Raw genomic sequence first — 72,089 nt, 5'->3', positions numbered from 1 at the left:
AGAGGTGGAAGGAAATTAGAGACTGAGGTTCATAAATGAAAAACAGACCAAAGAGGGAGGTGAATTGTACAAGGCAGTATATGGTGGGAGTAGAGCCACGGGGATGCCCTCATTTTTCCTTTTGGTTATTTCTGAGTAAGAACCGAAGATCGAGGGGTAGCTGGGACAGACCTCATCAATAATCTGGGGATATTTTGGCTGTAAAAGACTGATTGTTCGGTATTTTGTTGAAGCAAGGATACCATACTGATTGATTTCAATGAGATGTGATGATACTAATTTGCACCTCCTGAAAAGATGCCACTGTTGCTTGGAACACTCTGGAGGTCGGGATGGTGGGGATGCAGGGAAGGGTTCCATATCTAACCTGCCTTCAGAGGCTTTTTTCGCTACATATACTTCAACCTTCTATACTCCAACCTTCTTCAATACTTCTAAGGTATTAAAAAAAACTTTTTTTGACAGTGGAACTGATTATGGAAACAATGTCATTTATGGTGATGTTTCTTTGTTTAAAAAAAGACTTAATATCCTAAAATCAAATCTGTCATACCCACTTCTCAAGACTTCTTTGTGAAAAAGACTGATAGCCCTTTATAAGCACTTATTGTATATAAACATCAGTTGTCATTACTCTCTAAAGGTCATGACTTCATAGTCATAATATTTAGCAACCAGGAAAATATAATAATCACAAAGGAATTTGGTTTTTTCATTATTTCTCCTGGTAGATTTCAAGAGACTCCGCTAACAAGATGGCTTTCTTTGAAAGAATGTAGTTAAAGAGATTTACATTGTGTTCTGTCCACATTATTTCAGACACATTCTGACTAACTACTTGATGCTTTGGGACTACTCCAGGCCTTCAATAGAAAGATGTCAAAAGAGCAAATCCAGCTGGGATCATCTTTCCAAGGTCTCCACTCATGCAAGTCCCACAGCAGGGGGTGACCTGGAAAGTGCACAACGTGGAAGTTACCATTCTGGGAACATCTGGAGGAATGAGGATGCTTCTGGGGCCACCTTCAAGATTGGTCCTGGGATTCTTAGTTTGCCTAGAATTCACAAAATCTAGAACTGTAGTTGTCACCTTCAAGAACAAGCAGTTACTTTTCATCATCTGCATCTTTCATCCAGGGCAGTCAGAGTTTCGAACAAGCAGTTACTTTTCATCATCTGCATCTTTCATCCAGGGCAGTCAGTTTCTCAAATTGTGGGCTGTGAACCATTTGTCTAAGAACTCCTAGTCCCTGCCTTAGACCTCCTGAATCAGAACATCTAGAGTACAACCTGAGAATCTATGTTTTTTTTTACAGTTTCCTGGAGTTATTCTTATGTATCACTGAGAACCATGATTCTTAGGCATCTTTGAGAACCATGGTTTTACAGGTTCTTAAGGCCAACATCTAGGTGTGTATAAACTATACCAGACAATATATCAGAGTAAGACTTCATTAAGCTGGAAGATTCATTAGTATTACATATTTCATTCCTCTTCAGGACCAAATAGCAAGAGGTACCTGTGCAAGTAGGCAATTATGAGAACCTCAAGTCACATAAGGCCCACATCCATTCTCTTTAATATAGTTATTTTCCTGTGCTCCCTTAGTTTTAGGTATTTTGTCACTCAAATGAAGATTTTTTAAAATACAGTAATTTTTTACCAAATTGCTAAATTAATTAGCAACTGCCATGAGCCAGATCTTGTGCCTATGACCAATAATACAGAAATGGATCCTTCTCATCAAAGAGTTCACAGTCCAATCCTTTCTTCCTGGCCTTCTCTAGCAATTGCTAAAGAGCAACTCATTCCCCATAAAGAAATTTTAGAAATTCCCTAACCCACAGGTTTTTCACTGTGTTTCTTTGGAGTTCTGAAGTGTCCCAGAGGATGTGTGGGTGAAAGTTTAAGTAGACTCCATACAACTACCTCCTATTTAACCATAACAGCTCCAGTTTTCTTTACTTCTTTTTTACTTATGTGTCCACATGAAATTTCAGCTAAGATAAGAAAGTTTGTATAACACCACCCTATAATTGATACATTTTCAAGTATTTATTTGCAGCAAAGAATTGCCAACACGATATTTCTTTCTCCCCTTCTTGTCCTTTTTGATGTTTCTGGCTAATCAGGGAAAGCATGGCAAATTGCTATTTATGTGTCATAAAATATTTTCCCACCAGCTATGATTCAATAAAGGTGTTTCCTCTCAAGGAAGCTTGAGGCAGTTAGAAACGCTAACTTTCAGTGGAACTACTGTCTTTGTATTTTACTTGTAAGAAGACATTTTTGGAACCATGTCAAGCCACACAAGGAAATTTTAAACCACAAATGTAATCTCACATTTCCTGAATCCTTTCTCTCATTCCAAGCTGTTCCAATCTTGGTCTAGGCTGATCTCTTTGCTAAAGTACCCATTGAACTATAGATCTGCACCAGCTACATCATATTAAAAAACATTTCTATTTTCTAAAATGTTTGCCTTTTATGTCAACAGCCCACCTTCACATTTGTTCAGTTGTTCACAAGAACCTAGATGTTGAAAGAGAACAAGAGTGGCCTCTTTATTTCTCATCAGTTAATGAGGTACATTAATGCATACATTTCTATCAACATACACATTTAGATACAAAAGATTCATGCCCTTCCTGAGCCCACATTTTAAGACAGAAGTTTTATCTCAATTTTTTAAAAGTACAAAGTATATTCTCTAACAAAAATGGAATTTAATCAGAAATCAATAACAAAGATACCAGAGAAACTGTCAAACAGTAGATCCTACAACATAACTTGATATAACCATGTGTATAAATCAAAAGTGAAATTAGAAATTAATTCTATTAAAATTAATTTCTGGGATATAGCCAAAGCAATGCTTATGGGAAATTTTATATTACTAAACTATCAATTTTAGAAAAGAAGATATAAAATCAACGGCATCAGTGTCCTCCTAAAGAAATCAGAAAGAGCAAATTCAACCCAATGTAGCAGGATAAAGTAAATAATAAAGGTAAGAAGAGAAATAAATGACACAGAAACCAGAAAAATAACACAAACAATAAATAAAAGCAAAAGCAGGTTCTTTGGTACCAAAACCAGGCAAAGACACCACAAAAAAAGAAAATTAAGACCAATATTTTGGTTGAACATAGAAGCACAAATACTCAACAAAATATTAGCAAACAGAATTCAAAAATACATCAAAAAGATCATCCATCATGATCAAGTAGGATTTATTCCAGGGATGCAAGGATGGTACAGTATTAGAAAATCCATCAACATCATCCACCACATCAACAAAAAGGACAAAAACCAAGTGATCATCTCCATAGATGCCAAAAAAGCATTTGACAAAATTCGACATCCATTCATGATAAAAACTCTCAACAAAATGGGTATAGAGGGCATGTACCGCAACATAATAAAGGCCATATATGACAAACCCACAGCCAAAATCATACTTAACAGCAAGAAACTGAAAGCTTTTCCTGTAAGATTGGGAACAAGACAAGGATGCCCACTCTCTCCACTTCTATTCAACATAGTTCTGGAGGTCCTAGCCACAGCAATCAGACAACACAAATAAATAAAAGGCATCCAGATTAGTAAAGAAGAAGTCAAACTGCCACTGTTTGCAGATGACATGATATTGTACATAAAAAACCCTAAAGAATCCACTTGAAACTACTAGATCTAATATCTGAATTCAGCAAAGCTGCAGGAATCAAAATTGATACATAGAAATCTGGTGAACTCCAAAACACGAATGATGAACTAACAGAAAGAGAAATCAGGAAAACAATTCCATACACAATTGCATCAAAAAGAATCAAATACCTAGGAATAAACCAAACCAAAGAAGTGAAAGACCTATACCCTGAAAACTACAAGGCACTCATGAAAGAAATTAAAGAAGATACCAATAAATGGAATACATCCCATGTTCCTGGATAGGAAGAATTAATATTGTCAAAATGGCCATCTTACCTAAAGCAATCTACAGATTCAATGCAATCCCTACCAAAATACCAACAGCATTCTTCAATGAACTAGAGAAAATTATTCTAAAATTCATATGGAACCACAAAAGACCACAAATAGCCAAAGCAATCCAGAGAAGGAAGAACAAAGCTGGGGGGATTATGCTCCCTGACTTCAACTGCTACTACAAAGCCACAGTAATCAGGACAATTTGGTACTGGCACAAGAACAGACCCATAGACCAATGGAACAGACTAGAGAGCCCAGATATAAACCCAACCACATATGGTCAATTAATATATGATAAAGGAGCCATGAACATACAATGGGGAAATGACAGCCTCTTCAACAACTGGTGTTGTCAAAACTGGACAGCTACGTGCAAGAGAATGAAACTGGATTATTGTCTATCCCCATACACAAAAGGAAACTTGAAATGGATCAAGACCTGAATGTAAATCATGAAATCATAAAACTCTTAGAAGATAACATAGGCAAAAGTTTCCTGAATATAAACATGAGCAACTTTTTTCTGAATACATCTCCTTGAGCAAGAGAAACAAAAGCAAAAATGAACGCATGGGACTGCATCAAACTTAAAAGCTTCTGTACAGCAAAGGACACCATCAACAGAACAAAAAGGCATCCTACAGTATGGGAAAATATATTTGTAAATGACATATCCGACAAGGGGTTAATATCCAAAATATATAAAAAACTCACATGCCTCAACACCCAAAAAGCAGATAACCTGATAAAAAATGGGCAGAGGATATGAGCAGACAATTCTCCAAAGAAGAAATTCAGATGGCCAATAGGCACATGAAAAGATGCTCCACGTCACTAATTATCAGGGAAATGCAAAATAAAACCACACTGAGATATCACCTCACACCAGTAAGGATGTCCAGTATAAAAAAGACTAAGAACAACAAATGCTGGGGAGGATGTGGAGAAAGGGGAACCCTCCTACACTGCTAGTGGGAATGTAAGCTAATTCAGCCATTGTGGAAAGCAATATGGAGGTTCCTCAAAAAACTAAAAATAAAAATACCATTTGACCTGGGAATTCCACTCCTTGGAATTTACCCAAAGAATGTAATTTCTCAGGTTCAAAAAGACATATGCACCCCTATGTTTATTGCAGCATTATTTACAATAGCCAAGATATGGAAGCAACCTAAGTGTCCATCAGTAGATGAATGGATAAAGAAGAAGTGGTACATATACACAATGGAATACTATTCAGCCATAAGAAAGAAACAAATTCTATAATTTGCAACAACATGGATGGAGCTGGAGGATATTTTGCTCCGTGAAATAAGCCAGGTGGAGAAAGACAAGTGCCAAATGATTTCCCTCACTTGTGGAGTATAACAATGAAGCAGAACTGAAGGAACAAAACAGCAACAGACTCACAGACTCCAAGAAGGGACAAGCAGTTACCAAAGGGGCGGGGGTGGGGGAGCAGGTGGGGAGGGAGGGAAAAGGGGATTGAGGGGTATTATAATTGGCACACATGGTGTGGTGGGGGTCAGGGGTAAGACAGTGTAGCACAGAGAAGGCAAATAGTGACTTTGTGGCATCTCACTACACTGATGGACAGTGACTGCAATGGGGTATGGGTGGGACATGATAACAGGGGTGAATGTAGTAACCACATTGTTTTATCATGTGAAATCTTTGTAAGAATGTATATCAATAATACCTTAATTTTAAAAAGTAATTAATTTTTTAAAAAAAGGAATATGGATTGCAGCGATTTTCAAGCAGTGCCCCATAACCACTTTTCCTGCTACTCAGCAAGAGACAGCCTGCGATGGCTCTGAGGACCCAGAAGGTGGGAAGGAATTAGCAGTGAGAAGCAGGAAAAGGACAGATCTTTGAGTTTCAGCCCAGCTGTGTGACCCAATAAAAGTCATTTCCCATTTCTGAGCCTCAGTTTCCTTGTTCATAAAAGAGGGAAACTGGACAATGGTCTCAAGCCTTAACATTTGAAGAATCTCCTAGCTTCACAGTGTCAGCACATGAGTGTTCTCCCCTCAGCAAATGCTGGATCTCAGGCAGATGAGCCATTCTTCTTCCTCCGCCTGAGAGCTCAAAGTGCCTAGTAGGGGGTGACTTTTGTCATTAGTGTCTAACTCCAAGAGGTTGCTTCTTCTTTCAAAAGCCCTTCGTTGCCAGTCTGTCTAATCTAGGTGGCTGTGGCTCCTAGCTTGGAGTCCGTCCTTGGCACCGAATGGAGGAAGAGCCCTCTGCTGGCTGGTCCCAGGTTGACAGCACTTCTGATGCCGGCTACCTCTGCAAACTGCGCAGCTCTGGAGCCAGCTTCCTCTAACTCTGGTCCCACTGAGGGACCCTCTCTTTTATATTCTCCTGCGATTCAGCAGGGAAACAGGATCCGGGGCTTGCAGAGGAGAGGAATACAAGGAAAGGAGGCTGGCATGCAGCCCAAGAGGCAGGGGCTGGATAGAGGAAGTGGAGAGGCCGTATAGCCATGGCAGACACAGAGGGATATGGGAGCTGAAGCATCCCCTGGCTCCCTACGTGCCCACGGTCCGCATTGCCACTCCGCATAGAGCATTGACTCAGCCACTCAGCACCCTACTGCTCTACAACATTTGATTATCACAGCAGCTTGAGAACACAGGCAAGTTTGGTTATTACTCCGACCTTCACCCATTTCACGGAGAGGGAAACTGATGTTCCATGTGATTCAATGATTTCCCCCAAAAATAGAAAATCAGGCAGCTCAACTCCAACCTCTTCTGGTTCCAAACCCTAGAGCCTATACCCCAGAGACATTGATCAAGCACTTTCCAGGTGTTAGATCCTTGAAGTAACCAAAGATCAATAAGCCAAGGTCTTCATTCAGAGACTGTAAGTCTGGGGAAAGGAAATCCTGGGGCAAAATACTTCTAAAAACCGAAATCAGTCAAAGGGAGAAATAGTTTAAAACCCATTTATTGCTTACAAAACTGCAGTCCGGCCTCTATCTCTCCTGCTCCAGCAGCAGCAAAACCGGCCTCCCCATCACCTCTCAGGTACAGGTAAGCCCTCCTTCCCCAGGTAATCACCCATTGATATGGAGATGAACTTCTCTCTACCCCTGAGGAATGATGCAAATACACTAAAGCCATACTTCTTTCCACCTCTGAATGCCTATTGATATGCAGATGTACTAAAGCCAAGGGAGATATTCTGGAAATGTTACAATTTTACCCACAAGAGACCTTCCTCTCCAGCTGAGAAGGCAATGGCTTTCCTAGAAGGCAGAGAGTGAAGTTACTGTAAGAGGTGCCAGAGGAGGGGAGCAAGGAGAGCTCCAGGCTGCAGGGAGCAAAGAAACCTTGGCTTTGGTTTCAGATAGAGAAGTCACACCACCAAGCAAGTCTTCCACGGAAGCTGTGGAAGACAAACAACTGAAGTTCCTCTTCTTGTTGCTAGCAGTTATCAAAAGGTATAGAAAAAGGAAATAAGCAAAAGATATTTACAGGGAGGAAATGCCATGGGCCTTTGCCTAAAAAGATTCAGTTCACACTAACTTGTTTTCCTTTTCTTTTTAACTTTTTAAAAACCATTTAATGTATCCCAGCTGAAATGGAGAACGAGAAAGATGAATAACTGATTTTCTGGTTTGGGACCCAAAAAAGGATTAGCTTTGTTTATACCTGCAATGGGAATAGGTTCTTTGAATGGGGATGGAAGTTACTTTTTCCTTTACACTGTTCTCTAAGGTTTGAAATTTTTCCATTAGTATGTGTTACTCTTATGATAAAAGAGAAACCATTTCTTCCTCTCCACCTTATCTCTGCTTATTTTGGAACAGATTTATTATCACTCACCTTTAACCATATCCCTTTTAAACAATTTGTAACAAAATAACTATTTACAGAGTGTTTGCCACATGTGAGGTAGAGTGCTTAATTCTCTAATTATCTTCCTTATTCCTCACCACAATTCTAAAGGTAGGTACTATCACCCTCTTCACAGAAAGCAGGAAATTGAGCATTAGAGCAACTTGCTCAAGCTTACAGTATTCACAAGCCGTGAAGCCAGGATTGGAAGCCCGGCAGAATTTACAATGGTCTCTGAACTGGAATCCCTATTACTATTCTCTGCAGCCAGTTATCTTCTTACACCAGATCTAGTCACATCAGTCTTTTGCTTAGAATCTGTGGAACTCTCACCCATCCCCTCCATTACCTACAGAATACAACCTGAACTTCTTAGCATGTCGTTGGCAGAGCAGTTTTCAGTGTGTTCATCCATGTATTTATTATAAATCAACAAATAATAGCAAGTCCTCACATTTGCTTCAGAACAATTTTACATACAATCTTCCCAAAACCCTGTGACACAGGCAGGTGAGAAAACAGTTCTGAGCAGCTTCAATGGCTTGTCAAGCGGCAAGACAATATGCCTTGACATTCCTTCCTCGTCTGCACAGCTCTCTAAGCTTCCTACCATGTCTCAGGCATGCCAAGTTCTCTCTCCCTCTCTGGTTTACAGGGTTGTTTCTTCTGCAGGTGTGCCCTTCATCCTGCCTGGTGAGTGCACACAAATCCTTCATGATTTCTATTGCTCAAATGGCCCATCTTTGATTCCCTTAACAAGCTATTAATACCCCTCGTTACAGAACTGAGTACATTAGATTAGATGTGTTTGCCTGATTTCCTTTCCCAGTAGACTGTGACCTTCTCTAGAACAGAGATTATGGGTTGCAAGTATAGCCTTAGTTAAGAAGCTGGGATGGACTAGTGATAGAAGATGGAATGATGAATAAGGACATGATTAATGGCAAAGCTGTTCTACTGCTTCCAGTATTCATGAAACACTGAACCTATATTCATCAAGATGAGGCATGGTACTAGGGACAGATAATGGCAAACAGGACAGAAACAGTAGTGTGTGTGTATATGTGCGTGTGTACGTGTATGTGTGTACAGAGAGAGGAGGAGGTATGTGTATGTATAATGTATGTAGTTAAGTGAGTGTGCATAGTACAGTATGTGTGTGTGTATATATATATATGTATAGTGTGTGGAGGTCTCTATTATATATAAAGAATATGTTCTATATATAATGTGTATATATATAGTATATGTGCATATATAGTGTGCAAATGCATGCCTGTTTACATATAATGTGTGTGCCTATAGTTTACGTATGGTATGTACATAAATACAGTACACATTGTGGGTATACATGTATAGTGTATATTATGCACATATACATAGAATGTGTACATATACATTGTGTGTGTGTGTGTATGTACTAGAACACAATGCAAGCAGAGATTTGGAGGATACACTTAGAAGGTGTTAGGAAATACATTCATTATACACAATGAACATAGTTTTTACTACAAATAGAAGCACCTTGAGGCTTGACGCCCTGTGGAGGAGTAAGCAGAACCATGTAGGAAGAAGTGACAGCTGGAAAGTTAGGAAGGAAAATAGTTCAGAGAAACCTCACTAAGACCAAGCAAGAACCATATCCTTAGAAGCGCTGGTTAGCAAAAAAAAAAGCCAAGGAGATGGACAAGCAAGGGGAAGAAATCCTTGGATTTGACAATTAGGAAGGTAGCAGTGATTAGGGAGTGGGTGTTTCAGGAAGGTGGGTGTGGGATGACTCAGTGGTGAGGAAGTAGCAGATTGCCATCTCTTTCCAACACAATGTCTTTGAAAAGATTAGGAAAGAAGCAGCTCTGATGAAAGCAGAGTCAAAAACATGGCTCTACTGGGTTTCTATAAGACAGGAGAGCTCAAACACGTTTTTGGTCAGAAGGTTACGGTCCTTAACTGAAGTCCTGGTGCCCCAGGCATGAGGCATTGACCAGAGCAAACCCACGTAATGGCCAGGACCCCCAACACATCTAGGTCTTCACATAAGGTAACTCTACATCTCTCACGATAACCTGCGCTGCAAGATCTACAATCATCTACGTTGCACAGATGAGAAAGCCAAGGCAAAGCTAGATTGAGTGACTTATCCAGAGTCACCAGCCAGTAAGTACCAGAGTCAAAGCCCCCACAGGCAATCTGACTTCAGCCTGTGTGCTCTTAGCTGATGTGAAGTGAGGGATATAGAAGACCGAACCCTTAACCTGTCTCATGCTTTCCCAAGTCCTGCTTAGACTGGCCTAGGCCTACCTCCCTGACTTTCTCCCCTGCCAAGAAGAGGCCTTGAGTCCAGGGACATCCACATCTAAGTGGACAGAGGGACACTATATTTGAGGAGCAGTGGCTGAAAAAGCTCTGGCAGCTGTGGAGACTATAATTAGCGTTTGCTACAAGACCTAAATTTGAGAATTGGCTCCAACTTCTAGTGTTTCATTACCTGGAGCAAGTCATGTAACCTATGCAGGTACAAATTCTTCATCCATGGGATGATAATAATAATGCAATAACATGGGATGAATATGATAATACAAATAAAATAATAATAATAGTAACTATCCTACATCCCTTAGATTGTTGCCATAAGTGAAAGGGTATCTTGCCACGACCCTCCTTACCCCAGAACGACTCGGAGACACGGGCCCACGCAAGAGATTTTATTATCTGAAAGAGAAAATGGCTGCCCCCAGAGAGAGGGAGCAGCAGCTTGTGGGTGAGGAAGCCCGTTTTTAAGGAGTGGCTGTAGGGTGTGTTCTGCGTTGGTGATTGGATCTTAAGGGGTGGGGGTCTTAGCATGCCAGAATTTGCCTTCAATAAGGTGCAAGTGAAACAGTGTGTGAATGTGTGTGCTAGTGTGAATAATTTCATTATTATTAGGCTCTCAAACTATCTGGAAAATGGCTCATCTTCCCCATTCACCTGCTTCTATCTCCCAAGGTATTAAAGACTGATAAGTCATCTGATTTTGAAAAAGTGTTTCTATACCCAAATAATTTCCATGTGTACAACTTGCCCCAAATGCAAAATTCCTTTATACAGTGACACAACATAACACATTTTAAAAATTCTCTGAGAGTGAGCTGCATAAATTGTCATTATCCAGATTTGCAGGCACCTTTTGAGTGCCCAGATATGCTCAATACTTGTACCATACATTCCACACCTGCTCTTCACCCTTCTCATCCTCCTGTACTCAGCAGGTTGTTCATGGTATTCATACACTGCCTCCAACACAGCATTTCCCCTTACATCTCACTACCTGTTTTCATGGATTTCACTTTTGTACATTAACATAACCTCTAAGTCCCAGGATCGTCCTGCTGAGGACAGAGGAGGAGGTGACTTTGGCAAGAAGCCAAGAGACCACGCACATTGGGGGGGATCTTGAGAAAATCAGCCTGGTGGCCAGGCCTTCCCACTGCATTTGCCAAATATTAGAAGGGCCTGAATATATTTCTCAGGAGTGTCATTTGGCAGACATAAAAAGCCCAGTCTTTAGATGGGTTTTTCACCTTTAAACAAGATAGTTTGCTTCATATGTAAAGAGCCTAGAATTACATACAAAGCTGCTGTTCATTATACAGTTCTGTCTACATGTCTTGATTTTCTTTTAACTTTACCCTAACTACATGCCAAAGATAAAGTTAAAAGAGGTAGGCAGCAGCCAGAGGAGGCACATGATGGGTGACAGGTGTGTGGTCAGTAATAGAGACATTTATTGTCCCCAGTGATCTGTAGAACATCTGGACACAATTTCCTTTTACAAACGAGGAACCAGGGACCTAAGGCCACATTTCATTTTTTCTTTCTTTGAGGAAGGTGTATAGAGTTTGCATGTACGTCTTACTTAAGAAATGTGAATATACAAAAATCCCAGATTGCAGAGGCAGTATGTGTACGATAGGCTTTTGCACTAGATGGCTTCATGGAAAGGTGGGGGGGGAGGGTGTCTCAGAATCCCTTTCTGTATCAGCCCCTCTAGTGTTAACACTCAACTCACCAGTTTTGCAAAGCAAGATACACCACTAATTCTACTCACCTCCCAACACCTTCCTCCCACCAAATAATCAAATGGTTGCCCAGTGGAAATCTGTCTAAATCTTTACAGGGTAATTCTTTCATTTGCTTGTTATGCAGAAATCAGCTGAAAAGCATTCAGAATAATAGTATTTCACCCTCTGCAAGATCTCTAGACCAAAACAAACAGGTCCCTTCTCCTGTTTCCTCCTCTCCTACAACTCCCCTGTCCCCTAAGACTCCACTACCACACTGCTCTTTGTGTGGTAGGGCTCATGGATGCTCTGGATACCTACCATCCCCGTTCCCTCTTCCCACATTTGTTTTTATCAGTCAAAATATCATTGAAACAGGAGCCAGTACTTGTTTGGTTTATGGTTTATGGCCTGTTTTTTTTTTTAAGCACAAATAACATTCCTTTCAATATAAATATACAGTGTTATAAAAAAAAACAGAAAAAAGTACAGTAATCTTGGTCACTGTCCAGCAGGAACATGTCTCCTTGTTTAATAGAGCCAGAGTTCAGATTCTCCATAAAAATATGCTCTTTTAGCTTGGTTCTAGGATACTTTCGAACATAGGAAATTCTTTGTCCTACAAACAAATCTTTTTAGAGATTATTTCAATATGCCAGTGATGTGTGTCTAATTTATATCCAGGAATCAAGGCTATTGAAGTGGGCTAGAATTCAACACCAAGAGTATAATCGTTGATATACACAAATGATATAAATTACTTTATCAGATTACAAAAATAATCAGATTTTATCTACAAAGTCCCACCAGGTAATAAATTACCTACAAAAAAATAAAAAGCTCAGGTGTGTTTCTCCTGATTCAAGTGTGAATGCGCAGCGGTCTTGGGTCAGAGGGGCACTCGCTGCCCACCGCAACCACACCCCCGGCGGGCAGACGGTGCATGGTTACTTGCCTTGAGCAGACCGCAGAGTTCCCAGTATTTTGTCCCAGTGTGTGAAGTAAGGGGCAAAGTTGCAGTTAAAATGGGAGTGATGCAGGTCGTGGTGTGCCACGCCCCCAAACCACCCAAATGGTACCAGCCTGTGGGTGGACCAGGGGAAGTCGTAGCCCGAATGGTCCTCCACCGACAGCCAGATGTTGATCACGTGGAAGATCATGACGGTGAGTGGGTGGCACCCGAGCAGCGTGACGTTCACCAGGTCAAAGAAGCCCAAGGAGAACAGCTCCCAGGCGCTCATGTACTGCGTGGCCAGCGCGAACGAGGACGAGTTCTGGTGGTGCATCTTGTGGAAAGTCCGGTACAGCCAGGGCACCTTGTGGTGCAGGACGTGCCATGCGAAGAACTCAGCGTCAAAGAGCAGCAGGCAGAACACGACGTGGCGCACCAGCTGGAGGAACTCGGGGGCTTCAGGGGGCAGGAGGGCGGGGCTGCTGGCCCAATGCAGCAGAGTCGTGGGGAGCACGAGCACCACGTACTGGTAGAACGTCTGCCCCAGGCAGGGCAGCAGCTGCTGAGCAGAGGGCGAGAAGTCGGGGTGGATCTTGAAGCGACGCAGCGCGGGCACCCAGGGGCGCAGGATATCCAGCGCCACGAAGGGCAAGCAGAAGCCCATGTAGGTGGTGATGGAGAAGATGACCGGGAAGAAGGGCGACTGGATGAGAGTCTCCCGCGTCCTCAAGCAGTCCCAGAGGGGCTGCAGGAAGAGCTGACCGGAGCCACAGAGGACATGGAGCTCCGAGGTGTTGTAACAGCTCATGGTGAGGCTGTGCCTTACAGCTGCGCTGCTTGCCTCCCGCCGACTTTTCTTAGGACTTTCGGCCCCGCCCCGAGTGATGACATCAGGCTTTTAGTCCCTTTCCTGGCTGCGCGGAGCTTGCGTAAATAAGTAACCCCACGGAGTTGCGCTTAGTGGCTAAAATACACATTTAGAGCTGCATTCAATCAGCTTTCATGTGTGCGATTTGCAGTGGCTCTTAGTAACTTCTCTTATACGTGCAGAATTATGTTCCTGGTTTTTGGCGTAAAATTCACACGATACAAAAGATCTTCAGTATAAAGTCTCTACGAGTTTTGAAAACTCAATTCATCTATATCATCACTATCTCCAAACAAGATAGAAAATAGTTCCATCACCGCCAGAAAGAGCTCTTTTGCAATCAATGCAGAATTAGGTTTTTTTAGTGCATATACATAATTGCGTCCATATAAAGACGTAACTGCATTTTAAGAAACTTTTTAAAGCGATCTACCTCCTGTATTTGGGATCTTTCTGTCTGCACGCCCTGTATCCACTTAAGCAGCAGCAAGCTGCAAACTATCTCTAGCAGAGGGAACCACGGGTCCCCAGCAGTGCGCGGCGGCGATCAGCGCAGGAAATCTGATCTGATCGGTGGTGGGACGGTAACTCCCAGTTCCAGTGACTCCGGAGAGGACCTATCGCTGCTGGCTCTTGACAAACTCCGTGTCCCACTGCACGCAGACTCCCCCGGGGGAGCCCGCAAGCCCCGGCGCGCTGGTGGACCCTCGGGGCGCACAGCGGGTGCGCAGACCAGCGCCGGGAACCGGGAAGGGCTGGTGCACAAGAAGGAACCGCCCTTAGGCTTCGTTTAACACACACAAAAAGGGAGGGGGGAATAAAGTAACTGTTGGGTTTAACATGCAGAGCCTGCCGAGATCTGGCTTGAAAGCCGCTGGATCTCAATTTGGGTTGAAAGCCGTGAAACCAATAAACCACTTCACTTTGCTCTTCAAGGGTATGTGTGTGCGTTGCGGAAGCCTCCGGGGAGGCTGTGACTGAGCCTGCCCTGCGCGTCCTTGGGCCGGCTTCGCGGTGCTGACTTGCCTCTGGCCCTCGATCCCTCTAGGACCCCTCTACCCGCTAACCAACCCTGGTGCGCGGAGCCAGACTGCGAGGCCGGCCCCACGTCTGCCTTCTCCGCGGTCTGACTGACCCGGGACCAAGTCAGGCAGGTCGGTACTGGGAGAGCTCTGGGGAGACCGGAGACCAGCATTAAAACACCCTCCACGTTTGACCTGGGTTGCTGACGCGCGACACAAGAGGCGCCTAGAGGATTAAAGTTTTGGAAGAAAACCTCCTAATCCTGGCCCGGACTCTTCTTGCGTCTATGAGGTAGGGGCCAGCGCTTCACTCTTGGAAACTTTGCATTTTTTATTCTGCCATCCCAAAGGGAAGTAATACTAGCATTATTGCAAGAGGCTACTTCAAGCATTAACGGAAAATAATAATATTAATGTAATGTCTGCCAGGCATTAGTCAAGTGTGTTACTTGAAGTGTTTTCATCCAGTCCTTAGAAGAGCTGGGTTCCCCACACTGCCGAGAAGCAGGCATTATTTTTATTGCTGTGGTCTTACAGAACTAAAAGCATAGTGCCTGGTCCACAGTAAACATACCAAATAAGACACAAATAATTTTAAATTTGTACTCCACGTTTTACCCAAAGTTGGAAATTAAAAATCAAAATTTTGTAAAGAGAAATAAAAGATGTAAATCCATATTATTAGGAAAGAATAAGTACAAAATATAAGCCAATATATGAACCTAGAATTATAATAATATAGAGGATATGTACATATGTCATAAATAGGCTAATTCATAATAAATAACTACATATTAATATAACATATAGGATATATATGGGATGCACACACACCCCTATAATAGTCCAATGCAGAATTTGGAACCTCCTAACTGGTGTGTGTCCCTGAACCACCACCAGCGGAATACCAGTATTCCTCTGAAGCCCATCCTCTGGAGCCTCCAGCCTCTGGCCCATTTGAAACTTTTTTTTTAAACCTCAGTGTGCCCTAAGAATATTATGATATTCTGCCTGTGTACTGATGAGATAAGCATTCAGAAGCAGCTTTGAGCTTCTTGACAGCCAATTCAAAATACAAAAGAGGATGCATTTTCTACTGCTGTGTGGATATCCAGATGGCAGCAGATTTCCTCGGCCTCCCAGCTGGCACTTTTCTTCCAGTTTGACAACCTGTGCTTTCTAGTTTCCTCTTCAATCTTTCCCTCCTCCACCACTCTTTCCAATTCATTTTTATGTGAGCTTTTTTTCTTTCTCCTTTGTGGTAGACCTGGCTGTGCCCTTGAACTTGCATGGCACAGTCAGCATCCCAGAGAGAAGGGCAGGGGCTTTTTCTCCTAAACGCTTGGGTCCCTCAGTGCTCCAAAGGGACCACCAAACTCACTTTCTCAGACAAATGAATTCTGCTCAGAAGTAAAATAGCACTCAGATCTGCCCTCCACAGAAAGGAAGTCAACCTTCAAATTTCCATTAGGCGCATGCTGTCCTTTCCTTGTGGCTCCAGCTAGCATGCTTGGGTGCTTTGGATGTGCTCGCAGATTTTTTTAAGTGGGTGGCCTTGACAGGTTTGCTTAGTTTAGATTTAGCTATTAGATCACTGTCATGATTGCCTCCTTTGAGTCCCTAAACCCACCAACCCACTCTTTTCCCTCTTTGACTCCTCCATCCTCTACTGCTAAGCCTGTTAGGATATTCTCCATGGGCTGGTTACATAAAGTGCTGTGCGGCAGGACCTGCAAGCCACAGCTCCAGCCTGCTTGGCCCAGGCTTCCCCCATTTACTCCAGCACTTTCAAGAACAGCCTCCAGCTTCGTCTTTCAGGCTCACGCAGCCAGCAGGACAGAAGTTTGTGTCCAATATACAAATGCAAGCATCCCTGGGAAAGTGGTCAGTTAAAATCTCATCAGCTGTCCACTGGACGTCATGGAGATTGCTGAAAAAGTAGGTACATGTCGGGCAACCAAACACAGCATCATTAATGGACCCAAATAAAACTGAACCCTATTTAGTCTTGACTAACGTGGTGTCATTTCTTGAACTGGCAAACGTGCACCTTTAAACACGTTTTATTTACACAAAGTATATTTAACTGCTTGAGTCTATCTTCTAGGTTTCTCCCCAACACCCCTGCAGTGCTAAGCACTATGCCTTGCACATAATGAGTATTCAAAAGATATTTGTGGATTCAATGCTTATTTAAAAAGATATGGGCTCTAAATCAAAGGTAAAAAATATCTTTGTTCCCCCTGAAGCACTGTTTGATGTAGTTTAGGTCTACTTATCTACTGGGATGGTTTTCCACAGAAGGTGGAGTTGACTGGTTTTTGATGGTATTAGGACTTTGGCCACACTATTTTTTGTGCTGCTGCAGCTGCTTATGACTTCCTATGTGTCATTTTTATGTTGGCATGGCCTTTCTGACGAGGTTGGAAGACAGGAATCCTTTCCTCTCTAGCTATCCCAACAAGCAAATCACTTTTTCAGAAGTACAGCAATCAAGTCTGTGCATATTTAATACAATCTTGAAGTTATTTAATATCAACTCACAAAAAATGTTGGGTACTGTCCCCCTTTAAAAACTAGAACATGTAGTTGGCAAAGCCCATTAGCAATGACACAATCTCTTTTTCTATGTATGTTATGATGTTTTTCTTTTCAAAATTATGTGAGCCTGTCTTGGAATGTATCTAACCGAAGCATGTTATCTAACTAAAAAGTATATCTCTTCCTGGATACAGAAATGAGAAGTGTTGTAACATTATACAGCTGTAATGTATAATACTCACAGAGAGTGAAGTAATCTTCAAAAATTCAAAATCTAATCCTTCACCGTACAGATGAAGATTTGGTCTTAGAAAAATTAAAACTAGCTCAAGTTACATAAAAAGTTACAGCCAAATAAGAGCAGAACCTGGTCAGTGTCAGTTTCAAGGTAGGTACCTTTATAGGACTTTGATGTTAGAATGGGGCATTGAAGTTGCATTTATATAGCAGCTTACAAAAGACTCAGAAAACATTTGTTATCCACACCAAAACAGTAGGGGATGCTGAAGAATACAGGGGATATTAGCTCCCCCAGGAGATTTCTTGATGACACAAATGCTGACCCATATTTGGTTTTAAACACTTTATATTTTTGATCCTTCTGAGTCACAGGTAAATAGGTGCTTCTAGGGATACTGTTGGAACTCTCACCAGCCTCTTTAAAATATTTAAGGCATATAAAATGATTGCCATAAAAGGCAGACCCCTGTCTGTAAGGCAGAGAAAATACTCACCTTATCTGTCAAAGGGGAGGCTACAAAGATCAAAGCCTTATGACAAGATTTTTAAAACCCAGAAGGCTCAATGTACAATTTTTTTAGTAGTACTAAAACAGTTGACAGAGAAAGTTTTACTTGCTTAGTTTGGAACTGAACTTGAAATCTGCACTTAGCACAATACTCAATAAATACTCCTGAATTAATAACTAACATACTTTTTAAAACCCAGGATAATTATTGCAACCTAATGTTGCCTTTCACATTTTGAAACTCTCTCCACATATTAAAGTGACAAGTCTTAAAAATACAGTCTAATTTTAAATTTTACATGTAATGAATACCATAATACTCCCAAACACAAAATAATTTTATTTGGAGCTAACATCAATAGTCTACATCTTGGTCCTTAATAAATGTGAGGCTTAGGTTAAAGCCTTCGCCACGTCCTCCCCATGCCTGAGGTTCTGACCACTCATTTACTTATTAAGCACATTTTTACTTAAAGGTCACATTGAGGCACAGCTATTCTTTGAGATTATTATTAATTAGGCAAGAATTAGTCATGATCCTGGATAGAAATATCACAGACATGGTTGGTCTTACCCATCCTCAAATTATCACTAGCTCACACATCAACAAGGCTCTCTGCCTTTCTCAGAGGAAGGGACTAGAGGAAGTCTCCTTATGAAAAAGCTGGAAGCAGAGCCAAGACTGCCCTCTCATGGCAAATGAGAAGAATGACTTCATTCTCAATTGGGACTTCATTGGTGGCTTTGCCCATGTAAACACAGTATTTTAAGAATTCCAAGTTGGCAAAATATTAACTAGTCTTCTTGTCCCAGAGGCCTGCAGAGATTTTTGTGCCCTGCTCCAAAGAACATATATCAAATCCAGTTGAAGAGAATAGAGTCAGTTTCCCCAGTTAGTTGAAAAACAACTAACCTGTCACAGATTCCTTGAGAGACACAAGCTCCAATTGTGTTTTGCACCCTTAGTCCACGCTGAAGCAAAGCCAGTTAATGCAGCCAGGGTTTTAAAGATAGAAAGGACTTGTGTGACCATGTCAGGACCAAGAGGCCACCACCAAAGGTAAATGTGCAATGTAACCCAATGTCACAAGAACAGCTTTGCAACATCTCCACCTCTAGACTGGCCCACACTCTGAAGAAAACTCCCCAGAGTAAAGTTTGGAAAGGAGGGGAAGAGAAAAACATGCTAATAAAATGTGAACTCTACAGAATGCAGCCCTTGCTCATGTTTATCATCTGTTGTGTGGGAGCTTCACTGAGCACAAGCCCTCAAGGGCATCTCTGGGCACTACCAGGGCAGCAACAATCCAGGGAAACCAGGTCACTTATGGCACTGAGGCCATCCGTTCTGTTAAGCTCTCTCCCACCACCAGGAGTAAGGAGGAGGGAGAGGAGAGGAGAAAGGACAGTGTTAAGTCCTGCCAAAGGAGAAGGGGAAGTACAGACTGGCTATTAAACAAAAGAAGGCACACACTACACACACACATCATGAGGCTCACTGAGATGTACTGAAAAGTTTAAAATGCCACAAAGTAGTACACTGTCTGCACATGTTAGACAAAGCCAAGTGTATATTACTGCAGCTAAAGTAATTATATCAGAAAAAAACATTAGTCATTATTCTGTCCAGCTGTCCAGCTGTCAGTATTGTAAGGAAACAATGCTGCAAGAAAAACAGGTTCAATAAGGGCTTCCTGACATAGGGATGCAAATCATGAGTATTGAAATTATGGACACATACAAATGAAAAAAAAAAAAAAGCCACCACCGAAAACAATCCCTGAGCTCTAGTATTAAAACATTCACATTTGTTTTGTATGAAACTGAGTTAGGACCCTCCTGATGTGCACCCTCGGAGCCACTGCTTCACTCATCACCGGGCTACAGCAGCTGGTTAAGAGTGTATTCATTTCAGGAAAAATACTGGAATACTCTTTCCACAGGACTTTTCTTCCCCAAAAAGTGGATTTACAGCTTGCCACACAATTTAGAGTTCATGAATACAGATAGTTCAATGTATCACTCTTTAAGCTACTTAAAATAACTGTGCTTAATCAATGCCATGTATTTTTGAAGACTCCCACAAATTATTTTGCTTGGTTTGAGCAATGTAATCCTTTGCTAAAGAAATGCTATCACAGTTAGGTTTGATAAAATTCATTATAGAATCTTTACCACTAGGCACAGCTGGGGTGTCACTGGACTTGACTCTGCACCTTACTGCATGAGAACATGATCAAGTGTCATTTAGGTTCCAGATACAAGGCCACTCAAGTGGAGAGCCCTTTAAGGCAGAGATGAGAACTGGGCACTTACACACCAAGCTTTTTTCAAGTCAGTGTCAGATTATTTACCAAGAAACAACACAGCTTAAAAATTCCACACTTATGTCAATATGCGTCCTGTACATGGGGAAAAAGGCAATATAGTATATTTTTAAGTTATAAGATGAACAGAATGGTTACAGCCTTTTGCAAATCAGTGGTATTATTAAAAGACTCTCTAAGCCTATGATTGAGATGCTAGCTTCATATTCAACCATGATTTTTTTAAAAAGTGAATACATTCCCTAATCCTAAACAGAACCGGGCATCTTCAGTATCATAATTTTCTTGGCTATACAAATAGCAAAGACCTGGGCAAGAAAAACAAGTATTTTAGAGAAATTTAGCAAACAAATATTAACATGACTTGATCATTGACTTGATGGTAAATTTCTCCAGTCTGGCTTTCACTGGTATTTCCTCATTAGATACACTATTTCATTATAGAGCCGCTGAGGGGCATCCAAGCCCCAGATAAAGTCGAGATGTTCCCACTCAGGAATTCGCTTGTTGTACACCAAGTTGGTAATCTGGGGCAGTAAGAGGCTCATGTCCTTGATGTCCGCTAGCCAGTCCTGACCCCCACTCCAGACAGCAGTCGGCACGAGCATGTCTCTCACCTTGTAAGTGGGAGGGTAACTCTGTAATAAAAAGCCCACAGAAAGCTTTGTTGCTGTCATTTTAATTTACAAAAACACAACAATCTCCATTAAACATTGGTTAGTAAATTTGACCTGAGAATAAAAGACTAAATTTTGAAAATCACTCTCACTTCACTTTTCAAATTACTATTACCAGAACAGAACCAAGCCCATGAGCAAAAATAACAATAGCAATTAACTATTAGCTAACAGCTTGTCACCCAGAGCTCAGCATCATTTTGTCCTCTGGGAGGAAGGCTCTGTTATCCCCGGTAGTAGATGTGAAGCCATAGAACGAAGAGTTTGGGAAAGGGCTTTGGAATCATACCTTCCTACTCTCCTTCCCTCTGGGGTATAACACATGTCATAGATGTTCTCCAAGGCTCAGTTGCCTCACCTTTAGTAATAATAATTATAATAATCACATCTCTGTCACAGAGATATTGTGAGAACTAAGTAAGAAAAACATGGGCAAAGTGCCTCACATTTTAGAGCACTTAGCATGCCAAAAACGGTCAACTTATTCGCATCTAGAAGAAAAGGCTCAGGCAATGTAATTTGGTCAAGGTGTCCCAGCCACCAGGGAACAGACCTAGGCTTGTCTGACTCTGAGGTCTGTGTTCTGGATCACTATGAATAACATATGACAGTGACAGCTGTTGGCTAGGGCCAGGGAAAGGACAGAGAGGAGGCCAGTCCACAGCTGCAGCTGCAAAGCCTGAGTTGTTCTGGAACAGACTGAGAAAACAAATGCTGTCTAGTTGACTCTTGCAAATACTTCTCACAGCACCAGAGCCCAGCCAGATTCCTCACAGCTCAGGCTTCCTTGAGGGGTGGTCCATGCCGATTTTAATTCTAATGACTTCAAACACTTTACCTGGTTGTAATGAAAATAATTCTTGGCACTGCTTCCCCAATCAAAGGCTTGAAACTTTTGGAATTTAACAGCCTATAAAGAAGATAATTTGGAAAAGTTATCTGACACAGAAGTCTAAGATAACATAACAGGTTGCTAGCACTAGCCATGTCCTCAGAAATCGGTGTTACACTGATACCCAGATTTACTCTTCATTTCCAAAATATAATTTATAATAAACTGCTATTATTTTGCTCTCCTTACTGACTCCATTTCTCACTGTATGATTGGAAAGTAGCTATTACATGACACAGTAAAACAGCTACACATACATGCTACGAATGAGACTGGATTGAAGGATGGACCTGTTGTATAAACTTTAGGCTTACATTTTTTACTGAAATTTGAATCTCAAACTTTTTCAAAAAGTTAACTATCTTACTTGGGAAAGAGATCCATATTACATATAGTATATGGATTAATATGTATTTATATATGATTATATACTAATGTATGGACTGATTTAAATATATTGGTTATGTAAACATTAATGGTATATTAACATACTAATGTGGATTAATATAAACACTATATTATAGTTTTATTCATATATGAACATATTTGTATATAATTATAAATAATCTCCATGTTTTCTATATATCCACTCTACTTAGTTATTTAGTATTTTAATAATTTTATTTAACACTTTTCCTTGAGTCCCAGGACCAGTATAACCATCAAATTGTACTATACATAAGCACAGTTCTAACTAGTCACGAAATGATATTATTGTGTATGGAATTTAAATGTGTGCATATTTAGAATAGTATGATATAAAGTTATTCAGAGTCATTTATTTGTACATTTTGAAATAATGCAAATCTATACTTGCTCTATATCCCCAAATTAAAAATATGTCAAGAGCTAAATCCAAAGCTGGCAAAAGCCAAATGACCTAGAAACTGCTGCAGCTTTGGCCAAATGGTGGTACCTGGTAAAAAGGAAAAAATCTAAACATTCTTTGTCAGATCTGCCTTTGACTTATGTGAAATTTCAGATTTTCTTGCATAAAATTCTACTGTTTGATGTAAAAAAGTCAGGTGACTTCTGCAGGAGACATGTTTAGCATCTGCTTTTGCCATTGCAAATGATAGATATTAATAACTGTGGACTGCTTAACAAGCTGGATAAAATATGGGTTTCTGGCACCTGCTAGTCACTAATTGTCAGTGAAAATACACCAATGCATGCTCTTCAGCAGCAGTGGACAGACATCCACTTATCACTTTCTCACATGTCTTTCAGCATTTATGCAAAGCACCCAGAGTGTGTAGAAGATGAAGAAAAAAACTTGCCTAGGGCTCAGACTAAACCTCAAACCTGACTTTTGTGCTCAGACTCATAAGGCTTCAACGCTCCACTTGAAAGAGTATCTTGGGAGGAGGTAAATGAGAAGACTATTTATAGTAACAAAATCATGGAAATGAAAGTCCAATACTAGATATTTGGTTAAACACATTATGTTACATTTAATATACACAATAGCATGCCACTTTTTGTAAATATAAATACAATAAAACAGAAAGAGAAAACAATAATATGCAGACAGAAAAAGTCAGCCAACAAAATAAAACATGCTAACTATGGTTATACTTCTGTGACAATCATGTGTGGATAAAGATCAGGAAGAAATGCTTATGTTAGGATTGATGGTTTTTAAGTGACAGCTAACAAGCTATTGTTAGGTCTTGAATAGTAATGAAAATGTAAATAGTTACAGCTTTTCTAAAGTTCAACACATATCGGATACGCCTACCATCTGACCACCAAGTCTACTTTATGACTATAGTTTCTGCTACCTAAGAAAGTAATTTGCTTAATGTAAAAGACAGATCTCTAATTCAAGAATATTTGTCCCAGGATGTTTTACTATTGCAAAAAAAAAAAAAAAAAAAAAAAGAGAGAACGACAAAAAAACCTATCATAAATAATAATAATAAACTCAAAGCACCAGAAAACTGTCCTCAGTAACAAATATTTTAAAATTTAGTTATTGCCTTTGAAACGTATTTCTGATGATGGCAGAGACTGCTAATTGCCCCCCAAAGCTTTTGCCAGGCACACCAAGGTAGGAACCACATCCCTCACACGCTTCCTTCCTGTGGGCTGGAGAAGACATGGGGGTGACCCAGCTTCAACCAGACACCAGAGAACACCCCAGAGATGGCAGAGCTACAGTGAAGAGGGGAACTGGGTCCCTGCATGACTTCTGGGAGCAATCACACTCCCTCCACCACATGCCTGTGCCACTGATGTACAGACTGTATTATCAGAAAGCCAAACTGCTTACATAGAGGCTGTATTTGGGGGTCTCCAATACAGAAATTTATCCTGTATCTGATAAATATAATGCTCTTTAATTAAATACATAATAAAGTTACCAAAATATGCATGTACCATGTTCCTGCCTTTGTAATGGAAACAATTATGCCAAAAAATTATCAGATTATACTGAAAGAGTTCAGGATATGCCACCCCAAAATATGCCACTTTGACATATTATTTTGAGTTTGAGACACTTGAAAAATAGCAGATGCATAAAAGGTACTCAGACTTTCCTTCTTCTTTCTAAAAGCGAGAGATAAAATTCCCATGTAAAAGAAGCCCTCACTATACCTGGAGGAAGAAACATTCTTATCATTAGAGAGTAAACGGAGGCTGAGAGAAATCTACAGAAAGACCTTATTAAAAGAACTCTTACTTCCGGTGAGTCTCCCTGTACATTTCAATTACCCTCTGCCAATGGCTATGCTTTGTTTCACCTAGTACACAAGCACTTGGCCTAGTTAGTTCTCTGGCTCATTTTTCTTGGGACAGCTCCCACGTACATGTCAATAGTCTGTATGGTTTTCTCCTGTTTGTATGGTAATCTCCTGTTAATGTCAGTCCCAGCCAGAAACCCTAACAGGGTAAAGGAAACATTTTACATCACCTACAAGGCCAAAATACTAATAGTCATTTTCCCCAGTGGTAAACATATGGGTGACGGACTTTCTTCTTTGTACTCAGGTATTTTTAAATAATTGTATAATGAATGTATATTATATGTATAATAAAAATTACTCTGAATGTCTTTTTACAATACTTTAAATAACCTACCTAATGTATATTTTTGATTTGGTTTTGTTTTGTTTTGTTTTAAGCAGTAGGTTACAAACAACAGAGGACAACAGATCCTATGAAGTACTTACTCAAATGTAGATCCCAGAGAATACCCGAGGAATTTCGAGTCTCAACAAGTGCTGGGTAGGTCCGAGAATCTATCTTTTATAGCACCTTAAATAATTCTGAACAACACTATAAAGACATGTTTGGATCAGCCTTCTTCCAATAGGAGCATGTACCTGGCCTCAGGGACCTGCTTGCAAAGGGGGCTAGAGATACTAACAAGAGTCCCAGCTCCAGAAACTTGTGAGTTTTGTAAAAAAGAGTAAGATTTGTAAACTAAATTTTAAAACACAGTGAAGAACTAGGTTTTAGGACTATTAAAAACTGTATACTACAAAGAAGATATAAAACCCATTCTCCTTAAAGTTTTCCAAAAAATAGAAGAGAAGGGAATACTCCAAAACTCATTCTATGAAGCCAACATCACCCTAATACCAAAACCAGGCAAAGAACCCATCAAAAAAGAAAACAGACCAATATCCCTGATGAACATAGATGCAAAAATACTCAACAAAATATTAGCAAACCGAATTCAAAAATACATCAAAAGGATCATACACCATGACCAAGTGGGATTCATCCAGGGATGCAAGGATGTACAACATTCGAAAATCCATCAACATCATCCACCACATAAATAAAAAGAAGGACAAAAACTACATGATCATCTCCATAGATGCTGAAAAAGCATTCGACAAAATTCAACATCCATTCATGATAAAAACTCTCAACAAAATGGGCATAGAGGGCAAGTACCTCAACATAATAAAGGCCATATATGATAAACCCACAACTAACATCATACTGAACAGAGAGGCTGAAAGCTTTTCCTCTGAGATCGGGAACAAGACAGGGATGCCCACTCTCCCCACTGCTTTTCAACATAGTACTGGAGGTCCTAGCCACAGCAATTAGACAAAACAAAGAAATACAAGGAATCCAGATTGGTAAAGAAGAAGTAAAACTGTCACTATTTGCAGATGACATAATATTGTACATAAAAAACCCTGAAGACTCTATTCCAAAACTACTAGAACTAATATCGGAATTCAGCAAAGTTGCAGGATACAAAATTAACACACAGAAATCTATGGCTTTTCTATACACTAACAATGAACTAATAGAAAGAGAAATCAAGAAAACAATTCCATTCACAATTGCATCAAAAAGAATAAAATACCTAGGAATAAAACTAACCAAGGAAGTGAAAGACCTATAGCCTGAACACTACAAGACACTCTTAAGAGAAATTAAAGAGGACACTAACAAATGGAAACTCAGCCCATGTTTTTGCCTAGGAAGACAGCCAAAGCAATCCTGAGAAGGAAGAATAAAGTGGGGGGGATCTCGCTCCCCAACTTCAAGCTCTACTACAAAGCCACAGTAATCAAGACAATTTGGTACTGGCACAAGAACAGAGCCACAGACCAGTAGAACAGAATAGAGACTCCAGATATTAAAACAAACATATATGGTCAATTAATATACAATGAAGGAGCCATGGACATACAATGGGGAAATGACAGTCTCTTCAGCAGATGGTGCTGGCAAAACTGGACAGCTACATGAAAGAGAATGAAACTGGATCACTGTTTAACCCCATACACAAAAGTAAATTCGAAATGGATCAAAGACCTGAATGTAAGTCATGAAACCATAAAACTCTTAGAAAAAAACATAGGTAAAAATCTCTTGGACATAAACATGAGTGACTTCTTCATGAACATATCTCCCTGGGCAAGGGAAACAAAAGTAAAAATGAACAAGTGGGACTATATCAAACTGAAAAGCTTCTGTACAGCAAAGGACACCATCAATAGAACAAAAGATACCCTACAGTATGGGAGAATATACTCACAAATGACAGGTCCAATAAAGGGTTGATATCCAAAATATATAAAGAACTCATGCACCTCCACAAACAAAAAGCAAATAATCCAATTAAAAAATGGACAGAGGAGCTGAACAGACAGTTTTCCAAAGAAAAAATTCAGATGGCCAACAGACACATGAAAAGATGCTCCACATCACTAGTCATCAGAGAAATGCAAATTAAAACCACAATGAGATATCACCTCACACCAGTAAGGATAGCCACCATCCAAAAAACAAACAACAACAAATGTTGGCGAGGTTGTGAAGAAAGGGGAACCCTCCTACACTGCTGGTGGGAATGTAAATTAGTTCAACCATTGTGGAAAGCAGTATGGAGGTTCCTCAAAAAGCTCAAAATAGACATACCATTTGACCCAGAAATTCCACTTCTAGGAATTTACCCTAAGAATGCAGCACCCCAGTTTGAAAAAGACAGATGCACCCCTATGTTTATCGCAGCACTATTTACAATAGCCAAGAAATGGAAGCAACTTAAGTGTCCATCAGTAGATGAATGGATAAAGAAGATGTGGTACATATACACAATGGAATATTATTCAGCCATAAGAAGAAAACAAATCCTATCATTTGCAACAACATGGATGGAGCTAGAAGGTATTATGCTCAGTGAAATAAGCCAGGCAGAGAAAGACAAGTACCAAGTGATTTCACTCATCTGTGGAGTATAAGAACAAAGGAAAACTGAAGGAACAAAACAGCAGCAGAATCACAGAACCCAAGAATGGACTAACAATTACCAAAGGGAAAGGGACTAGGAAGGATGGGTGGGAAGGGAAGGATAAGGGCAGGGAAAAAGAAAGGGGGCATTATGATTAGCATGTATAATGTGGGGAGGGGGCATGGGGAGGGCTGTGCAACACAGAGAAGACAAGTCGTGATTCTACAGCATCTTACTACTCTGATGGACAGTGACTGTAATGGAGATTGTGAGGGGACTTGGTGAAGGGGGGAGCCTAGTAAACATAATGTTCTGCATGTAATTGTAGATTAATGATAACAAAATTTTAAAAATTTAAAAAAAGACTGAATACTAATTATTCAAACAAAAAGTAAACTTCCGAATGTTCTATGAAGAGAAAGGCCTTTTAGGCCACCCTAAACTCCTGGGAAGGAACCTCCAAACTTCATAGCTGAATTGTGGGCCTCAGCCTTCCAGCATCCAGGCCCCGCACACCGTGAGCAGACACCTCTCCCATCAGGTACCAGGGCTGTCTGATAGGCAGAGACCGGGAGCCCCTGGCCAACAGCCCAGAGGAAGGAGAACTGGAGAGAAGATTCTATGCAACAGCGGTACAAAGCAACTCTTTTCTTGACAAAGGGATGGGAGTGTGAAGAAGGGCGAAGGGCAAAGGGCAGGCTGCCTTCTGTAGTGAATCTGAGGTTCAAAACTGTTCACAAGGCACATTCCCAGTGGTTTGAACCTAAAACCACAAGGTCACAATTGGGCCCAAGGGTGGCACTCTGAGACTCAGCCAACAGCCTCTGACCCCAGCCAGCTGCTCGGTAAGAGAGGCTGGGATGAGAGCAGAGGCATGGATCGCCGCCCAACTGAGAGCACGCCCAGTGGGGGCCTGCCATGAGACCATTCATAACATATGACAGAGCGGTCCAGCAGTCTTGGCTGCCAAATTCCCAAAGGCTCCTGGTGGGGTCTGGTGGTCCTTGGTGCTGTGCAGAGGCAAGTGGCATGTCACCTTGAGCCATAGTGGTCACTAAGCTGGTACGCAGCTCAGCACCTGCCTCAGCTCAGCTCACCTGCTCCAAGCTAGATGGCATTAACTCCCAAGTGGACAGAAATGGGGCCTTTCTGAAAATGTCCACCAGGTAAGAGGGCCAAAGTGCTCCAAAAGGCAGGGATATTTTGACAACAGGGTATACAGAGAAAACAAGTAACAATGAACATAAATGCGGCTCAAGAGAAAAGCAGGGGCCTGAAGGAACACTGGTGAATTTGAGGACTTTGGAAGGTTTCAGGACATTGAAGGTGTGCCTCTGCATGTCATGACCTCCCTGCACCCCAGATGCCCCTCTTCTGAGCCACAGCCAACTCACACAGAGTCACTGACATTTAACACTGGGCCTTACAATCAAAACAAGGAGGCCAAAGGCCTTAGGCCCGGCATGCCCGGATCCTTAGGGATGAGCCCAGGGAGAAGTGAGTGGCACTCCCAATGGACACAGTTCCTGGGACAACTGAGGAAGGATACAAAAGGGCCGGTGATGTCCCTGATCAGCGGTTCCCAAATCCAGGTGGGTAGAAGAATCTACTGGGCAGCATTTTTTTTTAGAAATACAATTTCTCACCACTCAGTAACTAATGCACATGACAATGTGGATGAATCTCAAAATGATTATCCTGAGAGAAGCCAAACAGAAACAAGTATATTCGTATGTGACTAGACTTTTATCAAACTCTAGAAAATGCAGACTGACCTTTACTGATGGAAAGCAGATGGTGGCTGCCTGGGAATGGGGGCAGGGAAGGTGGTGAGAGGAAGGGGTTGAAAGGGGGCATGAGGAAACTTTTAGGGCGTAGGTATGTTCCCTGTCCTAACGGTGGCGATGGTTTGCAGGCATATACCTATGTCAAAACACACTAAATCATGTACTTTACATAGCATAGGTCCCCGATACCCTGGCAAAGCTCTTTAACATAGTCGAAAGTACAGATTCTCCAGTCCAAATGAATTCTAATCTCCATGAACAGGACACAGGAATCTGTTTTTAAAAGCCTGGATGGTAGCCAATCCACCAGTTCTACCACAAACCGACTCCCCTTACATTTCTTAAACAATATCTTATTAAAAGGTGTACTTTTAAATGCAACTCACATGATTCTGTTGCAGGCAGTGACTGCCCAGTGTCTGGAAACTGTATCCAAGACACTCAGAGCATCTTCTTTGGAGCTTAAATGGTGAGTTATTTCATATTTAAAAGAAGTTAGGGGAGAGAAATTATAAAAGAAATATATCCTGATGTAGAATAAGTTCCTGACATATTGTTAGGTGAAAAAAAAGTAAAAGAAGAGTAAGTAGAAGAAAATAAATTAATCTATTTCTAAAACTATTATTTCTATTTGTGACTTTAACCACTTCTTTCTGAAACTGGTATGCAGCAAGAGGTATAGAGTAGAACACAGAGAGACATTTCAGATCTTTGAGTACACATTTTCTATCTCATGTAGAATTACAGAATGCTTTAATTTTTTATCTTAAGAGAATTTTTTTTTTTTGCCTGTATTTTCTAAACCTTCTAGACTGAAAGTGCATTACTTTGGTGATGTGCGGTAAAACAACAAAAACGATTTTAAAAGCTAGTGGCTCCCATTTACATCTCTGACTGGCTTAGCTCCAGTTTATTCAATGATGTTTCAGGCATATTGCACTCATGGGTTAATGCTGAAATGGCAGCTTCTATCTCTGAAGTTGCTATAAAATCTTGCTCTATGAAGCAACAGAGAAATATAATAAACCTGGAACTCAATGAAAAACTGGTGGGGAGGGGAAAGAAAAGAAAAAAAAATCAATCCCCAGAGCTGTTTGGTGAACTCATACATACAGTACAGCATGTCCCTGGGAGGATAACAAAAGTGACACAAACACAGGACAGGAACTCGGGATGCGGAGGAAGGAAACCAGCTCAGCTTTGTAAGTAAACCATCTTTGTATTTGGGATGAGCTGGTAGACAGGTGCTTCGGGGAATGGATGCATGCATACTGAGATCTTTGCGTGATTTTTCTAATGCTGATTTTACACAAACCCCAGATGCCCTCCTGGAATGCCTACCTGGCTCCAGTGTAACATGTTTTGCACAGAAGTTCCAGCAGGAGAGTGTGCTACATATACAGACACTCTAGACTGCAAAATAAATACATGGAAACAAAGAATGAATACAGCATTAAGGAGGCATTGATAATACACATATGCTACACTTCATAGTTAAAAACTACAGAGGCATAGCTTCAAATACATGAGATTAAGGGGGGGATTCTTTGACTACAGATATGACTACTAAAAATATGTACAAGAATGTACACGCAGAATATATATGAAGGAAATATAGCAACATGGTAATGATGGGGTTGCACGGGCTGAGATTACTGGTCATTTTAGTTTTATTCTTCATAGTTTTTTTCAATTTCCAAATTTTTATATAATAATCACACCTTGCTTTCATCATCAGAAATAAGAAATTAGTATCAGTTTTTAAAAATTCCCTAGAGTTTTCATTCCAGAACTTTAAAATATTTTCTCAAAATGCAACATTTCAAACTACAAATATATTTAGAAACACCAGCATATTACTGGCCAAGGATTTATATTGTATGAAATAAATAAATTTACACACACACAGGTGTGTGTAAATGGCCATTCCAAACTTAAACACATTTATGGTAATTTTTTAAAAGAAAGAAATCTCTAGAATAAATATAAATATTGGGACTTAAATTATGACAGATCTCCTCATTTGACACTTTCCATATAGGTACATGTAGGAAGCTGACAATGGCCGGCCTGAGAACAGCAGCAGATGGCACTGCACGCACTTGACAGAGTTGGTTCCTTGGCCTCCTAAAACTAAAGATCTTTTAGAGCTCTAAGGAGGTCGTTCCTGCCTCTCCCACTTCCCCCACAAAAATAAGCACATTTACAGATAAAATAAAGTTACTGAAAGTTTAAACAAGTCTTACTATAAACTTACATACCATATTTAAATTTCTCTCATTAAATCCACACAGAAGAAAAAAGGCATTGCCACAAAGCTCCTTCAGAACGACATGTGTACAAACATGTGTACTCAGCCACTTCAAGAATGCACTCTGGGGAAGAAATTCTTTGACCCCAAATAAGTCCTACAAAATAAAAAGAAGTCCAAGAATGTCTCAGCACTTCATTCTGGTACACCAGCCTCCATGACCTACCTCGGAAGCAGAGATACATGCCAAGTGTCTCCACGGATAGTCTCAGGAGAGAAATGGCAACAAGGGACCTTCACACTAGGAACATATGTTATGTTTATGCAGTATGCTTACTAAGGTAAAAGCAGACATTATAAATAAGTACTTCAGGACTCAAGTGAAGAAACGGAGGCAGAAAATCAAGTGAGTTCATAGCAGACTATCATAGAGGGAAAGGGCCTTAATGATGACTCATCCCAGTGCCGTCCCAGAGATCCATCTGATGCTGATGGACGGAACTGAACTGTGATTGGCCAACAGTGTGTCGGCCCAGGATGCAGACAAACGTGATCCAATTCTACTGGCAAATGGGCCAATCCTGCCTTCTTCCTATTGTTTGTTAGTACTTTTTTTAAACTAAGTTATTGTTCATACTTTGTGTTTTATTGAAGAGCACACATTAATACAAAATTTACCATTTTAACTATTTTTAAATGTTCAGTTCAGTGGCATAAGTCCACTCACATCATTGTTTAACCATCACCATTCTCCATCTCCAGAACTCTTTCCACATCTCAACTGAAACTTTGTACCCATTAAATAGTAACTCCCCATTCAGCTCCACCAGCACTGTCTACATATAAGTGAAGTATTATTGGAACACAGCCACTCTCACTTCTTTACACATTGTCTTTGGCTGTTTGGTGCTATATCGGCAGAGTTCAGCAGCTGCAAGAGATCACATGGTGCACAGAACACGATTATTTACTATCTGGACCTTTATAGAAAAAGTTTGCCCACTCCAGGTCTATATCTGCCTTGACCAATGGCCATGGAACCTGTGTCAAGTATTTCTGGGGTAACCATTATGTCCTCAGGGCAGTCATTCACATACTTGTGCAATAGGAAATAGGAAAAAGATCTTCCTTATGTTGAACCCAAATGTGTCCCCTTATAATTTACACTTTTGCTGATGCCTACCCTCTGGAGAGACAAGCAGGAGTGAAAGTCCAAGCCTGCAAAGGTAGTTTCATGGGTTGGACTGTGTCTCCCCTATAAAGGTATGTGGAAGTCCTAATCCCCAGTATCTCAGCATGTGACCTTACTTGGAGATAGAGTCTTTATAAAAGTAATTGAGTTTAGATGAGGTCATTAGGGTGGGCCCTGATGCAATATGACTAGTGCCCTTATAGAAAGGGGAAATTTGGACCCAGAGACAGACACTTCCATGGGAAAATGAAGGCAGAAATTGGAGTGATGCTCTCACAAGCCAAGGAGCACCAAGCAGACCACCAGCAACTAGGGGAGACGCATGGAACAGATTCTTCCTTGCAGTCCCGACAAACACAGGTGAGCATGAAAATGCAAATGAGTAAAAGAGCAAGAGGAAAATTCCACCCTGCCCCGAGCGATGATCAGTGAGCTCTGAGACCTGGGGCAAACTGGCAAGCTTATGCTCAGCCTGTTGTGTGCCACTACTTTGTGCTACACAGCTTCCTTTTTTCCCTAAAAAAAAACAAAAACCAATATCAAAATTTACATGTTAAATAATCTGCCTTTTAAAAGGTGCAACTAATTTAAATTGTAATCTTGTATGGATGCAATTCTATACTTCTGGCAAATTCCATCCACATGCACTCAGCCTGTGATCCGCCAGACAAATGACCAATATCTAAAGGCAGATACTAGGTCTCCTTGAATGTTCCTCTTCTCCAGACTAGTCACACTAAGATGCGGTAGGGAGAACAAAGAAGTAAATATCACATGCAGAGAAGCTCATGTGACAGGCATCAGCATTTAAAACTAGCTTTGAGTCTATGTAATGGTCACATGTGATAAATACATATATTTTTGAGGTTCCCTACTAAAAATAGGATAATGCATCACTGACTTAAGTGACAATAAGCCAAATTTTCCTTTTGACTGACAAAGAATGGAAAGTTGACCTTGTACCTTATAACTGTTAGCTGAAAATGACTGTGGCAAACTCCCCTGAAAATTATGACAAAGCAGCACAGTATACACAGAAAAAGAAAAATTCACATGGGTACAGTCCTGCTTATATCAATGTTTATATCTTTATAACGTATGCCTTTGTATTCTGAGAAAGAGTTAGGATACTTGGCTTCCATGGAAGCAACATATACTTTCCAGAGCAGCTAATTCAAAGGTTTTAGGAACATACATTCACTGTATCACTTTCCCAGGATAATATAAAACACGGTTATCTATGATTCCCAAATACCCATCTGTTTAGCCCACTTTAGGCGATGTAGGTGCTTTGTAGAAGCACAGATCCTGGGTCCCACTCCAGGTTTAACAAAACACACCAGCTTCAAGGAGGGGAGCAAGAGTTTGAATCTTTACAAAGCTACTAAATCACAACCTCCAAGGATTAAATTAAATTTGCATCATTCCTACAATGCAGCAATTTCAGCTCTCCATAGAAAAGGGAACAAGGATGCAGCAACAGTTAATCAGCAACAACCTAAGGGTCTACGTAGGGGGCAGGTTAGGTAAGTGGTAGTTCCTCAGAATGGAAAACTTACTATGCGGCAGTTAGAAAGCACACAATAGTTTTATTTTTTTGATATGGTGGCTCTCAAATGAGGAGAAAACGCTATCAATATGCATAGTAGATACGATCTATATTAAAGCAAAACATTTCTCTCCAAACCTAGATATGTAGGTAAATTCGTTCACAAGCTCTACAGGAAAAGACCCAAAGAGTACTATGCTAAATCCTGAAAAAAAGCACAAAAAGAAGCCTTGGAAGTTGAAAGGTGCTTTATTTGTAATTACTGAATTTTTAAAAATGAAAACTGATGATTCAATACCCAAGGTGTTAAAAATAAATTTGGTTAGAGGGTCCACATCTTATCTACATGTCTGCCCACAGGTGCAGAAAAATCCCATTTTATGTGAGAATCTGATTCTGAGATTAGAGTATTATCTGTATTTCCTGTGAAAATTTTGTAAATGGCCAATAGATATGTTATAACTGATTTTAAGTATATATTCCTGTATGGAATTTCATATGTGTGTATATATAAACGTATCATACATAAAACATAATAGTGTAGGCATAATGGACCATCTGGCTTCAGCTGGCTCTCAACTCCTCATAAAAACTGCTTCGTTCTTGAACAGAACAAAGCTTCACGGCTGAGCCCTAATGAAGTTATCAGCTTGTGTTTAGGGGCCTGATTACAAAACTTAATAGTAACAATGTCCTTAGATCACCTGAGTGAGGCCAGGGCTGGGCATGTGGGAGCAGCACATTTCCTGCACGTGGGCTCATGGCATGGAATGAAGTACAACTCTAAGAAAGTTTAAGCTACCTTCTCTGAGACTTTCCTGATCTCTCTGTGTGGTGGGTGGAGAGTTGCCCTGATAGGCTAACCATGAAAATACAGGGCTGTGGTGTAGATCTAGGGATAAAACTTCCCTGACTCTCCAGGATCTGAAAGTAGGAGTGAAGAGAGGCAGAAAAACCGTGGAGAGAAGAAACCCCACTCTTCCATTAGTAGCAGAACATAGAGAAGGAAGGCATAGAGGGAGGAAGATGCTCCCTCTAATGGCCAGTTCTTCAGATCTGAAAAGGAAATTTGTGGGGCAAGAGTGGGTGGGTGGGTGATCCAAGTACCTTAAAGAGAAAATCTGGTAATTGTCCTAATTTAGTTAGAGGACTGGTAGAGAACGCGACTGAAGTCACAGGAGCAAGGGCAAAGAACATCTTAATCTTCTCGGCCAGCTCAGGAATCCGTGAAAATGCTATAAAACCTGTGGGAACAAAAGGAAAATAACGGGAAATTCATCTTCAAGGACTTTGTTTGAATCGTTAAGAACAATCATGTGTTGCGCCTCTAGTGGCAACCTGAGAACCTAGCGAGCACTGTCACCGCCAGGAGTCAAACATTTAAAACGGCAGCACTCAGCTTCTTTGTGCACAAACACCGAGTCTGATTAAACCAGCAAATCAAGTACTTATTAAGTACTTGATTCAGTTTTCAACCTAGATATGCACTGGAATAAATCCAGTTGCTAGAGCCAGAAGGTGTTCCCTGTTCCTTTAATAATGTAAGCCAAGCAAAAGAAAGACTACTCCTAATAGCTCCACCTACCATCCCATCCCCTCCCTTCCCTAAGAATTTACACAAGCATTCAAATCAGTCACCAAAGACAGAAAATAAATTTACACATTTAGAATGGCCCGGCTTTAAAATATCTGTTAGCCTCTCTTAGGTCACTTCTTGCCTTTAGCTCAGCCCCAGAATGTCTCTTCAGAAAGCAGTGAAGCCAAGGACACAAGTAGACAAGTTATGGGAGATGGAATATAAATGAAGAAAGAGGCTTAACCCCATTAGTAAGAAAGGCCAAGGGATCCGTGTTACTTTCTTTTGGTTGCCTATCAAGTTGGAAGAGTGTTGAGTGGTGAGGCCGTTTAACCATATATATATCAAGACACTTTAAAGCATTCACACCTTTCACATAGTAATTCTCCTTCTAGGAATGTATTCTAAGGAGATCACACATGTATTCATGATGTGAATGCAAAGATACTAGTCATAGTAAACACTAAAAGGGGAATTAAATAAATTATGGGGCAGAAACCTAGTCTGTAATCAGAGGAACTCTTTTTTTTGCTAGAATTATGGGCAATTGTTATTTTCTTTAAAGTTTACTAAATGTATATTTGTGTTTACAGCAAATACACATTACTTTTATAATCAGTACAAATTTAAAAAGCATGACTTAAAAACTATAAATAAAATGAAACATGGTACCTGTGTACTCCATCTTACCCCCACTGAAAACAGGAGGAAAACAACTCACTCTCATAAAGCTCACATTACATTGACCATGAGTTTTAGAGTCAGACAAACCTGGGTTCAAATCTGTCTTCTCTAAAATAACTTAGTCATAGAGATGAAAGTATAGCATAGGGAATATAGCTCATAATACTTTAGTACCATTGTATGGTGACAAATGGTTACACACATCCTGGTGCACATTTAATAAAGTACATAATTGAAAAAACACTAAGTTGCTCATCTGAAACCAATATAATATTGTATATAAACTTTATAAAACTCTATTTTAATTAAAAAATTATTATAAAAAAACAAAGTACAAGTCAGTGTATTTTTTAGGGTAATCCAAGATGGTGGCATAGAAAGAACCTGCACCCACCTCCTCCCATGCACACACTGAATCTACACCACACACAGAGCAATTCCTCCTGAGAAGGAACTGAGGCCTGAACACCTTATGCACAACCACAGAAAGAAAGACCACATAAAAGTCATTCTATTTTCTTGTTTTCTTTACAAAAGTCTCTGCATTTATAAAATGAATTATTTTCTACCCTCTTCCATCTCCATATTGCTTAACTAGGAAAATACATATGAGGCTATGGTTTACTTCATTTCTTCGAATTCAAAAGACTCACACACATTGTTGATCTGTTTATATTAAAGTCTGAATTTCCAGAGAAGATGAAATATTACCAAAATCCCTTGCCCTTGCCCTATTCATTCTGCTTGTCATTAAAAAAACTCTATTTGGATTTACATATTTTTTTACTTCACTTTTAAGAACAAATGCAAACTGAAATAAGACATTATATCAACTTCTAATCTTTATTACATACATACCCATTGTAGTGCCTTGAGAATGACCCACATAATATACTTGTTCTTGGCCAGTTTTATTCAGAATGAACTTTATTGAAGCTGGTAGGTCATAATTTGCCATTTCATCAAAACTGCAATCCAAACAAAAAGAACCCTTTCATTGAGACACTGCATACAAATACAACAGTACACAACTCATAAGTGTACAGTTTGAGGAGTTATCACAAACTGAACACAGCTGGGTAAATGGGCACCAAGAGGAGGAAACAGAATATTAACAGGACAGCAGAGGCCCCACTGGGTTCCCTTCTAATTTGCCTCCCACAGGTAACCACTGTCAACCTTTTTTACACCATAAATTAGTTTCACCCATTGTTTAACTTTTCTGTAAAAGGGAACAAACAGTATGTATTCTGTATCTGGCTACATCCATGCTGATGCACATAGTTGTAGGCTGTTCACTGTGTAAATATGCCACACTTAACTTGCTCACTCACTGCTGATGGGCATTTGGTAGTTCCCCATTTTTCACCATTACAAATAGTGTGACAATAAATATATTCTTGTATCTGCCTTTGGTAAAAGCCCTCAGTCTTGCACTTCATGTCTTTAGGTAGGCTCTGGTTTTACAGATGGGAAGCAAGCCTGAAGGAATTCGTAGCACTGATCTTCTCTAACACCTGGTACCAAGACAGAGCCCTGAGCCACGGGCGTGTGTGAATGCTTGTCGTCAGGCGATGGATAAGCCAGCTGTTAACTACCACCTTTGATGGTAACCACCACCAAGCTCTTTCCCTATATCTTCTCCTTTAATCCCCCAATGACCTTTTGAGATAGGTATTTATTATCCCCAATTTACAAAGGAGAAGTGAGACACAGAAAGCCTATGCAACATGCCCAATGCCATACAGTGATTAATAGAAAGAGACAAAAGTTAGAAGAGGAGAATTTCTGGACACAGGAAAGTAGATATTTGGAGTGCGAATTTATGGAGGAAGGAAGGTTATGAGACACAAATTACCCAGAAATATCAACAAACCTAAAAACTCGTCACTGAATCTAATTCTTAAATGGAATTGCTTATTATAACTTAATGTGAGTTATCAAATTCCTAACAAGTTTTAAAACATAAGCATCAGTTTCCCTCTCATACAATCTTAAGTTACTCATCTATCTGCTTCCCCATATGTCTATATTGAGGGTACTAAGGAAACAGACCCCTGTCATCATCAATTCAAATCTACCTGAAGGCCCAGAATTTATCCTTAGAAACAGGAAGAGTTCTGTGGTTCCGAGACCAGGTGTTTCCCCTGCTGTTCCCCAGCCACACATCAAACCCGGCATCTGCTAGGATGAAGCCCAGGCTACTATTGGGCAGGTTTGTGACCCAGTTACTGGAATCTGCCAGCAAGCCGTGCTGCAGGAACACCACGGGCCTGGGACCTGAAAAAAACACCCACATGTAGGAATTAGTTGCACCTAGCTGGAAAACAAACATGGTATCTTGCTAAACAGATAATTCATGACAGATCCCAAGCAAATAATAAAATAGAAACAATTAAAAATACTGAGGTAGAATGCACCCCTATATAACATTAGCAAAGAATTTTTTAAAAACAGTGCTGGCAAGGTAGTGGCAAAACTGGACTCCTTTTGCTTATCTAATAAGACACACTGCCTTCACCATCAGATTGTAACCTACTCTTGAAAACCTAAGAAATGTTTCTATAGTTTGCTCCAGTAATTACATTTCTTACAATGTACCCTAAAATAAATAAAAAGGAAAAGTTCACACACAAATTCACTATATAGACACAAACACGCATTCTTATATGTCTACTCACACACATGCATACACACACACACACAGACACACACATTTACTTCCTACTCACCTACACCTGAGACACAGATGCACTAGCCAAAGACTCAGAAGGGAAAGAAACCTGACCTCTGGCTGCTTATATAGTGTTAAGACCGTTCAGTCACTCATTAAACAAGCATTCATTGAGCCCCAACCACATGCCAGGCATTCTTCTCAGTACTGGGCACACAGCAGAGAATAAAAACAGGAGGAAAACAACTCACTCTCATGACGCTCACATTACACTGACCATGAGTTTTAGAGTCAGACAAACCTGGGTTCAAATCTGTCTTCTCAAAGCTCTGATGTGGCACCTTGGACGAGGTATTTTAACATGCCCTGAAACTTGTAGCATGCCCCGCAGCATGGAAATAGAGTTCGCACTTTATAGGAAGTAATGAGATATATTATATGAAAGTTCTTAGCCAAGAGTCTGACACACAGTGATAGTTCAATAAAAATTAGCTCATATTATTAAGTTGCTTAACCAGTCTAAGTCTCAGCTCCATAAATAATTAAGAGGAATAAATGAGATAATTAAATGTTTTACATAGGGACTGACACACAGGTCCAAATGAAAACTATGAGCTCCCTTTGACTTCTGCCCATCCTTACAATAGTGAAACACTTGCTAATACATTGCCAAGTGGTCAAATAATTAACTGCAATCCACCTGGTGTAATACTTAAGCCATCAACAATGACAAGAACTGACAAGGCAGTCTAGAAAAGCTTATAACCAAGCCTTGAAGGGGAAAAAGAGGCAAAGTACAAAATAATAGAATATTCTAGACTACAGCTCTGTACCAATAATGTACACAAATGAGGAGCGTAAACTAGCAAGGAAAATGGGAAGATTTGTCAGGACAGTCAGATGGGAAGTGAATTGACAATATTTTTTCTGTTTCTTTACTGACACGAATTTGGTAACAAACAAACTGCTTTTTAAGTGACTCTCATGGCCTCTATAGACAACTCTGGGAGGCACACTCACACACCTGACGTGAATGGCACCCCCTGGAGTTATGCAGTGTGGGCCTTTGATCCACTCATTTGTAAGAACAGTGGGAACCCACCCCCGACCCTTACCAAGAAAAGGTCCAAAATGACTCCTGTGATTCTCTGATCACAAACAGCAGCCCTCTGCACTTCCAAAGCCTCACAAATGGCCTTCTACCAGTGGGGAGAGAGTAGAAGGCAAACGGCCAAGACTGGGGCCGCTTCACATGCACCTCTTTACCTTCAAGTGTTCAATTTAGTGCTACATTAACAAGACTAAATTTACTGGGGAAGTTCTATGTACAAGGCACTGTGGTATATACAGCATCTTATCAACAGGCTCCCTGCCTGCAGTGAAGGTGATCATGATCCAGTTGGGGAAGAATAATCACGAAAGTTCACAATTACAAATGTCAGTGTACCAGTAATTGCTGAAATTAACTCAAGGTTGAACTGTAATGGATGGAATGTGTTTTAAGTGACTGTCCCTCCAAAGCAGGACTGCCTCGTAAGGACAGTGACAAGCATCACCAATCAGTGGTAACTGTGCAATACCGTGGGAAGGGCACCAGGAGTGGTATGACGGTGCTACCGTGTTCCTTCAGCACATTAAGGCACTTCTCTCCCATCAAAGGTGCTTTGGGGCTGGGCCTTAAAACACCAGAAAGTCAGGCTGACCAAGGAAAGACTTTGACAACATATAGGGACCACAGGGACAGGACAGCTTTGTGCCAAGAAGCACTCCTACTGGTCACCAGCAGCACTGAGTCCATGTGTCTGCCCTGCAGTGGTCTTCCTGGGGGAAGAGGTCAGAGCGAGGCAGAAGGAAGATGCGGCAGGTGGTCGGATCCCGGGTTGCTAGTTCCAGGCCCTCTTCAAACACTGGGTGGAAAACCTGGGGCCACTCAGCTGACTTCTCAGGGCAGAGCCCTGAGAAAGGCAGGGGTGGCTGACACAGGGTTGGGAGCTGAGTGGGGCAGAGGGCGGGAACCAGCACCAGGCCAGGGCTGAGACTGGCTGGGGAGGCAGGTGCCATTTCTGGGGACCATGTGTGAGCCCCCTACCTTCTCCTGATGGGGAAAATTTACAATTCCCCTGCAATCGCTCTGTACTTCCCTCCCTAAGCCCCTAGGGTTCAAAGGGGAAATGTGGGAGTTGGCAAGTTGAAGACATACAGGAAACTCTTCAAACTCCTGGACTCCCATGGGCAACAAGGAGCCACTGACCCTTTCCTAGGATGTGCACGTGTAGCCTCGGAAATCCAGACACCCAGCGCCAGCACGTGCTCCCCGTGCAAGTGTGCTGCTCAGAGCAGCTCAGGGGCCTTTGACAACAAATGTAAACACCCTAGAGCAGCCTGGACCTACACCCACTCCTGCACAAGGCTTAGCTCAGGAAGTGACTCTGTCCTGCATAGAGACTTCTTAAAACATTCCCAGACTCCTCTCTGCACTCCATGGAAGAGTATCCAAAGCTCTGTATTTGCCCCATAAATTTGTTAAATTTCCAAGTGCTTGGAAGAAAGTAACCTCTAGCAGATGGAGGAGACACAGAATGGGAGGCAGGGACATATCTCAAACTTGCCTGCTCGGGCAATGCATCCAAACACCAGCCTAGTCCGTGCACTCCCACACCCGTGGCCTGGTTCAGCTCAGCAACAAACTAGTAGGATGAGACCAGGGCTGCCACCCCCAGCTGTACCCTACAGTTGGCTCGTTGGTCCCAGCGTGGCTCCAGGAGGGCTGGGGGCTGAGGGGAAAGCCTAAGGGCAACTTGGCCCAGAGACGGGCAAAGTTCAACTAATAGGTAGCAAAGAGCTGGCAAAGAGCAGCAGCCAGTGAGGGCCTGCTACAGAGCTTGCTGAAGCGGAGCCAGCAGAGGATTCCAGGCTCCGAAAATGAACCTCCTGAGCCCACACTCTCACAAAAGGATGACTGGGTGGATGGGGAAGCTGCCCCTGCCTCCCAAGGTACCAGCCTTCTCTACGAGGGCAGTCCCCTGTGCTCTGAGATGGTGTGAGAGATGAGCTGAGGTCCCACAAAGAACCAAAAGGACAAGGACGAGAGCTTGGAGGTCAGGGTGTCGGCATGAAGCAGCTCTCGGTTCTTACTAGATGTGAAACCTTGTAGGATGTACTCAGTCTCTCCCAAGTCTAAGTGCCCTTTTCTAAAATAGGAAGGACACAGTGGCTGATATACAGTAAAGCTCAATAAATAATCCTCCCTCATAATAATAGTAAATATGTAAATGTAATGAAGTATCATTAGAACACAGGCACTGGAAGAAAGAATGAGCGGCATCGTTTAGCCAGTATAATCAGAGCTGTGCTAAGCACACACTACGGGCTGACTGAGGAAGGTTCTGTGCTGAGCACTTCACAGGCGTCACCTCGGACGCGTCACCCCACAGCTCTCTGAGCTGGCATGATAGGCTGAATGAGGACCTGTGTCCTAATTCCCAGAACCTGTGACTATGTTATCTTACATGGCAAAGGGGGCTTGGCAGATACGGTTAAGGACCTCAAGATGGGGATATCCTCGTGGATTATCTGGTGGGCCCAATGTGATCACAGCAAAGAGCTGGCAAAGAGCAGCAGCCAGTGAGGGCCTGCTACAGAGCTTCCTGATTAGGAGAGAGGCAGGAGGGTTGAATGAGAAAGAGGCTGGAAGAAGTTATACTGCTGGCTCTGAAGATGGAGGGTGGGCTCCAAAGCCAAGGAACATGAGCAGCTCCTAGATGCTGGAAAAGGCAAGAAAACTGATTCTCCCCTAGAGATTCCAGGGGGAATTCAGTGCAGACAACACCTTGACCTTAGGACTTCTGACATCTAGAGCTGTAAGACAGTAAATTTGTATTGTTTTAAGCTATAGACTTATGTGGTAGCTTGTTACGGCAGCAACACAATACTAATACACTTAGAGATTAGTTTCATTCCCATTTTTCATAGGACTCTGAGACACTGTGGCTAAGTAATCTGTGCATAGTTGCATAGCCAACAATTCCAAACCAGGGCTCAGAGTCAGGCAGTCTGTGTCCCAGGTATGAAGAAGAGAGAGGTTTGGCTCCTTGCTAGTTTGGGAGGAGGCTGCATAACCTAAAACCTTCCAGAATAGCTTAGAAGATAGGCTGTAAGTTGCATAAGGGCTCCCTCTACATCTGTAAAGGCAGGTTCTAGACAAAACGGCACCAAGGACTTAGCTTATGTGTACACACAATCCCGCCACTTTGTACTGAGTAATGTAAAGTCATAATGTAAAGTCAAAGCCACCCTCTCACTTTGGACCTGCCTGCAACCATCCATGTGACAAGACAATTCAAAGAATCTTGAGACCCAGCAAAGTAGGCCTTCGGCTCTGCAAAGACCCAAATTCCAAGGGCTGGTTCAAACCATCCTTAAGACAGGCTTTAGATCACCAAAAGCTCTGGGGCTGGGGGGCTTCCTGAACCTGCCCCAACTACTTAAGATAAACCCTAGCATGCATTCCGGCATCTGGTCAGTCTGTAGTTATGACTAGTATTTGTCCTTATAGCTACCACCTGTGTTTTACATGGATCATAGTGTTACAAGAGCGATGTTGAGATCCACCCCCATGTCAAAGATGAGGCAACTAATGCCTGCAGAGAATGGTTAGGTAAACTGCCCTAGAACACTCAGCCGGTGGTGAACCGCAAGTGGAACCCAAGGAGGCCTCAGTCCAAAGTCCTCACTTTTAACAACTATTCTAAAAATATTTTCATTTTTAGAGATGGTAGAGGAGAGACGGTATACTTGTAAAAACCTGTGCTCCACCTTCTACTGCTTAACACTGATACACAGGTTATCTAGACCGAGCACTTGCACATGGTGGCTTTACCAGGACATCACTGCAGTCCCAAAGCTCGAGTGGGTCGGAACTCAGTCACAAGCCATGTGAATCCTATGCTTACTAGCAAATGGCTGCTGCACCATAGGCAAACTCACTGACCCTATAAGCCTTGCTCTCCTCATCTGTAGCAGGGGAACAAGAGTTCTTACATCCAGAGTTGTATGAGAATTCATTTGATGATCTGCAGGAAGCATTCAGAAAGGCGTGCACGCTTTGCCCCAGATGACTGTGCTCACGTTTCAGTCACCCTGCTGGGAAGAGGGTGACCCTCTGCCAGAGTGAAAACAACAGCACCCGGATCGCACAGCAGGTAAGACAACCCGCCCTTCCCTCAGAACGCCACTCTCCCCACCAGCGGCAGCTGCCACGCTGGTCCCCAAACATGACAGCAGTGACGAGGTCTGTCTCATTTGCCGCAGCTTCCGTGGCGCCCAAGGTACTGGCCCATGGTGCTAGCATACATAAATTTGTTCGAATAAATACCATAATGAAGGAGTAATTGAAGGAAAGGAGTAAAAGGCATTACATATTCACATGCACAGTGACACACACACCACACACACCAAATGTGCTTTCCAGGGCACTGCCTTGATTAGCATCTACTGGGTACTCAGGATGGCACTAAGCCATTGAACCATTCTTCCCACTTTACAGATGGGGACTCTGCATCTTAGAAGAATTAATTTGCCCCAGGACACACAATTAGTATCTAGTGGAGCTGGGAACCAGACTCAGGTCAGGTGACACCAAGGTGCCTGTCATCTCTATGCCAAACTGCCTTTCTGCTTCCCCTGCCCTCCTCTGCTACCAGTTTACCTTCAAACAGCTTCATATCGTTGCATCTTGAGTTCATGGAGCTTTACAGTTGTCTGAGTGTTGGGAAATTATGTAGCTCTAGTCCAAAATGCTCACTTAACAGAAGGAAAAGAGGGGTCCAGAGAAGGAACAGAGGAGTCTATGCATAATGGGGGGCACCTGACCAGAGAAGACAGCACTGACCCCCAGACACACCTGTTCCCATCACATTCTCACCTCAGTACCTTCTGTCCTCAGTAAACAAATCCTGACATAAACATTTTTCTCCATTCCTTAAGAGTTTAGAGTACACTCTGTCTCAGACTGCTCAGGCTGCTATAGCAAATGCCATAGACTGGATGGCTTATAAACCACAGAAATTTCCTTCTCACAGTTCTGGAGACTGGGAAGTCCAGCCACGGTGTGGCAGGTGTGGCTTCTGGGAGGGCCCACCTCCATGGCCGTGGCAGCTATCTTCTTGCTGTATCCTCATGTAGCAAAGGGGCAAGGAAGCTCCCTGGGGTCTCTTTTACAAGGGCACTAATCCCATTCATGAGGGCTCTGCATTCATGCCCTCATCACCTCCCCAAAGCCCCACCTCACCTCCAAATGCCAACCATTGAGCATTAGGTTTCCACATATGAATTTTGGAGGGACACAAACATTCAGTCTACAGCACATTCCCTGTCAGGGAAGACTGGATACTAAGGAAGCAGCCATCAGAGACAGCCATCAAATTCACAATATATTTTAAAATTATGAACAGGAACAACAGCTTCATTTACATGGGGCAAGATGCTTTACAGGTCTCATTTGACCTGATTTTCGTGACCTGTGAAGTAGTAGTATTACCCTTCCCGTGCAGTAGAAGAGGAAATTCAGACTTGGAGAGGGGAAGTAAACTGCCAAGGTCCCCTGACTGGTTAAAGTAGAAGAACCAAGAGCTCATCTCAAGGCTGGTGCCGCACCATGCTCACACTTACCCACAAGGTGCATGGCCTCCCGTTCTGCCCTCCCCGGGAAGCCCTGCTGCAAAGGTACCCCTGAGCTCAGGAGAAGGGAATCCTTAACCCATGGTGCCCTTGAGTGAATAACTCAACAAACTGTTGAAAGCTCTGCTCGACCCAGTCCCAGGAGGGCCCAGGAGTGCAGGAGCTCCCAGAGAGACTAAAGCCTTGGGCTGGAGGGATTATCAGGTATCAGAAGAGGCTTTGGCCATCAAAATGCTCATAGTCCAGTAGGGAACACCAAAGTTACACACATCATCACCCATGTACCGCATTATTTAATGCCTTACTGCCTTAGCTGCTATGAAGGAAGCACACAGAGAGCTCAGGATATATAGCCACGGGCCTGACTTGGTGTGAGCGGCTGCAGAAAGCCTTCCTGAAGAAGCGATGTTGAGGATGAGGGCAGAGAACAGGTAAGAGTTGCTAACCAGGAGGAAGAGAGGGAGCACTGGGGGAGGGCAGGAAGAGGGCAAAGCATTCCCTTCCTTTCCACTCGGACTCTCTGCTCTAGCCCAACTTGCACATGCCAAACTGTGCAGCGGACACAGACTTCCACTGCTTGTTGCTCCTTTAGGCAAAGGTTCTAATTCCCTGCTCAGTGTGCCATCAGAGCGCCTAGTGAGCCTGGGTGTGAGCTCAGTTAGCCAGAGGCAACAAGCTGCAGTGTCGATTAATGACCCCACATCTGCCCAGTGCCATAAGAGGCAAGGAATTATATCCCAGCTTGTCAAGGCCTCCATGTAGCTTGTTAGAACACAACATTTATTCAAAAAATGATTAGAGCACAACATTTATTCAAAAAATGGAATCACATGTAAGAAAGAACAGAAAATCCAGAAATCAGTCAGGTTCCTAAAACAATCAAAGGAAAACATAGGCTGATGGCCTTTCCCTCCAAAGACCTCATTCACAAGCCAGGTGGTGAATTGTCAGTCATGACTCAAAAAGTTCAAGGGGCAGTCCCGGGGCAGTCTTTGCCAAAGCAAAGGGCAAAAAGCCTGTTTCTGCATGCTGACAGCAACTGAATACATCCCTGAGCACCACACTTCACTCATCAGGCCAACAGGTACACAACTTTTCAGACAGAAATACTCCACTCTTGGTGTTTTCTTTGATGATTCTTTTCTGAACAATTTATTTCCCAATTAGCAATGGAGGAAGTCTGTCTTGTTGTTCTGCTGTTTCATGTACTTTAGGAAAGCCTATATGTATTTCCTTGTTTCAGCCAAATAAAATAAATATTGTGACTATCATGGGGTTAACTGCCCAATACTTATTATGTAAGACCATATTCTCTAGTTCAAAGAACACTGACTCTGGAGTCAGACTGGCTGGGCCGTTATCCTTTCACCTAAAGCAAATCTCTTTCCCTCTTTGAACCTGGCTGTCTCACCCGGTAAAGTGAGGGGATTGATCTAGAATACAGGTTGCAAACCCAAGGATTTTACCTCAGAATCCAGCAGGGAGTATGTGAAAAATGGAAGCTCTCCAAATCCCTGGCACAAGCATGGCTCTGGGGCCCTTCTAGGGCTGACTTCCCACAGCTCTGAAATAAGGCTGAGCTGATGAAAACAGAACCACTTCCCTATAAATGACAGTTTTCTGATTTTCAGTTCCCTTATGGAGTTAGGGCTAAGCAGGGGTAGTTCAACACTTGATACAGAAGTTTGCATAACATTGAGAAACAGCATGCATATACTCAACTGCGTTCACAAACTCTTTATAAATATATGTAAAATTTATGTGTGTGCAGTTGTCTATTTTATTTTACTAGAGAAAAGGTCGCCTGCATTCATCTAATTAAGAACCCCAATCCTGAAATCTGCCCTTTTATAACTCTCACTCACATTGGCCATGCAGAGGACAGGTGCTGGTAGTCGCTATGGGGCTACAAAGGTCACAGAGACAGAGCCTCTGTCTTCAAAGAGGGGTGGCTGGGAGGGGTGGTGAGGAGGGACAAGTACAAAATAAGTCAACCCCAAAGCAGGACAGGAACAGTACCTCAAGAGGGGTGTTAGCAAGGCATTTGGGGATTCAGAGGAAGTGTGTGTCTCCTTTCTGCTCAAGCAGTCAGGGAGAGATGGCAGTTAAGCTGGGCCTGGAAGGATGGAAAGCATTGTTTTTAAAAAGATACAGAAAATGAAGATGGTAGGCTGGGTGAGCAGCATTCTGGAGGTTGTGTCCCCAGCTGAAGTCCAGGGAGAGTTTAACAAAAACGGAGTAACTCATTTGGACTTAAGAGTATCAGATGGCAGTGCTTCAATACTTACTAATATAACATCAGTGATGTCATTCATAATTTGGCTATGGTACTCATTAAAACCCATACAATTGGTAAATAATAAATGTTTCTTAGATAACAGGTAAACATAGCTGGCAATCAACGGTTTTCAAGCACTCCTCCTAAACCTTGTGAAAGAAGTATTCTACCCCATAGACATCATGGCCTGTAACTGGAATCACTAATTTGGGGGATCATGAAGTTCTTTGCACATATCCATGTAAACTTCAAAGGTCAACTGCTGTATAGTAGAGGGTCAGCAGTACAGACAACAGCTAGGACTTAATGTTAAGGAAATGTGTTACCTCATTCATTAGGACCCTGAAGACTGCTGAATGGCAATATCACATAATTACACTTGGGCTCTAAAAAGGTTCATCCTGCAACACTATGTAAGATGGACAAGAATAGGGAGGCTGGCAGAAAGGAGAGCAGCTGGCATGGGTAGAGGAGCCATGTGGCTCAGGTCTGTGATCATAAAAACCTCCAACACCCTCCAAGCAAGGCTCTGCCTGCAGTCAGAGGGGACCACTGTAACACGCCTGAAACACGCCCACCACACAGCTTTCAACTCAGATTGTAGAGCACAAAAACTGAGAAAGCCCACATTAAAACAGGTAACAGGAAAGGTTTTACTTTACCCCTAATAAATGAATAATATCTTAATGTATCTTGTAAACAGAATCTTTTACTATTAAGTAAAATTATCTTGTAAATAGTACAGACTTATGCATTATTTTTGTGTATACTAAAAGCATTCATTTCTTAAAAGATAAGCAGATGGAATTCTCATATTTCTGTTTCGACATTCTTTCTTCTTTTAACATGTGGGAAGTCTCAAAAATAGAAGGGCTCAAGTCTCTCCTGGATTCTGAGCTTACTTTGGGCATCCAGTTAAATGGTAATGAGAGCGCAAGGTAAGGTGCTAGCCTAGCAAAGCCAAGAAAGGGATGAACTGAAGCCATCCAACGTGGACAGCCCAGATGAATGATTCTGCAGTTTCCAATCTAGGTCATTAGGAGGACAATGGTGCTATTAACAGAACGGGAAGTCAGGAGGGGAAGTGGCATGGATGAGATGACCTCCACGTTGAGTATTAAGGACTCTTCTGAATTCTTTCTGGCTGGCTGGCTTAAGTGAGGCGAGGTAACACACTGACAACATCCTCCTGAATAGGAGTGGAAGACAAAGAAGAGCCTCTGTCTGGGACCATGGGAATGCAAACCATCAGAGAAGAACCTATGCAGTGCTCAGAATATCACAAACTCCTTGAGTTAACTTTGTCATTTGTTGCACATTTCCTTTAAAAGCCCCCTGAGCTTACCTCACAGCAGGTGTTACACCCGCATCACTGAGCCACTACAGGGAGGCCTGAGCAGAGCACAGGAAGAAGGTGGGGACCTAACCTGAGGACCTGATTTAGAATGCTGCCTGTCTGTGCTCCCCATTCTAAAGCCCAAGGTGTGCCCCACACCACACACCCTGCCAAAAAGAAAGAACACAGGACATAACCCACAGAACCAGAGAATGGTAAGGCAAAGGGGAACCTGGCGATATCCAGCCAACACACTGTTTACATGGATGAAGACTCTGAGCCCGTGGAAGCGGGAGCACACACTACTCTGCAGCTGGCGCAGACGCAGCCCTGAGGTCTCCTAACTTCCTCCCTTCCGCCCACAAGCCAGTGAAGAATCATGCTCACTTTCCTTGCACAGACACAGCACGTTCTCCCCTGCAACAGTTGTGACACATACACATAGGGCATATGGCACTATGTGCCACATGGACAGAGGAGCCAGGAGATGACTAAAGAAAAAGAAGAGGAGGAACATTCTCTGAATGTGTCTTTACTAAGGTCTCTGCATCTTTTAACAGTGACTCATATGACTAATTAGTCAACTAACCACTTTTAAGAGAAATAATATCAATACATATTTTTCTTTATATGGGATCTGAAATCTATACACAGGATTTACTTTAAAAAAAAAAGGCAGATACATTGAGGGACGGAAGATGGCGGCGTGAGTAGAGCAGCGGAAATCTCCTCCCAAAACAACATATATCTATGAAAATATAACAAAGACAACCCTTCCTAGAATAAAGACCAGAGGACACAGGACAATATACAGACCACATCCGCACCTGAGAGAACCCAGCAACTCGCAAAGGGGGTAAGATACAAGCCCCGGCCCCGCGGGAGCCGAGCGCCCCTCCCCCCAGCTCCCGGCGGGAGAAGAGCAGGCAGAGCGGGAGGGAGACGGAGCCCAGGGCTGCCGAGCACCCAGCCCCCGCCATCCGGGCCAGAGTGCAGGGCCCTCGATACTGGGAAAACAGGGCAGCAAGAACAGTGAGCGGGCACTGGAGGCTGGGCGACAGAGGACATAAGAAAAGCGCGCAACCATTTTTTTTTTTTGCTTTTTTGCTGCTTTGTTTTGGCGAGCGCTTTTTGGAAGTCTTAAAGGGACAGGGACCCCAATACTAGGGAAACAGGGCAGAAAGACCGGTGAGCAGAGGCCTGAGGCTGGCACTGGAGAATAAAGAAAAACGAACGACCACCTTTTTTTTTTAATTAAAAAAAAATTTTTTTTTTTCTTTTTCTTGTTTTTTTTGTGGTCGTTGCTTTGTTTTGGCGGGTGCTTTTTGGAAGTCTTAAAGGGGCAGGGCGGGTCACTTAATCCAGAGGTAGGGAATCCGGGATCTCTGGGCACCCTAACCCCTGGGCTGCAGGGAGCAGGGAGGCCCCTTACGGAGATAAATAGCCTCCCAGCAGCTCCTGCTCCAACGCGACTCCACCATTTTGGAGCAGCTGCCCGAGCCAGGCCACGCCCACAGCAATAGCGGAGATTAACTCCATAGCTGCCGGGCAGGAAGCAGAAACCCTGTCTGCGCGCAGTTGCGCAGCACAAGCCACTAGAGGCCGCTGTTCTCCCAGGAGAGGAGGGCCACAAACCAACAAGAAAGGAAGTCCTTCCAGCCGTCACTCGTCCCAGTTCTGCAGACTATTCCTATCACCATGAAAAGGCAAAGCTACAGGCAGACAAAGATTACAGAGACAACACCAGAGAAGGAGACAGACCTAACCAGTCTTCCTGACAAAGAATTCAAAATAAGAATCATAAACATGCTGACAGAGATGCAGAGAAATACGCAAGAAAAATGGGATGAAGTCCGGAAAGAGATCACAGATGCTAGAAAGGAGATCGCAGAAATGAAACAAACTCTGGAAGGGTTTATAAGCAGAATGGATAGAATGCAAGAGGCCACTGATGGAACTGAAATCAGAGAACAGGAACGCATAGAAGCTGACACAGAGAGAGACAAAAGGATCTCCAGGAATGAAACAATATTAAGAGAACTGTGTGACCAATCTAAAAGGAACAATATCCGTATTATAGGGTTCCCAGAAGAAGAAGAGAGAGGAAAAGAGATGGAAAGTATCTTAGAAGAAATAATTGCTGAAAACTTCCCCACACTGGGGGAGGAAGTAATCAAACAGACCACAGAAATACACAGAACCCCCAACAGAAAGGATCCAAGAAGGGCAACACCAAGACACATAATAATTAAAATGGCAAAGATCAAGGACAAGGAAAGAGTGTTAAAGGCAGCTAGAGAGAAAAAGGTCACCTATAAAGGGAAACCCATCAGGCTAACGTCAGATTTCTCAACAGAAACCCTACAGGCCAGAAGAGAATGGCATGATATATTTAATACAATTAAACAGAAGGGCCTTGAACCAAGGATACTGTATCCAGCACGACTATCATTCAAATATGACGGTGGGATTAAACAATTCCCAGACAAACAAAAGCTGAGGGAATTTGCTTTCCACAAACCACCTCTACAGAACATCTTACAGGGACTGCTCTAGATGGGAGCACTCCTAGAAGGAGCACAGCACAAAACACCCAACATATGAAGAATCGAGGAGGAGGAACAAGAAGGGAGAGAAGAAAAGAATCTCCAGACAGTGTATATAACAGCTCAATAAGCGAGCTAAGTTAGGCAGTAAGATACTAAAGAGGCTAACCTTGAACCTTTGGTAACCACGAATTTAAAGCCTGCAATGGCAATAAGTACATATCTTTCAATAGTCACCCTAAATGTTAATGGGTTGAATGCACCAATCAAAAGACACAGAGTAACAGAATGGATAAAAAAGCAAGACCCATCTATATGCTGCTTACAAGAAACTCACCTCAAACCCAAAGACATGTACAGACTAAAAGTCAAGGGATGGAAAAACATATTTCAAGCAAACAACAGTGAGAAGAAAGCAGGGGTTGCAGTACTAATATCAGACAAAATAGACTTCAAAACAAAGAAAGTAACAAGAGATAAAGAAGGACACTACATAATGATAAAGGGCTCAGTCAAACAAGAGGATATAACCATTCTAAATATATATGCACCCAACACAGGAGCACCAGCATATGTGAAACAAATACTAACAGAACTAAAGGGGGATATAGACTGCAATGCATTCATTCTAGGAGACTTCAACACACCACTCACCCTAAAGGATAGATCCACTGGGCAGAAAATAAGTAAGGACACGGAAGCACTGAACAACACAGTAGAGCAGATGGACCTAATAGACATCTATAGAACTCTACATCCAAAAGCAGCGGGATATACATTCTTCTCAAGTGCACATGAAACATTCTCCAGAATAGACCACATACTAGGCCACAAAAAGAGCCTCAGAAAATTCCAAAAGATTGAAATCCTACCAACCAACTTTTCAGACCACAAAGGCATAAAACTAGAAATAAACTGTACAAAGAAAGCAAAGAGGCTCACAAACACATGGAGGCTTAACAACACGCTCCTAAATAATCAATGGATCAATGACCAAATCAAAATGGAGATCCAGCAATATATGGAAACAAATGACAACAACAACACTAAGCCCCAGCTTCTGTGGGACACAGCAAAAGCAGTCTTAAGAGGAAAGTATATAGCAATCCAAGCATATTTAAAAAAGGAAGAGCAATCCCAAATGAATGGTCTAATGTCACAATTATCGAAATTGGAAAAAGAAGAACAGATGAGGCCTAAGGTCAGCAGAAGGAGGGACATAATAAAGATCAGAGAAGAAATAAATAAAATTGAGAAGAATAAAACAATAGCAAAAATCAATGAAACCAAGAGCTGGTTCTTCGAGAAAATAAACAAAATAGATAAGCCTCTAGCCAGACTTATTAAGAAGAAAAGAGAGTCAACACAAATCAACAGTATCAGAAACGAGAAAGGAAAAATCACGACGGACCCCACGGAAATGCAAAGAATTATTGGAGAATACTATGAAAACCTATATGCTAACAAGCTGGGAAACCTAGGAGAAATGGACAACTTCCTAGAAAAATATAACCTTCCAAGATTGACCCAGGAAGAAACAGAAAATCTAAACAGACCAATTACCAGCAACGAAATTGAAGAGGTAATCAAAAAACTACCAAAGAACAAAACGCCCGGGCCAGATGGATTTACCTCGGAATTTTATCAGACATACAGGGAAGACATAATACCCATTCTCTTTAAAGTTTTCCAAAAAATAGAGGAGGAGGGGATACTCCCAAACTCATTCTATGAAGCTAACATCACCCTAATACCAAAACCAGGCAAAGACCCCACCAAAAAAGAAAACTACAGACCAATATCCCTGATGAACGTAGATGCAAAAATACTCAACAAAATATTAGCAAACCGAATTCAAAAATACATCAAAAGGATCATACACCATGACCAAGTGGGATTCATTCCAGGGATGCAAGGATGGTACAACATTCGAAAGTCCATCAACATCATCCACCACATCAACAAAAAGAAAGACAAAAACCACATGATCATCTCCATAGATGCTGAAAAAGCATTTGACAAAGTTCAACATCCATTCATGTTAAAAACTCTCAGCAAAATGGGAATAGAGGGCAAGTACCTCAACATAATAAAGGCCATCTATGATAAACCCACAGCCAACATTATATTGAACAGCGAGAAGCTGAAAGCATTTCCTCTGAGATCGGGAACTAGACAGGGATGCCCACTCTCTCCACTGTTATTTAACATAGTACTGGAGGTCCTAGCCACGGCAATCAGACAAAATAAAGAAATACAAGGAATCCAGATTGGTAAAGAAGAAGTTAAACTGTCACTATTTGCAGATGACATGATACTGTACATAAAAAACCCTAAAGACTCCACCCCAAAACTACTAGAACTGATATCGGAATACAGCAAAGTTGCAGGATACAAAATCAACACACAGAAATCTGTGGCTTTCCTATATACTAACAATGAACCAACAGAAAGAGAAATCAGGAAAACAACTCCATTCACAATTGCATCAAAAAAAATAAAATACCTAGGAATAAACCTAACCAAAGAAGTGAAAGACTTATACACTGAAAACTACAAGTCACTCTTAAGAGAAATTAAAGGGGACACTAACAGATGGAAACTCATCCCATGCTCGTGGCTAGGAAGAATTAATATCGTCAAAATGGCCATCCTGCCCAAAGCAATATACAGATTTGATGCAATCCCTATGAAACTACCAGCAACATTCTTCAATGAACTGGAACATATAATTCAAAAATTCATATGGAAACACCAAAGACCCCGAATAGCCAAAGCAATCCTGAGAAAGAAGAATAAAGTAGGGGGGATCTCACTCCCCAACTTCAAGCTCTACTATAAAGCCATAGTAATCAAGACAATTTGGTACTGGCACAAGAGCAGAGCCACAGACCAATGGAACAGACTAGAGAATCCAGACATTAACCCAGACATATATGGTCAATTAATATTTGATAAAGGAGCCATGGACATACAATGGCGAAATGACAGTCTCTTCAACAGGTGGTGCTGGCAAAACTGGACAGCTACATGTAGGAGAATGAAACTGGACCATTGTCTAACCCCATATACAAAAGTAAACTCAAAATGGATCAAAGACTTGAATGTAAGTCATGAAACCATTAAACTTTTGGAAGAAAACATAGGCAAAAACCTCTTAGACATAAACATGAGTGACCTCTTCTTGAACATATCTCCCCGGGCAAGGAAAACAACAGCAAAAATGAGTAAGTGGGACTATATTAAGCTGAAAAGCTTCTGTACAGCAAAAGACACCATCAATAGAACAAGAAGGATCCCTACAGTATGGGAGAATATATTTGAAAATGACACATCCGATAAAGGCTTGACGTCCAGAATATATAAGGAGCTCTCACGCCTCAACAAACAAAAAACAAATAACCCAATTAAAAAATGGGCAGAGGAACTGAAGAGACAGTTCTCCAAAAAAGAAATACAGATGGCCAACAGACACATGAAAAGATGCTCCACATCGCTAATTATCAGAGAAATGCAAATTAAAACTACAATGAGGTATCACCTCACACCAGTAAGGATGGCTGCCATCCAAAAGACAAACAACAACAAATGTTGGCGAGGCTGTGGAGAAAGGGGAACCCTCCTACACTGCTGGTGGGAATGTAAGTTAGTTCAACCATTGTGGAAAGCAGTATGGAGGTCCATCAAAATGCTCAAAACAGACATACCATTTGACCCAGGAATTCCACTCCTAGGAATCTACCCTAAGAACGCAGCAATCAAGTTTGAGAAAGACAGATGCACCCCTATGTTTATTGCAGCACTATTTACAATAGCCAAGAATTGGAAGCAACCTAAATGTCCATCAATAGATGAATGGATAAAGAAGATGTGGTACATATACACAATGGAATACTACTCAGCCATAAGAAAAGGGGAAATCCAATCATTTGCAGCAACATGGATGGAGCTGGAGGGTATTATGCTCAGTGAAACAAGCCAAGCGGAGAAAGAGAAATACCAAATGATTTCACTTATCTGTGGAATATAAGAACAAAGGAAAAACTGAAGGAACAAAACAGCAGCAGAATCACAGAACTCAAGAATGGACTAACAGGTACCAAAGGGAAAGGGACTGGGGAGGATGGGTGGGTAGGGAGGGATAAGGGGGGGAGAAGTAGGGGGGTATTAAGATTAACATGCATGGGGGGGGTAGGAGAAAAGGGAGGGCTGTACAACACAGAGAAGGCAAGTAGTGATTCTACAACATTTTGCTATGCTGATGGACAGTGACTGTAAAGGGGTTTATAGGGGAGACCTGGTATAGGGGAGAGCCTAGTAAGCATAATATTCGTCATGTAAGTGTAGATTAGTGATAGCAAAAAAAAAAAAAAAAAAAAGGGCAGTTCCTGTGTGGTAACCTCCAACGAGTTCTACACAAGGGTATAAAGGGCATATAAAAGTGTAGGCAAAGGGTCTGTTTGTGTTTATACAGAGGATCAAAGCCTAATTGGGCTACCCCAAAAATGAACTAAGATACGATATGAAAAAGAACTTCCAACATCAGCACTCTGGGGAAGACTCATGGCAGAAGATGATCATCAAAAAACCCCAACAAAGATCCACGCACTGCTACAGCTGTAGATGCACTCATCCCACCAGTTCCTGGACTTGCCATGGGAATGAGGAAGGAGATATCTAAGCTGACCTGTACATACAGTAAAACAACAAAATTGGACTGGATCTATACTGTTGGAACTCAACCAAGAATTTGGTGAAGTGCAAATTGTAGCGCTCCAAAGTCTTACAACTACAAACTATTTACTGTTAAAAGAACATATGGCATGTGAACAGTCCCCAGGAATGGGTTGTTTTAATTTGTCTGATTTCTCTCAGACTGTTCAAGTTCAGTTGGACAATATCCACCACATCATAGATAAGTTTTCACAAATGCCTAAGGTGCCTAACTGGTTTTCTTGGTTTCACTGCAGATGGCTGGTAATTACAGATATGCTTTGGTTATGTAACTATACTCCTATTATGTTAATGTGTGTGTGCAATTTAAGTAGTAGCTTAAAACCTATACATGCTGAAGTTACTCTACAAGAAGATATGTCAAAGAAATAATCAATCTTCCCATGTTTTCTTCCGCCTGCTACTTCTATAGCTTTTCTTCTTCCTTCCTAATTACAACCCTTAAATAGAATTCGTGCCTCATATCAAATTTACCGAGTATCATAATTCTTCCAAGTGGTAAAGATACCTCAAGACAAATGCTGGGCATAGAAGCCACAGGGCATAAATATGCAAAGAAGTAAAAAGCTAACTTTTTCAAACAATAAGGCTTCTCTCTCACTTACCAACTTCACATTTCCCTGTATGGCCCCGGAAGATGACTGGTTAGCCAGAGACGGGTAAGATTCCTCAAGGGAGGAACAACCTAAGACAGGCACAGTCGCAGGGGGGCCATCAGGTGAGAAATTGGGGATCAACAGAGGTGAGGCTTAGAACCTCACCCCCCCGTTCTGAGAGAAATCTTCTGCATACGTGGATGTTTTATTGCCCTGGTCTAGCTTGGATTAACACATAGTCTACAGGCACACACCTGATCATCTACATTTGCTCTCTTACAACACTAAACTATGTTTTCTACCTTTATCTTGTATCTACCTACCACTTCAGCATTTTATTAAAGATAATAATAATAAAGAGAGAAATGTGGTATCCACATATAAATCAAGTATAAAAACCAAATCAGTATTCATATTTGAACTGACTGTTTATAGTTCATAATGTATGAGCAAAACCGAAAGTTTCTGTGATGACTGCCCTTGTACTGTTCACTATGTAACTTATTCATTATGTAAGAATTTGTTCTCCATGTAAAAACTTGTTTGTTATGCCTCAGAAGATTGGAGACTGACAAAAATTAGGCTTGGGGTGGAATAATGATTGTGCATTGAGCATTGACTCCCCTATACAGAATTTTATTGTCGTTAACAACCATTTGATCAATAAATAAGAGAGATGCCCTCACAAAAAAAAAAAAAAAAAAAAAAAAGGACAGACTTCCAATGGTAAAATAAATTAGTAACCGGGATGTAATGTATAGCATAAGGAATATAGTCAAGATATTGTAACAGCCTGGTAGGGTGATAGCTGGAACCTAGAATTATGTATATAAATGTTCTACCACTGTGTTGTACACTTGAAACTCATGTAATGTAATACTGTGTGTCAACTACCCTTCAATAAAAAATAATTATTAAAAAAAATAATAATAATAATAATAATAATAATAAAGAGAGAAATGTGGTATCCACATATAAATCAAGTATAAAAACCAAATGAATATTCATATTTGAACTGACTGTTTAGAGTTCATAATGCATGAGCAAAACCGAAAGTTTCTGTGATGACTGCCCTTGTACTGTTCACTATGTAACTTATTCATTATGTAAGAATTTGTTCTCCATGTAAAAACTTGTTTGTTATGCCTCAGAAGATTGGAGACTGACAAAAATTAGGCTTGGGGTGGAATAATGATTGTGCATTGAGCATTGACTCCCCTATACAGAATTTTATTGTCGTTAACAACCATTTGATCAATAAATATGAGAGATGCCCTCACAAAAAAAAAAAAAAAAAAAAAAAAAAATGGATAGACTTCCAATGGTAAAATAAAAACCGGGATGTAATGTATAGCATAAGGAATATAGTCAAGATATTGTAACAGCCTGGTAGGGTGATAGCTGGAACCTAGAATTATGTATATAAATGTTCTACCACTGTGTTGTACACTTGAAACTCATGTAATGTAATACTGTGTGTCAACTACCCTTCAATAAAAAATAATAATTAAAAAAAAAAAAAAAAAAGGCAGGAAACCAAGATCATATGTTCACTTGGGAATAAAATAGACAATTTGTGTGTTTTGAGCAGAAGGAAAAATAGAAGTCTTCACAGTAGCCATTCAGCACGAATTAGAAGGCTTAATGCCTTTTGTGATTTGTAGATACATGGTATTAAATTTCCCTCTTATAATCATGTTACAAAAATGTGTAGTGAATTTTTGTAACATGTTTATAAGAGGAAAATTTAATACCATGTATCTACAAATCACAAAAATCACAATTAGAAATTAAACTTCAAAAAGAGCATTGGCTGTCTTGGCCACTTTAGCATTATTAAAAGCCTTATTATAGCTAGAATTTATGGGAGAAAAAAAATGATTGATATTAAGAAAAGTAGATAACAAATCTCATGTTAACACAGGTTTTTAAATTTGCTATAAACAATAATTTGGTAAAGAATTAAAGCAAAGGCAGCCCTTCTGCTCATAAAAAATTTTAATCAAAGAAGATAGCTATCCAATTACCTTAATCTCAACTTTAATTTCCCAAGGAGAGTTTCTAGAAACAGAAAATGTTAAAAAAAAAAAAAAAAACTACATAAGAAGAGATCTGTTTAACAATTTCAACTGGTCTGTCTAGAAATTCCTTAATTTGCATTGACAACTACAGTTTTGCTTGAATTGAGAGAAGCAAAAAATATATATGTATTAAGCCAAAGTTATAAGACCTTTCATATATTCCTAGTGAGAGCATTACATGAAGAAGACCACATGGGAAACAATTTAACAATATCTATCAAAATCACAAATGTATATATCCTCGGACTCAAAAACTCTGTTTCTGAAAATGTAGCTTATAAGTAAACTTGCACACATACAAGGTTTTTCCAGTTGCAATATTTGTTAGAAGACTGGAAATAGCCCAAATGCCTATAAATAGGACGCTTGTTAAATAAGTCATGATACAGCTGCAAAGTGGAATACCATGTGTCTGTAGAAATGAATGATGAAGAACTCTTTATTATATGGAAAGAGCTCCAAAACACTAAGTAAAAAATTCAAGGAACAAAAGAATGTGCATTCAATGCCACTTGCTGTAATAAAAGGAAAGTGGGGCAAAATAATAATGTATTTTTGTATTTGTCTCTAAATAGATTCTTTAGAGATAAAGAAATTTAAATAGATTTTGGAAGGATACATAAAAAGCTGGGGAGGTGAAGAATGAGACAGGGCATGGGTATGTCACCATACAGCTGACCCTTCAACAACACAGATGTTAGGGGCACAGACTCCCCTTGCAGTAGAAAATCCCCATACAACTTTTGATGCCCCTAAGACTTTACTAATAGCCTACTGTCAACCAGAAACCTTACCCTTCACATAAGCAGTCAATGTTATTTTAAAAATCATAAGAAAAAAATACATTTACAATACTGTATTTACTGAAAAAAATCCACTTATAAGTGGACCTGTGCAGTTCAAACCTGTGTTGTTCAAGTCAACTGTTCTTACTTTCTCTGATATTTTAATTATGTGAATATATTACCTATTCAAAAAACTTAAATAATTTTCACATAGCAAAAGCTATCTACTTACTTAATGCTCAAAACATTGAATTAAATAAGATGCTTCCTTACCACAAAGCAGAGATTTTAGCATGTTCTCAAATTTGACCTTTGAATCTTTAAGCAAAATAGGAAATTAGATGACTCTCGTCCTTATTTCCTTAAAAAAAGAAGTTATTTTTACATGCCTTGCATAAATGTAACACTTTAAGTGCTCTGGTCTAAAAAATAATCCCATTTCAATTTTTCAAGTTAAATCTGAACTTGTTTACTGACAAAAAAACCAGCCATATTCCACAATGAAGTTAACTTTCAGAGTTTTCCCGTCTCACCACAGAAAACACCCATACCTTTGTCAGAACGGTTCTTCCTCCCGTGAGGGATCCGGTGAAGACAAAGGATATATCCGTCTTCTGTCTCGACCAGGTGTTCCTCACTAGGGAATCCCCAGTACGAGATAATTTCACTCTAAGGAGAAAAAGGATGATGCAAATTCTATGGATAGAATCTAGAAAGATCTCCTGTGTTACAGGAAGAGGAGACCAAATCTCAGTGATGGTTACAAAAATTTTGGTCTGCTTAATCTAGCAGCACATGCCATCACTAAAGTAAATCTTTCCCTTGTTTTATCCATGGGTTCTACTCACAAGGTCTGGTTTTATCATTCCAGCATGTTCTACACCAAATGCATTCAACTTTGCCATAGCTTTAGGCTTCTTTGTTTCCATCCTGACTCTCAGGCACAAAGAAACGCTCAGTTCTTTCTTTTCTAAATTTGCCAGCTAGTACTGTGACAGATTTAAAAGCAGGAATTATGATCAAATTCACTTCCTCACAAGCAAAGATTGATGCATAGGGCAACTGTTAATCACAACTAAGTGGAAAATGGGTAACTTAATTATCCAGAAGATTTGATGTAAATAAGTGCTCATTATCCTTTCTACCATAAATACTTGAGAGAATTCAATTTTATCATTTCTATAGGAAAAGGAATAAAAGGAGGAGAAAGGATAAAAGAGGACATTTGGGACAAAAAATAAAACTTCACCTTAAGACCCTGATATCAGGTCATACTGTCTTGGCTCACCATGAATTGATCTGTCTCTGAGGTAGCCTGGGTGATCTCAGTCTTTGGATGACTACATTGTATGTTTTAAAGTGTTAGGTTTTTTTAGTAATCTGTATTTTCCTGATATTTTATGCCTAAATGATGTATTTCCAGATTTTATTATTTAATTAAGATTAACACCTTGGAATTGCTTTAATTACTCAAGGGATTTTTTTACTTATTCTAACAAAATTTTTTTCAGGAATTTTTATTTTTGTCCTTAACTGTGCGCCTTGGACATTATCAATCAAAATCCTTGTTCAACGTGTTGTAAAATCACTGCTCAGTTTCATTCTTGCGAAGTACTGACACTTTTTTTATTGTTCTTTGAACAAATTCAGTGAGACTTAAAAAATAAAATGAATTTTTAAAATATCATCTATCCCATTAAGAAGAGGATAGTTTTAACAGTAAGATGCTGTTTGTAAAATCTCTATTACCTGGTGGGAAAGCCTAGCAAACTGAATCTAAGATTCAGAGAACATGAAAAGCACAATGCGATACAAAGACATGAGAGTCTGTAACTTCATGTAGCCCATACAACTGAATTTAAGAAAATAATTGACATTTGCCACAGATACATTTTTCAAGCAGGTGACTTTGAGAAACTTACCACATTCATTTTCGTTTCAGGATCCACAGCTGTCAGCTTCCCTCTGGAAGCCTCGGTATGCAGGGTCCCAAGGACCAGGCAGACCACCAGACCCAAGAGTTGCATTTTCATTCTGTATAAAACAGTCTACTATTATTTGTCTGAATTTCACTACATAAAATTCTGTTGGTAGATTTTATGCTCCCATAAAAAGTTCTGAACAAGGTTTAGGGTAAGTAAAAGTCAGGGCAAACAGGACACAAATGACTCTTCACATCTGGAAACGAAAAGAAAAGAAAAGAATACGTATGATTCCACTCACACAAAGCTCTTGGAAATGCAACCTAATCTATATTGAAAGACAGCAGATCAATGGCTGCCTGAGGAGACAAGGGCAAAAGGAAAGGATTACAGAGGGATACACACAGGAATCTTTTGGAGGTGATGGGTAGGTTGATTATATTGAATTTACTGATGGTTTCACAGGTATACACATATGTCAAAACTTACAAGTTGTACATTTACAATATGCCCTTTTTTCTGTAAGAAATTAGTGAGAAAGTTTAATATCTTAATCTGGGTTATGGTTACATAAGCATATCAATATTCATGGGGCTGTACAGAAAGAATTGTGCATTTTATTGTTGTACCTCAATATAAAAAATGTTTTAAAGAAATAAAATGTATATTGTATTGTAAATCAGTAATACAATACAGCTATTTTTAAGACTTGTGTTTAAACTGAGTATTCCACAAATCTTCACCTTGTTCTCAGGTTACAAAAGTGAATACCTTCTTTCTGTTCATGCAATTCCTGCCGCTCCTGCCCTTATGCCTCCCAGCAGTGGTGAACCCCGAGATGGAGGGGATGTTATCTTAAGTCTGCATGGGCAAAGCAATTCCACTTGTGTTTACTCGTAAGTTTATATTTTTTAAAGCCATGAAGCGTCTGGCAGCAGTTGCTTTCCACTCAAATCCAGACCGGCTGTCCACAGAGGAAGCTCAAGGAAGGTAATAGCTGAAGCCACTCAACTGGAAATGGCACCCAGTTATTTTTCCTTCCGACACAACACTAAGCAAGTTTCTCAGCATACTAGTTACGAGATTCTCATAAGGATGATAATGAGGTCAAATGGAGAAATGTGTCCCCACCTCACCCCCCCGTCCCATTGGGTGCAGCTTTCTAGGCTCTCTTTAACAATTTGATCTCAGTTCTTTCTGTATTATAACATTCCAGTTAAGCCAGTTAAGTGTTTGCCCTTATTTCACCCAAGCCCCAGGGCAAACCGATTGTTTGATTAAAATCGAACCTATCTAACTGCCTTGGGCATATGAGATGTACAACACAGATTTTAAAACATGGGATGTGGGCTGCCCATCATTTATTTCCGTGGCTGAAGAGAAGCCCCAAAGCAGCTGTGGCTTAGCCTTCACAGCAGCACTAATTGCAATGAGCCAGACACCGCAAGCAGAGCTGCCGACCTTCTCTGTTAATTACTCCTCCACCAACTCTATGCAGTCCCGTTAAATCCTTTTTTCTTTTTCCAAGGAAACTTAGGTTCACCCAGTTAAGTACTGGAAGCAAGGTGCCAACTGGTTAAATCGCATTGCCAGGATCTTCACCAGGACCAATGCCAAAGTCAGCTCTCGAACACTCCATGGGCTAACAAGTTAGAAAGTCAGGCAAGGTGCCCAGAAAAACTAACTGGAGTAGAAGACGGGGAGCAAGAGAGGAACTGGGAATCAGGAGCCCTGGCTGTCACCGCAGTCCGAGGGCTCTGGGCAGCTTCGTTGAGCGGCGACCGCGCCAGTCCAGCAAACCGGAGGGTGCCCCGGGAAAGGCGAACAACTTTGGAGAGCCCCAGACTCCTAGGCCGCAGGGAGATGCCTCGGGCCACCGCCCGCAGCAGAGGCGCCCGCAGATACTCCATGCAAGAGTGTGAGGGGCCGAGCGCAGAGGGTGCTGCCGGTCTGCAGCAGCTCCTGGCAGCAGCACACAGAGAACCCGCAGCGGCGCGCGACCCTCCCCCGCAGCCGGTGGAGGCAGAAGGGCAGGCAGGCGGGAGGGCGGGCACGTAGGCAGGCAGGCAGGCGTGCCGCACGCACACCTGGCGGCGCGGCCGGGGTGGGCACTCACCTGGAGCTGTGCTCCCGGGCCGCTGGCCGGAGCCGCAGTGTCCCACCGCGAGGGCAGAGGCACAAGACGGGGACATGGAGGAGAAGCTGACTACGGGATGGGTGGGCAGGCGCCCGCACCACCCCGCGCACGCTATTCGCGCCACCAATCCGAGCCCTTGGCTGCCGGAAAGTGCAACAGAGACTCCGCCCGGCATTGCGCCACAACTTCCGAGGGTGCCCCCCACCCACGCCTGGGTTTCCGCGGAGCATGCGCGATGAGCGAGCCCAAGCCGTGCCGAGGCTCGGGTCCCTTTCAACCCCTTGCAGCTCCCAAGTTCCACCGGCCCGCGCCTACTGCCTGGTGCCTTGCAGGCTGCCAACTGCTCTGCCCCAGGAGCTTCAGTAAGGCCGGCACCCTCTGCGCCTGGCACAGAATGCGTGCGCTCTAGAAATGAAATTATATGTTCCATGTAAAGCGCTTAGCAGTGTGCCTTATACAAAGCAATCTTGCTGTACATTTTACTTTTACTACTAAAATGCAAAACATTAAGACACTAGAGATTTAGCAGCCAACCAGACATGGTCCCTGTTCTGCTTACATTCTAATGGCAAGAGACACACCGTGAATAAGTAACTATGTAATATAAAGTGGTAGTGCTATGAAGAACAAGACGAGAAAAGGCTAATGAAAGAGAGTGCTGTGTTACATATAAGGCAATCAGAAAAGGACTCTGAAGAAGTGGTATCTCAACCCAAACAGGAAGGTGATTGAGAGCCATGTAGAAACTGGGAGAAAGAGCATTCTGGAATGAGAGAATAGCCTTTATCCTCTGAGGCAGGAATATTTTCTGGGACATTATAGAAAGAGCAAGGAGGTCAATGTCTCTGGAACCGAATGTAATTGGTGGAAAGTGGTACAACATGAAATTCTGGGGATAAGTGGGAGCCCTGGGGCCAGTTTTCTTCTGACCAAAATGAGAAGCCAGTTTTCAATAGAAAGGCACTATAATCAGGTTTACAGTTTATAAAGATCACTGACTGCTAGGGTCAACTATGAAAGCAGTTTGAAGGCTACTGCAATAATTCAAGCTAGAGTTAATGACGGCTTGGATCAGGGTGGTGAGAGCAGTAGTGGTGAAGACAAATACTCAGTACTAGGCATGTTCATAAATTTGAGCCAATGGGGTTTGCTGTTGGTTGCTTACAGGTATGAGACAGTCAAGGATGGTGCTCATGGGTTTAATAAAATGGAGTTGCCATGAATTCCAATGGAGAAAGTGCCAAGCAAAATAGCATGGGAAGGAAATCCAGAGTTTGTTATGTGATTTTGAGACCACTGTTGGAGAACTCTATCAGGCATTGGACACAGACAGTACAGGAGAGCAATCCCAGAGAAAAGGAAACAAATGAAGTGGGCCCTGCAATTGCCCTAAATAATACCTGGAGAGAATTTCCAGGCTGCAGTTCAGGGAGAGGAGAACCTAGGCAAAATCCAGTGGTTTATCTGAGTGGAGATAAGACTTGAGGAAGGCTAAGGCAGTAGAGTTTGAAGGGCAGAGTATTGGAGTAAAGAGGGGGCAAAGAGAGAGAGAGAGAAAGCTCCAGAGACCTGTAAAGCGTTCCCCTCAAGTCTTGGGCTGAGTGCTAATTGAAGCTTGCATAGAGGGAATGTGAAATAGTGCAGCTGCTTTGGAAAACGACCCAGTTCTTCAAACACTAAACATATAGTTGCTATATGACCCAGCTATTCTACCCTTAAGTATTTACCCAAAAGAATTTAAAAAGCATTTGTACACAAATGATCACAGCAGCTTTATTTGTTTACTGATTTATTTTTTTGTTTCAAATATAAAACACAGTGGCTCAACAGTTACACATATTAAATCCTCACCCCCTCTAGTGAGGTTACTATCTGTCAACATAGAAAGATGTTACAGAACCATTGACTATATTCTCATGTGTAAGACCCAACGGCCTTATTCCGGTCTGCGCTTTCCCCCCCAGTGAGGAGACGAAGGCCACGGCAGATCGATGCAACAAGCAAGAGGTTTATTGTTATTCCAGCTAGCTGGGGTCCAAGTGTCTGCCCGACACAGCGGGTTTCAACAAGGACCCCGAGCACTCAAAACCAACGGTTTATATAGCATTTTCAAAACACTTAACTCTTAGTAATTTTCCACAGCTGCACATTATCTTTGCAAGACATACATCCTGGGGTTAAGCGAGAGCAAGATAAGACCATTCCTCAATTGTTAGGGAGGTTCTGCACGATAAGCTTGGTATGTAGGATTAACTGACCAAGGTTAGCTGACCGAAGGCCACAGCTCTCCCCATCCCGGTGTTCATGATTAACTTGTTTTCCAAGGCCTTACCCAGTTCCAGTTTTTTTCTTTTAAGTCACAACCTCAGAAAACTGCTTCTAGGCCCTTAAAATGGCTACTCTTATGTTAACTTATTCTCATTCTTACACATGCACAACAGCTTTATTTTTAACAGGCAAAAACTGAGAATGATACATATGCCCATCAACAGGTAAATGGAAAAACAAATTGTGGTATATCCATGGGATGGAACATTACTCATCAATAAAAAATAATGAACTATTGATACAACAACATGTACAACTCTTAAAATAGTTATGTTGAGAGAAAGAACACAAAAAAAAACCAGTACATACTGTATGATTTCACTTATTAAAAAATTCTAGAAAATTTCAGTTAACCCACATTGACAGAAAGAAGATTAGTGGTTCCTTGAGGAGGGAATTTGTGGGGGGGGGGGCAGCAGCTGGATTACAAAGGGACATGAGGAAACTTTTGGAGGGAATGGGTCTGTTTATCATCTTGATTGTGGTGTTGGTCTCATGGCTATATATACATATATCAAAACTTGTAAAATGCACACTTCAAATATGTGCAATTTAATCTTCAGTTATACCTCAATAACCCTGTTTAAAAATAGTAATAGCTATCATTTATTGAGACCTCGTTATGTCAGATACAATCTTAAATAGCTGACATTCATTATCTTATTGCTGATAATAAACCACCCAACAGTTAATTTTCCTCTCCTGCAGATGAGGTTATAGAGGCTAAAGTCATGAAGACAGCATAAAAACTCTAACAGCCTGACACCAAAGACCCAGTTCTTATTTACTACCTGAGAATTGTAACCCATTTCCATTCATTACACTTTTTGGGAGTGCCAGGCACCCTTTCAGGTGTCAGGGATTCAGAACTGAACGTTGGCTTCTGCCTTCAGAGCATAATGCAGGAGACAGCGAGCTGAGGAACTGGGGCTTCAGACAGCAAAGTCCAGCTCTCTTGGCCTGTGGACAAGAGGCTAGGTAGGTGTGGTGAAAGAGGCCGACCTAAGTCTTCTGCCAATAAAACTGAATGTTGTCTCCCCCTTCGTTGCCAGTAAGTGGCAGCAGCTCTCCAAAAATACCTTATTCTACATTTGGGCCGCATACAGGGAGGCCCTGCCCCACGCTGGTACTAAGGGTCTCAAAGCCTCTGTCTTGTCAATGGGTTTCAGCCCCAGGCAAGTTCGCTATGGATTCAGTGTGACCAAAGAAATTGCCAGCAAAACGTTCTTTGGGGTGAAAGGGTTATACTCAACTTTATTTCCAGGTGGCAGGTCAGTCACTAGAATCCCATTCACTCAGAGCAAGTCTGTGTGCAGCAAGTCAGTCTCTGGTTCTGGGCCCCTCTGTCCACACAGCTGTCCTCTGGGCTTCTCTGCACAGTCGTCCCACACAGCCATCCTCTGGGCCTCTGTCCTCTGCTCTCCTGCAGCCTTGCAGCCCTGCCACCATGTCATGCCCAGAGCACTGGGCAGAGCTCTTTTTATAGAGTCAACAGCCATGTATTGCCCACAGGTGTGCAATGAGCTAGTTAACCAGGGCCAGGTGAGAATTCTGGCCACAGGAACTCTCATTTTATCCACACCTCACAGGCCTTTGGCCCTATTTTCCCACCCCACCCCTTCCTTCCCTTACCTCTACCCACATTACAATGCTCTTGAGTTCCAAGGACTCATCTCTACATGCTCGGTAAATTCTAGTGACTGCCCTGCTTCCCAAAAGTATTAAATTATAAGTCCGGGTAGAGGAAATCCTGGGATAAAACACCTCTAAAAACCAAAGTCAGTCAAAGGGAGAAATAAAGTTTAAAATCCATTTATTGCTCACAAGCTGCAGTCCTGGGCCATCTCTCTTTCCTGCTCTGGCAGAAGAAAACCGGCCCTCCCCTCACCTCTCAGGTGCAGATAAGCCCTCCTCGCCCAGGTAATTACCCTTTGATATGGAGATGAACTACTCTCCACCCCTGAGGAATGATGCAAATACACTAAAGCCATACTTCTTTCCACCTCTGAATGCCTATTGATATGCAGATGTACTAAAGCCAGGTGAGATATTCTGAAAATGTTACAATTTTACCCACATAAATATATGTTGTTTTGTTCTGCTTCTATAAGAAGTGCTGATAAAAGGCTTATTGGCATGCAGTTGAAACTACCAGGTGAAATTGATTTGGGGCTGAGAGGGGGAGATAGGGGTCAGAGGGAGAATCAATGGAGTTCAGGTGTCCAGGACAGTCCAGGCTTTACCCTGAGAAGCTAAGCAAGGGCTTCTTCCTTTTCTTATTCTGGGCTTTCCAGTTAGGTTCATGACTAAAAGCATTTGGTGGCCAGCAGTGGTACATCCCAGCACCAAAAGAATTTCTAGGGATTATTGTATAAGGACCCATTAATTCCCTGCCCACGGTTGCCTTTGATTACCATTAGTGACACCTATCAAGGTTCTGTAATCTGTTATTTAAAAAGTAATCAGTGGTTGTGGGTAAAATCGCAATACTTCCAGAATCTCTCTCCTGGCCTTAGTGCATCTCCGTATCAATAGGTGTTTCCAAAGGGTGGAGAGAAGTAGTCCATCTCCATATCAATAGTACAAGGGCTATCAGGTGCATATCTGGACTGGAGAGGTTGGGTGGGGTCCCTTCTTCTGCAGCCAGCTCATGAGAGACATGGTGAGCAGAAGTGGACGACTGCTTGAAAGCAATAAACGAGTTTCCCCCACTTTATTTCTCCCTTTGACTGATTTCAGTTCACAGGTATTTTGCCTGGGCTGGGAAAATATATTCCTCCTGGAGTTACAGTGCTTAAAAAACAAAACAAAAAAAGTAAAGAAAAAGAAAAAAACTCAGGGACAATATTAACGTAGAGAGAGAGTGGGCATTAACACTTTTTGTCTGTACCATTCATTTCAATGTAGAGGAGGAATCTTCCAGAGAAGGGAAGGACTGGGCCAAACCCCCCAGACCTTCAAGAGAAAAGGAAACTGGCTGAGACCTGTTAAAGGCCACAGTGCACCTATTGCCAATTGTGGTGGGCTTCCCGCAGCGTCTCGGTGACACCATCAACCCTGAAAGTATGGAAGCCAGTCTCATTTTGTTCCAACCAATTATAGACAGCCAGGGCAGTTTCCCAGTTATACTCAATGAAATTAGTCTTTTCAAGTACTGCAGAGTTAGTTCACATATCTCTAGAAAGTAGAGATCTTAACAGAGTGAAGGAAGCAACTACAGATGGAACTAGCCAGTTCATCATTAACTTTAAAAAGATAGTCTGTTCCTAAACAGCAGCAGACTCACAGAACCCAAGAATGGAGTAACAGTTGCCAAAGGGAAAGGAACTGGGGAGGGTGGGTGGGAAGGGAGGGGATAAAGCGAATAAGGGGTATTATGATTAGCACACATAACGTGGGTTGGGGGCAAGGGGAAGGCAATATAGCACAGAGAAGACAAGTAGTGATTCTATACCATCTTATTATGCTGATAGACAGTGACTGTAATGGGATATGTGGTGGGGACTTGATAATGGGGTGAATCTAGTAAACACAATGTTGCTCATGTGATTGTATATTAATGATACCAAAATAAAAAAATAAAAATAAAAAAAGATAGTCTGCTCCTTAATGTTTATATCTGTAGCCTTGTTCCTCATCTGTATAGATAGGCAACTTTTTAGAATCTCACCTTACCTTCCACCCTTTCCCTTCCTGATTCAGAACTTAAGCTGTCAGAAAGGATGAAAATTAAAGCCCTTAGGTCTTTAAGGCTTCTTAGAGAGCAGGGAGAAAGCTGGCTCCTGACTACAAGAATACATCTCTTAGAGTTGTGGGAGAACCCTGGGTTGCATTCAAGTGTAGCCACCATGCAGTGCAGAGGAGAGAAGTCTTCTACTCCCATCCTTCGCCTTTTCCCATCTATCCTAATTCTTCTAGTTCGAACCTGTGTATCTGACACTAGCTTATATCAAACAGGCTGAGCTTGTTGGAATACATCAGGAAAAAACATTCTTTCTTTCCCCCTACTGTGCTCTAGTTTGCTGCTTTCGAAATCACCTCCTATCCCTTAAAAAATCCTTTGGGAGGATTCCTTGCCCTAACAGTTCAATTCCCATCTTAATTCACGATTCAAAGTTTCTCCCTTCCTCTGTCGCAGACCTGCCTTGAAATGGAGTCTGGTCTCTGGAAGGGGGTGTGATCTGTTCCTCTCCCTTCCTCTTGCTTTTCCTTACCCACCTACCCCCAATCCCTGCTGCTGGCTTCTCAGGTGAGGTAATAGGAAAGAGAGTTCTCTTTTTGTTTTTGTTTTCGTCATTATGCAACTAGGACTGAAGAGTTACATGGTATCCTCTACCGGCAAGCATAAAATTGCTAGCTCTTCTTTAGCACACACCATTGGATGGAGCTTTCCAAAACAAAAATTCAGGGCGGAGCCAACATGGCGGCATGAGTAGGACAGTGGGAATCTCCTCCCAAAAACATATATACTTTTGAAAATACAACAAACACAACTAGCCCTAAAAGAGAGACCAGAAGACGCAGGACAGTGGCCAGACTGCAGCTACACCAGCGAGAACCCAGCGACTGGTGAAAGGGGTAAGATACAAGCCCCGGCCCTGCGGGACCCGAGCGCCCCTCCCCCCAGCTCCCGGCGGGAGAACAATAGGCAGAGCGGGAGGGAGACGGAGCCCAGGACTGCCGAACACCCAGTCCCAGCCATCCGGGCCAGAGCGCAGACACAGTATATGCCCAGGGGGCCCTGGATACTGGGAGAACAGGGGGTAAGACCTCAGAGTGGGTGCTGAAGCTGATGCCCCTGTGACAAAGAAAAGCGGGGGCTTTTTGAAAGTCTTAAAGGGACAGGGACTTAACAGCTTGACGGAAACAACCCAGGTCACAGTACAGCAGCTGGAAATTACAGGGAAAACCGGGTGCACTAACCCCCTGGGCAACAGCTCTGAGACCCCTCACGGAGGCAAACAGTCAAGCAGCCCCCCCATCCATCACCCCACCGGGCGCTGCGAAAGCAGAGAAGCAGCCGGAGACAAATTCCGCCCACAGAAAGGGAAATTTCTCCCTCCCGGCCAGGCAAGACACAAAGACCCACTCTACACGCAATTACCCAACACAAGCCACTAGGGGTCGCAGTTGCCCCAGTAAAGAAAGGCCAGTAGTAAGTGAAAATTTTGGCCCTCCCAGCTGACAGTCAATAGCACCTGTCAACATGAAAAGGCAAAAAAATATGATTCAGACAAGACTAACCCAGACAGCTTCGGCATCTGCTACATCTTCCCCTGAGAAGGAATCTGGGGAGATAGATTTAGCCAGTCTACCTGAAAAAGAATTCAAAACAAAAGTCATAA

General features: G+C 41.7%; 2 protein-coding genes across 3 annotated transcripts; both read right to left on the bottom strand.

Annotated features, from left to right (window-relative positions):
* Positions 1–12,270: 12,270 nt before the first annotated feature.
* CH25H (cholesterol 25-hydroxylase) lies at positions 12,271–15,006 on the bottom strand. The gene has a single exon (XM_036924076.2). The coding sequence runs from the start codon at positions 13,634–13,636 to the stop codon at positions 12,824–12,826; it is 813 nt and encodes a 270-aa protein (XP_036779971.1). The 5' UTR covers positions 13,637–15,006; the 3' UTR covers positions 12,271–12,823.
* Positions 15,007–18,327: 3,321 nt separating this feature from the next.
* LIPA (lipase A, lysosomal acid type) lies at positions 18,328–64,552 on the bottom strand. 2 transcript variants are annotated; one of them, XM_036924074.2, is made up of 10 exons: positions 64,396–64,552; positions 62,280–62,391; positions 60,909–61,026; positions 38,731–38,929; positions 37,508–37,617; positions 35,497–35,633; positions 31,659–31,805; positions 30,739–30,810; positions 21,850–21,921; positions 18,328–20,972 (listed from the first exon to the last, which is right to left on the bottom strand). In XM_036924074.2, exons 2-10 carry the CDS (start codon positions 62,388–62,390, stop codon positions 20,739–20,741), a joined length of 1,200 nt encoding a protein of 399 aa, XP_036779969.1. In that variant the 5' UTR covers position 62,391; positions 64,396–64,552; the 3' UTR covers positions 18,328–20,738. The 2 variants fall into 2 exon arrangements, with proteins under 2 accessions (XP_036779969.1, XP_036779970.1); XM_036924075.2 differs by lacking the exon at positions 64,396–64,552 and adding an exon at positions 61,206–61,346.
* Positions 64,553–72,089: the final 7,537 nt, after the last annotated feature.

This window comes from Manis pentadactyla, chromosome 8 (genome assembly GCF_030020395.1).
Source record: "Manis pentadactyla isolate mManPen7 chromosome 8, mManPen7.hap1, whole genome shotgun sequence".
Lineage (NCBI taxonomy): Eukaryota > Metazoa > Chordata > Mammalia > Pholidota > Manidae > Manis > Manis pentadactyla.
Note: the sequence above shows the minus strand (reverse complement) of the source record. Positions and strands in the feature narration are given on the sequence as shown.

What these genes read in the sequence shown, in the direction of transcription:
- CH25H (XM_036924076.2), bottom strand. Translation starts at nt 13,636, where the DNA reads ATGAGCTGTTACAACACCTCGGAGCTCCATGTCCTCTGTGGCTCCGGT.
- LIPA (XM_036924074.2), bottom strand. Translation starts at nt 62,390, where the DNA reads ATGAAAATGCAACTCTTGGGTCTGGTGGTCTGCCTGGTCCTTGGGACC. An exon ending in TTCTCAAGGCACTACAATGG is followed by an intron (nt 35,634 to 37,507) that starts GTATGTATGTAA and finishes TTGTTCCCACAG; the next exon opens with GTTTTATAGCATTTTCACGG. An exon ending in ACATGTTACACTGGAGCCAG is followed by an intron (nt 21,922 to 30,738) that starts GTAGGCATTCCA and finishes TCTTCTTTATAG; the next exon opens with GCTGTTAAATTCCAAAAGTT.